Consider the following 72,089-nt stretch of genomic DNA (forward strand, 5'->3'; position numbering starts at 1 on the left):
AGCAATTGAAAGTGAGCTGCAGGGAACACTCCTCCAGAAACCTTGTGGGACAGACTTGATAATCCAGCAGTCCTCTTCCTTCCCCTGTGCCTGTGAATCACTGGTTCATTTGAAAACAAGATGGTTAAAACTCTCAAGGAACCAGAACTTGAGAATTTAATTGAAAATAATTTCTGTACAAGTGAAGCATGATGTAGACATTGTGGTGTATGTATTTTTTTTTTTTCAAAACTTAGGATAAAGTGAACAACTAGTCTGAAGATCCTTACCAGAACAAAACTTTGCTTCTAACCCCCCAGTTCCAAGCGATCTTTCTGTGACACTTGGTTGATTATGCCTATTTGACTTTTTGTTTTCTAACTAAACGCTTATTTCGTGGAATAGATCTCCTGACTTACTGCACATTGCTAAGCCTCCAATCTATCTGTGCACTATAAAAACACCTCCTCCACAGTGTCATTGAAAGCATGAAAATTACCCTCTTGGTGCCGGATGCCAAGCCTGGTTGACCTTCCCAATTTTCCTACTGCAAAGCTGAAAAACAAACCCAGCTGTTCTGGAGAAAACTTCAGGCAGTGACCCACATTAGATGAATGTTCATGTTTTTATCTTTCCTCACAGACGGCCTCACAGGAGTCGCATTATGTAAGCACTCTACCTGTTAACAGGCCTTGACTGCTGTCACGTTGCTTTCTTGCATCAGATCCCATATGCCTGGTAATGAGGTTTTATTTTTTAAGGCAATTTTGGTAACAGATATTATCATTTCCTTTGTGTCATGCTTGTCTTCCATAAAGTGGAGTAGCAGAGATTCTTGGTGTTTTCTTCCTCAGTTCTTTTCCATGCACTCCCCCTCTATCCCATCAGCTTGCTACCACACACTCCCTCTCGCCAGCCGCATTGCTGATAGTGTATTTCCGGGCATTTTAATTTCTCGACACAGTGGTTTGGTCCTATTGTTCTTCTCAAGAACTCTTCAGTAGTTCGCTGTTTCCAGTGAGGCTTTCCCACACACTATTCATACAACTTTAAGTATGTTTGCTATCCCCTCCTTCCATCTGTGCTCTGGTAAGCATATTTATCTTTTAATAAGCCCACTTAAAGTTTCTTTTTCAAATATACTGAAGTTTTTTTTTATCTCTAAATAAATGGAAAACACACACCATCTGTCATAATAGAAGCAAACAATAAAAATAAATTCAACGAAACTGGAAGCATCACCTTTTAGATGTAAGATAGTTGTTTGGAGGCCTGGTCTCTGTGTTTGCACAGGTGGGTAAATACTTAGTTGTCGTCCCTTTTCTTCTCTCTACATCCACTTATTGGAGAGTTGCTCTGAGAAAGTAGATCAAGTGTCTCTCTTTGCTTTCTGACTCACCTTGTGATTGTTCCTTTGCACTTGATCCATCAGCACTAGCTCCCAACAGATCCCAGAATAATGGGGCTACTTACAATGGGGCTACTTTGCAATGTGACTGTCTAAACTGCAGGCCAGAGTACATGTCCTTTTCCCTTCTACTTTGCTCCTTTTAGATATTAAGTACCAAAAACACAGCTTGTTCAAATGCTAAAGATCTGCAGCAGTAAGAAGTTATTAGGCTGTATCTGTACCACCTTGCACTATGACCATATGCCAATGAATAAGATTTGGCATTGCCCACTCTGGGAAATCAATCTTTCCTTCCTTCCTTCACTTGTCTTTGCTTTCTTTGCTTTCCTTCTTCTTTTTTTTAAAATTTAAGATTATTTTTATCCAAAAGTCAGATCTATAGAGAGAAGGAGAGACAGAAAGATCTTCCATCCACTGGCCCACTCCCCAAGTGACCACAATGGCCGGAGCTGAGCTGAACTGGTCCAAAACCATGAGCCCAGAGCCTCATCTGGGTCTCTTATGCAGACACAGGGTCCCAAGGGGTTGGGCCACCTCTGCTGCTCTCCCAGGCCACAAGCAGGCAGCTAGGAGGGAAGTGGAGCAGCTGGGACACCAACCAGTGCCCATGTGGGATCCCAGTGGATGCAAGGTGAGGATTTAGCTACTAGGTTATTGTACCGGGTCCTGGGAAATCTTTTGTTACGAATAAGAGCCTATGGTCCTCTGTGTAGGGTTTAAGTTATACTGAAATCCAGCACGCCCCTCTCTCTCATGCTGTCACACACAGTCATTTAACAGTCACTGTTTTATTATGTGGAATAATATCTTCCTAGAGGTTTCAAATCTTCTTTCTCTGGAAGATGACTTCTATGAAAAGGTAACAGTAGAAAAATGAAAGTCAGTTTATCTGTAAATAAAGTCCTGATTGCTTCACCTTTTCCACATGATTGTAGGTAAGCAATAGTACCCTAAGCCTCAATCTCCTTAGGTGTAAAATGGGTTCCCTGTGTGTACCCTCCTTGCACCTTTTTGTAAAACTCCAAGGTGCACTCGCAAAGGTTTTTAATAGTGCCCTCCACAATGTAAGTGCTCACCTGTGATTGTGGGGATGGGGCTAGTCATTAGATAATGGAAACCTGTTGGACAGACAGTTAGCTCAGTGGTCAGGACATTTGTCATACCCTTATTTTATATCAGAGTGCCCAACTTTATTTAAATTTTTAAAATATTTTTTATGGGAAAGTCAGATATACAGAGAGGAAGAATTTCCATCCACTGGTTTACTCCCCAAGTGGCTGCAACTCCGGAACTGAACCGATCCAGAGCCAGGAGCCAGCAGCTTCTTCCGGGTCTCCCATGCAGGTGCAGGATCCCGAGGCTTTGGGCCATCCTCCACTGCTTTCCCAAGCCACAAGCAAGGAGCTGGAAAGATATTAGGGCTTCTGTTATACAAACTGGCACCCATATAGGATCCCAGCACATGCAAGGTGGGGACTTTAGCGCCTAGGCTACCGTGCCGGGCCCCAGAGTGCCTGACTGAGTCCTGTCCCTACTCCTCAGTTGAGCTTCCTGCTAATGCAGACACTGGGAGAGAGCAGGTGAGGGCTTATATGTTTGCATCTCTGACACCTATATGCAAGACTCGGATTGAGTTCCTGCCTCCCCACTCTAGCCCTAGCTAGGGGTTGTGCTAGGCGTTTGGTGAATGATCAAGAGGCTGTGAAATGTGTTTCTCAGTTAGGCAGGTTGCTGAACTTTTTAGAAACTCAGAAAACTAGGTTCAGGCTCTAGGTAAAAGTAAGATGCATTCCCCTAATACTAGCGGAGTACAAATTCATGGGTGAAATGTTCCGTGTCTGGGCTGTGATTTCATGCAAACTCAGAGGAAAGCATAGTGAACACACTGGGTGAGGAGCCAGGTAAGGCACTGGAAGGTATTCTGAGCAACCAGGAACTTCTCCAGTCAGGGGACAAATCAACCCAGAAGAAAACTCTCTGTGTACATGACATGCTTTCTCTGAGCCAAACAGTATAACATGTAGGCTGTGATTGAACATTTTTAATATATTTTAATAGGGTTCGTTTTGTGAATCTGACACTACAGACCCAGTTTGTGGGTGGTAATATGTGTAATCTGGTTTATTATTTTAACATTTAACTTTGTTTGAAAGATATAAACAGAGACAGAAGTCTTCCATCCATGGATTCACTCCTCAAATGTCCATAATATTCAGAGCTGGGCCAGACTGAAGCCACCCTCGAACCCAGCATGGGTCTTCGATACAGAGAGCTGGGACTCGTGCTTGAGCCCCCATCTGATGACTACCAGAGTGTGCCTTAGCAAGAAAGTCAATTGGAAGTGGAGCAGTTTGAGCTCAAATCTGACCTTTTAATATGGGAGCTGGGTTATTATTCCAGTCTCCTTATTAAAACTACTCTTCATATCTGCCTTAAGATGGTTTATAACAAGGCACATTAAAAGAATGATTACTATTTTGCTCTTAATCAAAGGAATGTGATTTTTAGCTCAGGCAATATAGGAGAAATATCTCTAGTTTCTCTATATTTAAAGGTCCAGAAGGTAGGAAACTTCGAGCTGATGAAACAGCTTTGGATCTTTGAGTGACTAGATCTACCTCACTTTCACGGGGAGGACAAGGAGATACTGTGTCCTGGCTTGCCAGAAGGAGCCCATGGCTACCTCTCTGAGAAGAAAAAGGCTCAATGTCCTCAGTAAGCATCACAGTCTGTCTCCATGCATACTTTGTGGCCAGGATTGGACAGATATGTTCATTAGCTCATTCTGGAAAGGACCCTCTGAAGTAGGGATGCTCTTCCAACTGCAAGTGTGAGGATTCTGAAACTCAGAAAAGCCAAATGCGTTAGCCCCGAAGGCTAAGGAGAAGGAGTGCTCAAATTCTAGTCTCCCTGACACTCAGGCTTGTTCAGTTCCTACCAGCTGCCTCTAAGACACTTGAATTCAATGCATTTGGTTAGGCTGGTAGCATCTGATCATTGATTCCCTGGAATTCGGTGTTCACTGCCATTTCAACACCACGAACAATGGTCTACAGATTCTTCAGGCCCACTCTACCTCCTAAAGTCAGAGAAAGCATTCGAGAGAGATTTCATCTTCAGGGAACGTTTGTACATTAGAGTACAACAAAGGGATTGGCTTCTCTTCATTTCACTCTACTGTGTCTCAGGACTGATCTTTCTCTGAGGGATTCAGGGATGCATTTGTTCACAGGAACCACTCCTGTGGCACTTCTCTCTCTACCCAGTGCCTAGCAAGAAGCAATTATTGTGTGAAACATGGAACGCATATGATTTAAAGCCTATTTACTAGAATTTTTGAGTCAGTAATTCCATCTAACTTGATCACACTGTCACACAGTTTGTGTGATTTATTCATAGAATTCTTTTAGACTACTAATAAATTCCTAAGGGACATTCTCCTTGGTGCTGTGGAATCCACTGCTCACAAAGGGCAAATTCTGAAAATCTTAGTGGGGTACTGATTATGAATTTCTGAATAGGCATATCTGAGCTTCTCTATTTCTCTGAATATATGAGGCAGGACGTTGGCCGATCTTTGTCTTTGGACACTTATTCCAAGTTAAATAATGGGTGGGAGGTAGCAAAAGGGAAGATGACAGAAATCTCCTTTCTTTGAACTGAAGATAAGGATTTTAACAAGCAAACAAACAGCATATGCACACTGTTTGCCACTGTGTCTAGATGATATGATGGCCGTGAATAGAGTCCTTACAGCCGAGCTAGGCAGGTCAGGCAGTACTGTTTTGTTACTACTTTCCCCCCCGCCCCGCCCCCAGGCACTCTCATCTTTGTTTCCAAGCCCTGATGCAGAGTGGTAGACTCATACTCCAACAGAGAAGACATTGTGTTTGTGAGCCTACAGCCACCCCACACGCCATCCTTTCTCCACTCACCGAGGCACAGCGGGTGTGGAATGGGAAAAAGGCCTCTGGAGAGCTTGTATTCCACCAGCTGCTTTGACTTCTGCCAACTGACTTTGCAAGGGTTCTTAAAGGCATTCATTAACTCTGCAAGCGTGAAGGAACTGTGCAGGTCAAGGGTTTGTGAAATCACATGAAAAAGAGTTGAAAGCTGTTCTGGCAAAGTGATTGGAGTTGGAATTACTATGTCACCAAGCCACATCCTGGTGTAAATGATGTTATTTATATCCAACTACACTTGACTCCTCTTGAAGCCTTCCCCATAGCCTTGGCTCTCAGTCCGTCTCTTGTGTGTGAAGATAAAGTTGCTGTTACAAGTCTTTGTGTTTGAACCCAGAAGGAATATATTTCACACACACACACACCCACAAATGTTCCTTCAATTGAAGTGGATGGAGTAATTGCTGAAACTTCTCGGCATGCTGTGCAAAACCCGGAAGGTTGTGGATTAAGATGCAGAGTGAAGAGAAGCTGTTTCCTCTCATTCCCTCGGTGGGTGGCTCTCCTTGGAAAGAGAAAGCGCAGGCGTGGGCAGGTCAATAAATGTCATTAACAAGGCTCCGCGTTGTAGGTGTAAGATTGGAGGAAAAATAGCACCTACCTGCCAAGATGGGTGCAGCATCTGTGTAAAGGATACGTGCCAGGCTCTTAGCACAGCCAGGGTAGTTCATGCGCTGTGCCCATCACGTGCTAGCACATCATTACTTGGGGATGCTTAACATGTTAGGACAAAGGTCTTGAAATCTACAGGGTTAAAAATGGGTGTGAGAGCCAGGACCCAGTGTTGTCTAGGTGGTCCCCAGAGAGGCAGTAGATGCTTGTGCTCCAGACCAAAGAGCTGGAAGAGCTGGAAGAGCTGGCCCCTATGGTGCAGACCTCTAAGGCCTCCCAGCCGACTGATGCATGATATCATCTTAGTGTTTTCCTTGGGCCCTGAGACTTCCATGTGCAGGTTCTCAATTAAAGACAGAAACTGTCGGTTCTCGAGTTTGGATACCCCAGTAGGCATTTTAATGTTGCGGTAAAATATGCATGGAACATGGCATAGTAATTATTCCTAAATGTACTAATCAGTCATATTAAATACATTCACATTGAGTACCCACTTTTCAGAACTGTTCATGATACAGAACTAAAACTCTATATCCATTAAATAATCCCATGTTTATTCTCCAAGCCCCTAACAAATGCCTCAGCTGGTTTTTTGATGTTATTACTATTTGCTTTACTTTTGGTGGTGGTGGTGGTGTGTGTGTGTGTATGTGTTTTAATCAGGGGTAGGATGTGGGTGGATCTGGAACTTTGATTTTTCAGTGACCTGTTCTGAATGAACTTTTAAATTTTTAGATGATACAAATTGTACATGTATACTATGTGATATTTTTATACTCATATACCTTGGATAATGTCCAATCTGGGTAAATATACCTGTTTTTTTTCCCAAGCATCTCATGTATTGTGAAAACAATCAATATCTTCTAATTTAAAAAAAGATTTATTTTTAATTGAAAAGTCAGATTTACAAAGAGAAGGAGAGACAGAAAGGAAGAACTTCCATGTGCTGGCTCACTCCGCAAGTGGCTCCAGCAGCCAGAGCTGAGCTGACCCGAAACCAAGAGCCCAGAACCTCTTCCAGGTCTCCAGTGTCCCAAGGCTTTGGTCCATCCTTGACTGCTTTCTCAGGCCACAAACAGTGAACCGGATGGGAAGTGGAGCAGTTGGGACATGAACTGGTGCCCACATAGGATCTAAGCACAAATAAGGCAAGGACTTTAGCCTCTAGGCTACCACACTGGACCCGAATCTTCTAACTTTTTAAAGGAAATGTTCGGTATATTTTGTTATCCTCTGTCTGTAGCCATCCTGTAGTGCAGTAAAAGAGCAGAACTTGTTAACATTAAGTAATTAACTCATTAATTGATCTTTTACCATGTTCCTTCCCTTCAGTTCATCCTAACCTTCGGTAGTCACTGTTATAAACTGATTGACCAGTGTGTCACTGTAGAAATGAAAAAGAAATTTAAAAACCTTCTGGAAGAAAACGATGCTGCTGTATGACCTATTACGTCTGAAACTTAAGCTTTCTAGTTTTATTCTGCATCTTATTGTCCAATTTTCCCCACACCATTTTCTAAAAAGACTTTTCTTTTTCCAACACATATTCTTAAGTCTTGCCAGAACCAGTTGAATTACTTTTAGGGTCTTGAATCACCTATTAATCTATATTTCTGTTTGTACAATGATGTGCTGTTTTAACTATTGGACACTTTGAACATTTTGAAATGAGTACAATGCCTCCTGCTTTGTTCTTTTATCCAGGTTTGCTTTGGCTATTTGAGATATTTTTCTATGAAAAATGTCGTCTGTGCTTTGGTAGAGATTGCCATGAATCTGTATCTACTTTGAGTATTATGCACATTTTCAAAATTATTCTGACAGTCTACAAACATGGGATAATTATCCATTTCCTGTCTCCTGTTTAATGAATTTCATTAATTACTTGTGGTTTAGTTTTCTCCTCTGATTAATCTAATTATTATTTTATGCTTTTTGTAGCTTTTGGAAATAGGAATGCTGTCTCGATTTTTTTCCAGATAACTTGCTGTTGGTATAGAACGATATTACTGATTTTTATATATTGACTTTGGATCTTGCCCTGTTATCAAATGCAATTACTAATTGTAATGTTTTCTTTTGATGGATTCTTTGGGATTTTCTATACAAAAAAAAAAAATCAAATTATCCGGAAATAGTGACACTTGGACTTCCTCCTGTCCAGTTTGGCGGTCCCTTCCTTTGTTCCTCTGCCTGATTGCTCTAAGATTTCTGTTGAATTAAAGTGGTGATCATCCTCATCTTGTTCCAGATCTTAGAAAACCTTCAGCTTTTCCCTGCTCAGTATTGCCTTAGCTGTGGACTTTTCATGTGTGGTCCATCCTGTGCGGAAATACTTTTCTTCTGTGCCTTGTCTTTCACTGTTTATGTGATGATGTTGGGATTTTTCCTGTATCTGCATATTCTGAGATGACATATGCTTATTAGCCTACATCCAGTTGAGGTTATGTTTCACACTTGTTGATTTGGGTGTGTTCAGCTCTATACACACATGTCTGTATGGTTCAACAATCCCCAATTGTGTGTGTGTGTACATGTGTATACATTCATGTATTCTATGCTCAATGAGTAGATTGATTTTTCCTTTTCTGCTGTGTCCTTAGATGGTTTTGGTATTATAGTATTCTGATAGCATAGAAGGAATTTAGAAGAACCCTCTATTTTTCTTTTTCGAAAAAGATTGGAGTCACTTCTCTTTTAAATGTTGTGTAGAATTCAGTGTTGAATTTGTCAGGTTTTAGGTTTTCTTTTGATGGAAGATTGTTTTAATTCAATCTTATTCATCATTCATTATTGGTCTTTTTAGGTATTCTATTCATAATTCCATAATGTCCATTTAAATCTGCACTGTTTCTTTTTATTTATTTATTTATTTATTTATTTAATTTATTTTGAGAGACTTGTATAAAGTGAGAGAGAAGGAGGTGTCTTCCATCTGATGATTCATTCCATAAATGGCTGCAGTAACAGGCTGGGCCAGGCCAAAGTCAATAATCCAGGAATTCCATCTGGGCCTCCCAAATTGGTAGCACAGACCTAAACATTTGGGTTTCCTTCTGCCACTTGTCCAGGCACATTAACAGGGATCAGCATCAGGAATGAGGCAAGTGGGACTCAAAACAGTGCTCATGTGGGATGCCAGCGCTGCAAGTGCAGCTGAACTCGCTACACCACAATGTTGGCCCCTCTTATTATTCTTTGTATTTCTGTGGTGTCACCTGTAATGCTTCCCATTTTGTATCTGACTTTATTTTAGTCTTTCCTCTTCAGTCTGTTGTTTCGCTACAGGTTTCCGTGAAGCACACTGAGACCAGTGAGGCTTAGGGTAAAACCAAAGCTCCCTGCCTGAGGCTACCCCAGCAAGCCTCGGGTGATGCTGGTTCCAATAAGAGTCTTAGAAATTGCATCATGGACTTCAGTTGGCATTGGAACAGGCCCAGAGGCAATGTCTTCAGGCAGTGGTTTAGGGATCACAACTATAAGAATTTGCCCAAGATGAGTCCTCCTGTCATTCTTTTCTCTCCAACTAGCTAAGGAGACTGTTGGAATCTTCCCAGTATTGATTTTTTAAAAAGATTTTCCCATGTGGGTGCAGGGTCCCAAGGCTTTGGGCTGTCCTTAACTGCTTTCCCAGGCCACAAGCAGGGAACTGGATGGGAAGCGGGGCTGCTGGGATTAGAACCAGCAACCATATGGAATCCCAGCACGTGCAAGGCGAGGACTTTAGCCACTATGCTATCATGCCGGGCTCCCCAGTATTGAATTTTAGAGTCCTCAATACATACAGAAATACAGTTTTGTGATTCCTGTTGCCTTCCCAAGATTGATAGGGGGGTGATAAATATATTTTCAGCCATTCAGGAAGACATTGAGGTGAGTCATATGTGGGTTTCTCAATTGCCAATTCCTGCACAATATCAAGAATATACCCTGGGCTCATATGGGATTGCATGTGATGTGCACTGAAACTAACCCACTTTGCTTGACTGCAGTTTTGTTCCTGATGCCAGTATATGAACCAAGACTGCCTTTTTAAGGCTGGAGGTACTTATCGTTAGACATGATTCTTGCAGCAATGAACTGTTTCTGACCTTTCATGTAAAGCACTAATCTCACTTACTTGCCCTGCTTCCCGGTGTCTAGAGTCTTTTCTGCTGTCTTCTAACCAGAAGTTGAGGAAGAGATGGGTGGAAGTAAGTACTTGGTACCTGGATAAGGAAGATTTGAAGACTCATTGTGCATATGCAGACATGGGGGCAGGAGCCATTGAGTCCCATGTGGGTTTTCAAATTATTATTTCTGGTTCCTCTGTATGTTTACTTTTTTATTTCCACAATAATCAACATTTAAAAAATTTTAGGATGCAGTTCCATAGGCTTTGTTATTTCCCTTCCCCAAATCCCTCCCTCACACTGATTCCCCCCGTATTATTATAATAGTATAGTCCTTGATTTTGAATCACAGTGGACCTGGCTTTGGGATTCAAGTTCAAGCGTTTCATTCCTTCTTCCTCTCTTAATCAGGAGACGGTATGTCTCTACGTGCTACACCACTTGGAGCTAGTGTGTGGGCGTGGGACACGGGTGGAGGTTGACACAGACAACTCTTCACCGCTTACTTTCTCTAAAGCATGCACATCCTCTGAGAATACTGGAAGCAGGTACTGCAGTCTCTCCCCTGGCTACGGTAGTTCTTGCGAAAGGGAGACGATACTGGAGCATCCTGTTCAGCCAACATCTTGCTCAACCTTCTGGAATAATTTTAGAATGGCTAATACAGAGACTCATTTCTCATGACTGCCCTGAAAATAGAATTAATTTGCCTGCTCAGAAATGAGCTATCTTGCCTTCTAAATTTGTCAGCCTCATCTCCACATTAGGAGGCTGTATAGCTCACTGGTGAGAGATGAGCCATGATTTGGGTCGAATCACTGCTCTAACGATTCTAACTCCTCTCCAGCTCCAGTTACCTAATGCTCAAAATGCACCTGCAAGGGTTTATATCTGGTAGAGCAGCCACACATAACTTGCCAAATTCAAAAAATGTTTGAAAGGATCGAGGTTTAACTAAAAAATCCGTGCAAATTTTCATTTTACTCCATTTCAAATCTGTGTTGACTTTTAATATTGACATTAAAATTATTTAAATTATTATTCCTCAAACACACAATAAACTGAGGGTATATAAACGATCTATGCATTTTCACTTTCATTGACTGCCAGGATACCACATTCATTGACTTCATGACTACAAAATTGATTTGAAAATTAAATTCTAAATCACTTTTTAATTCAATCTCAAACTAAATTGAACATATTCAAGAATAGATTAGAGGGTCTTGGATATGCTTTTTTATTGGGATGGAATTCAGTATCATGTCCTGAAACATTTGTGGTAACATAAATACTGCGACCATGCTCTGACCGGACTTGATCCGATATGTGTCATAGTTTTATCTTATTCTTCAGAAAGCTGAATTGATGGGATTTCTATTAGATCTCTTGGCTTCCACATTAAAAAGCTTCATACATACCTGATGGACAAGGGTGGATCCCGCTCACTGGGAATGTAATCTGGAATTTTAAATCTAGAATTCTCTGTTATCTGTGGTACCTCTGGCTTCTCCAAGTTCATAGGTCTCCTCTTGCCACAGAGGCAGTGGAAGGCAACTGGTAAAACAGAATAAGAAATAGAAATGCACTCTCCATAAAATATATGGTTCAGCACAATAAAGACAAGCAATTCCATGCAAGAAGTACATGTTGTGACCTATTTTTTTGGGGGGGGTGTAAAATATTTTTTATTGAAAAAGCAGATATAAAGAAAAAGAATGTTGTTCCACCCCCCAGTGGCTGCAGTGCTCAGATCTGAGCTGAGCTGATCCAAAGCCAGGAGCCAGGAACCACCCTCATGCAGGTGCATGATCCCAATGTCCTGGCCCACCCTCTACTGCTTTCCCAAGCTAGAAGGAGGGGAGCTGGATGGGTTGTGGAGCAGCCAGGATTCAAACCAATGCCCATGTGGGATGCTGGTGGATGCAAGGTGAGGACTTTAACCACTAATCTACTACACCAAGCTCATGACCCACTTCTAAGTTACAAATAGTGGTACCCACATGGCATATAAGAATGCTTGGGGTCAGGTCCCAGCCCCAGTTCAAATCCAGATTTTGTGGGAGACTCCCTGCTAGCTACATCCTGCCCCAGCCCTGTTAGAGGTGTCTGGGGAGTAATTCAGCTTATGAAACATTATGCTGTGTCTCTTTCCCTCTTCCCACTGCATTTTTGTAAACAATAGCTTGGTATGAACCCAGTAAATTTACAAGAACACACAAGTGGTAGTTTCATGTAACTTGTACATCATTAATTTAACATTAATTTTAATTGGTTTTGTGATTTCATTCATTTTTTAATATAAAAGTGTGATTCCTAGTTATTGAGAACAGCGATGGTAAGGAGGAGGAAGAGCAGGAAGCATCTGCAAAATGGAGGTCCACAAGAAAAATTTCCTTTTGAAAGGAGTAAAAGAATTTTTAAATCTCTAAAGTGTGTGTGTGTGAGTGTGATACATCAATCTTTTAAAAAACAGTCCAAAAACAAAAGATCAAGTTTAAGATAATTTCAGCATCTACCATGGTCGCAAATCCTAATTCACTGATCTTCTCTTCTCTTCCCTGGAACCCATGTAAACTCCCTGCCTGATAGGAATGCCTATTGTGTTTGGACCAGCCCCACACTCTGGTTCAGTTGTGACCCTTAGAATAATGACAACCATCACTCTTCAGTTTCTGTAAGACAAATCCTTTGAGAGGTTAGCATAGTACATCCTTACAAGCCCAGTGCATAATGAGCTCATAGTTTACACAAGTAACAGATGAGAAAATTAAGGTTAGAAGAAGCAACCTCTTTACTCACCATTATTCAGCTAGTGGTGAACAAAACCATGGAATACAAGGGTGCATCGACAAGTTCATGGAAAATGGAATTATAAGTGTAAAAGTTGGTGAAAGGTGTTTCTGAAATCTCTGGATACAAGGAGTCTTCTAAACTGCCAGGGAATATGTAATGTGGAAAAATTATGTATTGATTTTAAAGTGTTTGCACCACAATTGCTTGAGTTCTAACTACCCAAGGATGTTACTCTTGCAGAGTGTTTGCTGAGTAAGCTTTTGTACCAAGCTCTTGAGCTCCTGCTAAGTCAAATGAACTAACATAAGGGACACCTTGATTGTTGAGTTTGTTCCCAAACCTTGAAGTCTGGACTGGCCATCGATGATGACCCAATTGTTTTGGGTTTGATAATGAGCTCATTTGTCTTCTCCTCTTCCCCCACTTCCTCCCTCTTTCTAATCATCCATGGCCAGTCTTCTCAAATCCTCTGATGATTTTTGAATGAGTAATCTTTACAAATGTTTTCATTTTAGAAGGCAGCTGCCTCCCTCTGTTTAATTTAATGTGATCTCAGTAGAGTAACACTTCTGTATTTAGCGTTAGTCATTAACACTTTGAGCTGATGCTGGTCTAAGGAATTGTCCTGTTTTTGCTCTAAACAGTTAACATCATGGATTCAAGACTTAGAGTTTCCCTTCTCCCTGAACCAGGACAAAAGGCAGTCCAAGAGGGCCCAAGAGAGTAGGCAGCTTTCCCCAAGAATAGCAGGGGTGTCACCTACAAGTTGGGGTCAACTGCTCTTTGTTTTGGGCTTGCCGTTATCAGAAGGGACTTAGACAAAACTCTAACATGGCATTACTCTTGTGCTGCTGTGATCACTTTATCTGGTCCATTGGCCACTTAGTTGGATAGTAAGTAGAAGGAGCTTGGGGTGAGTATTTGTGAGTAAGATCCAACTGTGGAAATAGATACAAAGATTTAGAGGCAACTTGGCAGAATAAATACACTCATCTAAAGTTGAGATGATGACAAGGACATATTTTTGAGATTGTGCCTTGTGTTGTGATGATTTTATGTGTCAACCAGACTGAGTGCCAGATTAAGCATTGTTCCTGGGTGTGTCTGGAGAAGTTTCCAGATGAGATTAACGCTTGAATTGATGGACACAGTAAAATGGTTGTCATACTTTAATGTGGGTGGGCATGATCCAATCTGTTGAGGGATTGAGTGGAGTCAAATGGGGGAGGAAGGTCAGTTCCTTATTCATGTTTGATTCCTTGAGTGGGAACATCTCATCTCATCTTCAGACTGAGATTTATAACCTCAATTGCCTTGGTTATCCAGCCTTTAAACTTTGCCTGAGTTATGTCACCAGCTTTCATGGGTCTTCAGCTTACACATAATAGACTGTGATACTTCTTAGAACTTGTAATTGTGTAAGCCATTTCTTCATAATTATACTCCATGTATTTGTATGCATCTTTGCATATCTGTATCTGTCTGTAAGATATAATAAGTAGATAAATGATGAGAGAGGGAGGAAAGAAAGGGAAAGGAAGAATGAATAGATACACAGATAGAAATAGCCCAGCTACTCCTTGCTAGGAGCCTAATGACTCAGTTTTCAGAAGTACTCTAACACACGTGTATTATCAAGCCCTGCCCCGTGAGTAGACTTTGCATATGTTTACATAGTCATATTTTATCTAATTCTAATCCATGCAAGAATCTGTGAGGTTCTTTTGGGGAAAAGGTTGGGAAGAAGACAGTTAAATTAGTTTGTTGTAATTCATGTATTACAATGTAGTTTTCAATCTATCGCTACAATTGTGTTGAAAGCAACACAAAAGCAGGACCTCAACTAATGAGACCTGTTTTGAAGTTACTCGTTTTAAAGTTCATAAGTTAAAAATAAGTGAAAAGAAAAATATCATGAGTTTTATTCAGTGCATCCAAGTTCTCAAGTATTACAGATTTTTGGTAAAAGTATGAATTTAGAGCATTTAAAGAACCTAGGAATTTGGTATTTTTTTTTCCATTCTCAAAAACAGGCTGTTTACTCAGTTACTGAGTGATTCCTAGGAGAAAGGAGACCCTTGTGAGTGTGAGATAAATCAGCTCAACCTTCACGTTTGAATTGTTCAATCCATATCTACAGGATTCTCTTCTTTTCCGTATTAGTTCCTTAGTTCCTCTGTTGAAATTGCATTTCTCGTGTGACTAGTTTACTACTGTCTCTGCTCCTCTCTCATCATTTGTTTCAGTTCATCATTGGACTATATAGCACCAGACTTGATGCAACAGAGAGGTGGTCTTCCAAGAGCCTTTGTTATGGTGACACAGATAGGTCCTGCCATGATCTCAGTAAAGCAAGGAGGCCAGTGCTGGGTGTCCTTATGTAATAGAGTGACAGTGGTTGTAGAGAGAACCTTCATTCATGAGTTTCAGTGTAGCTTTCTCCACTTCTTAAACTAAGGGTTGTAGTTTACTCTCTACTGGAAAAATGGTAGTCACCTGGCATCCTCTATTCCTACAGAGAATCCCAGTCACATAGCATCGTGTTATAAGATGGGCTGAGAAAGAGTGACATCATCACATGGGATGCTGTGAGACAAGCAGCTTAGGCTTCATCCTGGAGCGGCTAGCTCAGGTCTGAATTTTAACAGTCTCACTGTGACCTGTGTACATGTTGAATTTTGAGAAGTGCTGCAGGAAGCTTGCACATTTGGCAGGAAGATGTTAAAATTAGCCAATACTGGATGTGATCATGAAGATGCTGCTTGGAAAGCTTGTGTCTCACCAGAAACCCTGGGTTCAAGTCCCAGCTCTGCTTTTGATACCATTTCCTACCAACACACAGTCTGGGAGGTACTGGTGATGGCTAAAGTAGTTGGATCCCTGTCACTCAAAGAATTGGATTAAATCCTCAGCTCCTGGCTTTTATGCCTGGTCCAGCTCCAGGCACTGCAAGCATTGGGTTGTGAACCATTATAAAGGAGATCTCTCTTTAATTCAGTCTCCCTCTATCCACTCATCTATCTCTGGATCACCCCTTCTTGCGTAAATAAACAAATAAATAGTAAACTTTGAAAAAGAAAAGGAATAGGTGGATGGGAAAGTGGTTAGGATGTAGCTTGGAATGCCTTCATCCCATATCAAGTTGTCTGTGTTTAAATCCTAGTTCCAGTTTTGAGTCTAGCTTTCTGCAGATGAACATGTTGGGAGGCAATATTGACGGGTCAGGTAGTTGGAGCCCTGTCACCCATGTGGGATACCTGTATTCAGTTCCAGGCTCTTGGCCTCAATCTGGCAAGTCCTGTCAATTTAAAAGACAATCGAAAACTGATTGGATAGAAACACTATTTGTGTAGATAGGATATCTATTTGTATCTGTCTCCCTGTGTCTCTCAAATAAAATGAAAATCGATTTCAAAAATTAAACTAACACATAAACCACATAATAAAACTTCACAGCCATCTATACCCTGGGGCCCTTCCATGAGTGTGTTTTATTAGAAGAATGAATATAATGTGTTTTAATAAAAAGACGTTACTGTACTAATCCCCACACCTTTTACACTCTGTCCCAGACCGCAGAAGCTGACTGATGACAGTATTCAGGGAAATGATATGATGAGTAACAGCAGCACGGTTTGTAGGAAGTGGAATAATTTCTCTTTCTCCATTGACGATGGGAACCAATCCAGTTGGGATGACATGCAGATAAAGGGCTAACTGATCAAGAAGCAGATAGCAGATTGTTACATAATCATTTGCTTGAACATATCAAAGCAAATTGTTTAGTCTTATTACAGTGTTCATTTTTATTGACCCTACAGGGAAGCAATTCCTTTAGGTGCATTTTTCTTTTCAAGCAAAGATGATAATCTGTGAACCAGCATTCATTTGTTGACTCCAAGTATGGAACAACTGCCAGTAGTGTGAATGGAAAGGACTTGGCTCAACTCCATAACACTCGCACAAATGCCATGTGTATTTTGATTCACAGTCTTATAGCATCTGATATAAAGATGAAGGCTACTGTGGACTCACACTGTTATTACAGTAACCCTTCTTTTTCCTAACTCCTCACTTCACATCATTCTTATGGCATCAGCAGGGAGGAGGAAAGGCTCCGTAATGTGCTGCTATTACCTTGTGATAATTAGCTGAAATCAGGTAAAGCCATAGGAATCTGGCCTCGTGAAGAGAGTGGTGGGTCGAAGGTGGGCCTGATTCTAAGCAGGGTCTATGAACTTTGTGAAGGATTGATAGGTATGCTAAGGTGATGAGCATTTCATTTTTGTCTTGGAAGTCATGTACTACAAGGCCAAACAAATCTGAAGCTGATGTGTCTGTTTTCTATTCAATAAAGAATAGTTTTCTCATGTGAAGCCAAGTGGAGGGAAGCCAAAGAGAGATGGATACACAGCTCTGTAACTGAAGGCTTTTGCTGCACTTCCCAAATATGAATCAAAATAACTGTTTTTTTTTTGTTTGCTTGTTTTTTGTTTAACTTAAGTTAGAGTTGGGTTTCCTTCATGTATCACCCAAAGAGCAGGCATCCACAGAATTGGGATAAAATGACAAATGCATCAAAATGTTCAGAACCATGAAGCCTAGCAGTAGCAGAAGCAAGCTCGGTAGGGCAGTTGTTGTGCTTTGTGTCATTGGTCTATGATACTGACTAAATAAACTCTAGGTGTTTTTGTTTGGGGAAATAGCTGATGGAAAGAGGGCTGGGAAGTGACACCACTGAAAGTTCACTCTGCATTCAGTTATTTCCTAAGGGTGTAGGGTCTTGAGTAAGTGTCTATACACCTAGGCAATAATGCCCATCTTTTAGTGTTGTTGTGACAATTCTATTAAATAACACAGGGCTGCATTTTGAGTCTAACACAGACTCTAAATGTTAAGTTCCTAAGTTGTTCCAAAAAGGCATCAAGATAGTATAGGAGAGCACATACCTCAAAATGATGGACATCTACTGGTATTTAAAGCAGATCTGGTCCAGGAAGTCCATAAGCAGAGAAGGTTAAGATTGAGGTGAGGAGGGACTGGCAATGTGGTTGGCATATAAAGATGACACCAGCATTTCATATGGGTACGAATTCATGTCCTGCATGCTCTATTTTTCATCTGGCTTCCTACTAATTTTCTGGAAAAAGCAGTGAAAGATGGCTCAATGGTTTGGGTCCTGGCTACCCATGTGGGATATCTAAATGAAGCTTCTGACGTCTAGCTTACTCCTTGATGGTAGATTGGAAATTTTCATTCCTCCTTGTTTATTTCTAATCAGAAAAAAAGTCAATGTGGATCAATTCCATTTTTGAATTTTCTTCAAAGATAATTTGTATGTTTTAACTTTGAAAATTGCTGAAGCAAGAGTTTGATTTGTAAAGACCCAAATAGAAGTAACTCAACAAACCAGGAAATAAGAATGTTCAGACAGTTCCTTCGTGTTGGAGAAAGAAATGTGTATGTGCCTGCCTACCAGAATTTTCAATTAAATGAGCAGGTTTTTGGAGAATTGTTGCTCTAAATATTTCAGGCAGACACAGTCTGTAACAGCAGGGAGAACAAACCCAATTGAAGGGTGCATGGCACCGTCTAAAAGGGGTGAGAAAGCACTCTGTCAAACAAGAGGGAAGGATTGAAATTAAACAGGTATCAAAATTACACACTCCCTACAAGAGAGGTACACTCAGAAAATTGACTGCCAGGCAGGGGGTCTGCAAGTAAACTGCTGTCTATAATTTTCCCCTGTCACCAGGTAACTGCAGCTGTAGTCAACATGCTAATGGCAGCACGGAGTCTGTGTGCAGCACACTAGGCAGAAGCCAGCTGAGGGGCCATCTGGGCTCTTCAGTGAAAAGCCAAAGCCTGTCTTCCAGCTCCCAGAGCACCAATAGAACCTGAAGGACAGCTATTTAGAATCTGTGAAGTTCTGTACATTCATGAGTGTCAATTACCCAAAACAAAACCAAGGGTAACCCAGTGAATCATAGAGTAGTATAACAAATCAATTATGTTTGGTCTCTGCCTAGTTCCTAGAACACAACATTCCAAATTAATTGATTTTCCTGAGAAAGACGGAAATCCATAAGCCCCCTGCCCTCAGTGAACTATACCCAACTTTATGACAATAAAATGATTCTTGATGGGTCCTCAGTTAATTTCATGATAGTACTTGTTGACAGAAGAATATACTCCTGACCCTATCCAGTTCACCCATTCCCACATTTCTACAAAGAGAAGGGCTTGAGATTGAATTCAGTAATGCCCTCCCCAAGAAGAAATCCTTTCAGCAATGGATTTCACAGAGTTTCCAAGTTAGTGAGCACAGGAAAATGCCGGCAGCATGGGAAAGGATGTGGGGACTCTGCCTTCTTGCCTTATACCTCTCTTCCATTACCTGCTCCTGAATTGAATCCTTTTTTAATATATCAGTTTTAGTAAGTGCAGTACTTTGCTGAGTTTGAGTCAGTCTAATGAATTATGGGGCCTGAGGAGGAGAAAATTATCATGGGAATTCACAAACACTTGGTCTGTGGAGCAGGAATACAGGTAGTCTGGGCATCTCACTTGAACAGTCTGATGGGCCTGACCTTTATCTTATGGAGTCTGCACTACCTGTGGATGGGTAGTGGCAGAATTAGGCTGCAGGAAGATGTGTTGGTGTCAGGAAAACACTTGAACATAGGGTGAATGGCAATAATTCCCATATGGTGAAGCTTATGAAAAAAACACCTCCAGGGACGTTAAGCAGTGTAGTTCGAGTTCATAGCTGCCACAGTGATAGTGATGTGTAAAAGGGCTCTGCCGTTAGGCAGTTGCAGAGAGATGCCAAGGCAAACGCTGTTTTCCCATCTTCCTTCCCTGCTTAGAGGTTTACTGTCTCTGCCAGGGATAACCTATAGCTCCAATGTATAAGGTAAATGAGGACATTCTTCTCTGTAACCATGATTAGTAATCCCTAACTTGGGGTATGCTTCTGAATAGACTGTTCATCAGGCTGTGGCCACCTGCAGCTGAGAACCGCTGTTCAAGATAGAAATTATTCCTTATTAAGCTTTTATGAACCATTCTTCTCCCCGAATGCAGAACCGTTTCTTTAATTTGGAAATTTAATAGAAAAACCAACATGGGAGACAGTACTCTAGATGGAAGAGAATTGTGGATGTTTATGTTTATTGGGAAATGCTGTGGTTCCGTCCTTTCCTATTACAAGCGATAAGCAGAAGCTTAGAATTGTCATAAGACTTTCCCAATTATGCTTCATTCTGAATCCTGCAGTCAATCTAGTGCTGACATCAAAGTGCACTGAACTCTGAATTTGACTCCTTAGTAGACAGTTTTTCCTCTATTAACCTTGATTAAAACATTTTTCTCATAAAACAAACAAATGATGACATAATATGGTGATTACCTCCAGAACTGTAACAGATAAATGTTCCCCCCGGCCCCCCTAAGGTTAATTAATCCCATGATTATCTCTTGCTGCTATAAGGTCTATTGATTGATCTATAAAGCAATATCATGGGTGATAATGACCTGCCATGTTTCCATGTAAGGGCTGGGGATATTGTGGTGAAAGAGATGAGGAGAACAAGTTGGCTTGCAATCTACTCATAAAAACTAGCCACATGGCCCAACCTCGGCATCTGGGAGACCAGACTGATATGTGGATGTCTGGTTAGCACTGACCAATGATGCCGCTGCAGATCTCACTATCAGCCAATTTGACAGTTCCTTTTCTTCACACATAGAATATATTTGCAACTCCTTCCTGAGGATGACAAATGGATGCATCCTGTCACTACATCCAGCTCAAAGTCCAGCATCTCCAGATAATGTCCAGTAAATCACCTCTCAGGTGATGTGTGGTCCTACTCAGTGTGGAGATCCACAAACTAGAAAGACAAAGCATGTTCCTTTCCTGACGCAGCAGTATCCCGCCCCCTCCACTTTTTTTTGTTAAGAGGGTAACAGTGGAGTCACCTAGCAGTGAGTGATTCACAGGGGTCTGAAATACACCAGATGTTGGCTAACAGTTTCTCCATCCAGGTATAGGGGAGTACTTAATTCCAGTTCTTCATCATTCTCCAGTGGGCTGTAAGCCAGTCCTATGGGTGATTTCTTCTTTTGCCTTTATCTGTTTGACAAAGACTGGAGTAAGCAGGGTGTAATATTCCCTCCTCAAAAGCGTATACAATCTTTTCCTTAGTCTACTTCCTGTTTGTGAAAAATGGAAACCTGAGAGTCATTTTAAGTCACAAAGGCTTTTTAGTCTCAGCTTCAGCTTTCTTTCAGCAACACTTGTCCCTTAAGAATTCCAATAAGCTTCTGATAATTGTTCCCAGTATGTTCCATGAGTTATTAGCCATATTCAGGCATTTTTTGAGGCACAGATCTCAAATCCACTTTATACTTACTGTCTCGTTTTTTTCTTTTTTGCACAATTAATGACCATTACATTGAGGTGGTGTGGACCAATATGAAAATACTTCAAATACTGCATGAAAAATAGGGATGATGAAAAAAAATTTGTGGATTTTAAAAGCATTTTGTGTGAAAATAAGCTTGCCTTTTCCTTGCATTTTTTGAGTTTTTGACGTTCCCTTGCAAGTAAAACAACCCCCTTTACTTGATCTTTGCTTAGAGATATTTTATTCAGTTGAAGGTTTGTCAGGGCTGCAAGGCCATGAATATTGACAAACCACATTTTGGTCATACTTATTTTTGCAAACTTGCAATTTCTTCCCTTAGCTCACCCTTCTAGCAGCGTCTTTCCATAGTCAATCAATTGCAATAGATACACATTCATCTTCTGTTTTCAATGTGGTAGGTTTGTGTGGTATAACAGGTACAGAACCACTGCAGTGTTGCCTCTGCATTACAGACCACCACTCATCCTCTAATATGAATTTCTAGCTGCCCAACAGCTGACATCATGTGTCATTTCACAGGTTTTGTTCTGATAAGAGACTTTGCTCACAGTAGTATCTTGTATAAGCACTGTGACAAATTCCACATTAAACAGTTACAGTTGATGAACCAAATGTTGAACTATTGTTGATAATTCATGTTCATAGTTTGTATTTTAAATTCCAGTCTTTTATTGTCCATCTATGGGTTTTGATGGATGAATGATACATACTCTCTATTATAACAGCACACAGATAACTTTACAGCCCTAAGAATGCCATGTTTCACTTGTTCACCATTGTTTCTCCCTCTTCTTGAATTCCTGATGATCTTTGATTTTCTCAGCTTGGCTTCTTTCATTTGGTAATACACATATAAGTGTCACCATGTCTTTTCCTAGCTTGAGAGCTCATTTCTCTGCAGGCTAAGCAATATCTCATTGAATGAATCTATTAGTCTGAATGTTCATTAGCACCTCTTCATTTCAGAATCCAAGCAATAGTAAATTTGGCATCAAGAAATTTTATTTTCTCTACAATTATATTTGCCTTTGAAAATAATTTTTTAAAGATTTTTTTATTCTTTTGAAAGACAGGAAAAGACAGAAACAGGGAGGAAGGAAGGGAGGGAGAGAGACAGAAGTTCAATGTATTGATCTTATATTCACTGTTTCAATCCACAAATGGTTGCAACTGCTAGGACATGGCTAGGCTGAAGCCAGATGCCTGGAACTCCATCTCTCCCACATGAGTGATAGGAGTCTATGCCCTTGTTCTGTCTGTTAGGTTTTCCAAGGTGCATTAACAGGAAGCTGTATAAGAAACAGAGCAGCCAGTGGCACTTGTAATATTATGTGATAATTTTATCACCATTGATGGTTTAATCTGCTTTGCCATTACACACCTTCATATGTATCTTGCTTATGGAAAAATCCCAATTTTTCATAATTGAGAATTCACCAAGAAACATGACAAAACATAAATAGGTTGCTGTACCTTACTGGTCTTCATTCCATATTTGATCTTCTTGAAAATGTTGTTTGAGTATCAGCAATGACTGTGTATCTTGGCTGAGATCCTCTGGTGAATATCATGCAAGCTAGGGTGCATTTTCTACAATTTTGCTTTGGTAAATCACATTTCTCCTTAAGAAAAGTCTGATGAATAGAACACTGGTTTGTGTTGATCACATCCGCATGTGTGTTGCCTATATCTTTTGTGACATTCGGCACTTATTGGCCATGTTGTCTCTCCGTTAGCAAGTTTCCTTGTGGAATCCTTTGAACCCCAGAGGCATGGCTGACTCCTTGTTTCTTCTGCATTCAGTTAGGCTCATTTACAAGTTGAGCATGGAAGTGATCCTGAAAGGTTGAGGGGTGAGTCTTTCTCTGAGTAATTCAGGCATTACAAATCCTGAATTAAAATGGGACGCGCAGGATGGAGAGAAACATAGAATGGTAGTCCCTAGAGGGCATCTCTTGTATTTTCCATTTCATTTTCTCTATAGAATCCAGTTAAGCACCTTCCCTTCATGAAGACTCAACATATATTAAACTTGAATAAGGCAGCCTAGGGACATGTTGGATATAAAAGTCATTCTTGGTTAAATGGGATCTGAAGGGTGAGCATTTGTTACAACGTTCACCTCACCACTTGGGATACATCCGATATCTGAGTGCCTGGCCTTAGACACTGAATTTTTGTGTGATTACAGTTTCTTAATAATGCAAGGGAAGCAATTCATGATGATTCCATAGTTGGTTTCCTGCCACTCAAGTGGGAGACCAGAATTTAGTTCCTGGTTCCAGGCTTGGGCCTGATACAGCTACAATACTTACAGGAATTCGGGCAATTCAGCTTCACCTAAAACATAAAATTAGTGACTATGTTATGAAATTTCTTACAATACCTGGTGTTGCCAGCATGACAATAAAGAGCTTATACAGAACCAAATTCTCAAGCCATGGAAGATACGGTGTTCAGCCTTCCCAGTTAACTGAATTTGCTACATTTTTAAAATTTGTTTATAAACACTATAATCCAATGTTTCAAGACCATTTTGTTTCACTAGGCTCAAAATACAAGCCTTAAAATATTTCTTTGGATCCAATTTTTCCAATTCTATTTTCCCCTCCGCCCCTTTCCTGCCACATCCCTCCTCACCACTATGTACCATAGTGCTTCTTAGGAAGTTAGACTCTGGCTCCCTGACTTGTCACAGAGCAACGTCCCACAGACTTATTTATAAAATGAACGTTCATTACATAAACACTCCAGATAGCCCGGGGCTAGAATTAAAAAAAATGTGAAAACTTTCAGAATTCTAGTCCTGGAATTGGCTTATTCTGTTTACTGAAGTCTTTTTAGAAGTGAATCTAAACACTATTGTTGGGGACGCTCCCTGGGGGAAGTAGTAGGTCACAATTAGGGTCACATTGTGGCACCATGGGTTGAACTTCATCCCGCAATACCAGCACCCCATCTGAATGCTGATTTGAGTCCAAGTTACTCTTTTATGATCTACCTCCCTGCTGAGGTACATGGAAAAGCAGCACCAGATCATCCAACTCTTTGGGCCCCTGCATCCACATGGATGATCCAGATGGTATACCAGGATCCTGGCTCCTGGCTTTGTCCTGGCTTAGCCTCAGCTGTTGCAGCCATCTGAAGGAGTGAACAATGTATGGAAGATATCTCTCTGTTTCTCTGTCTCTCCCTCTGTCTCTGTGACTCTGCCTTTTAAATGAATAAGTGCAAGCCTAATTCTGAGTCATTTTCTGCACACTGAGAACTGCATGGATGTGTTAGAAGATGCCTCTAGATAGGCAAAAAGGGGTGAGAAATGGGAATGAAAACTTGACATAACTTGGCATAATTTCCAGATCCTTGACAGATTTTAGAGAGATGTTCAGAAGGTCATATTTCTAGGACACTCACTCTGCCCCAAAATACATAAGCATAGAATGTGCTCACAGGCACGGTTAGAATTTTATACTCTCGCTAAAGATAAGTAGCTTATGAAAAGGAAGGGTCACTTTTGATTAATGTGATCACCTAGCAACAATGAGAGAGCAAAGGTGAATTTTCACTTGGAGTTACTATTCCCTTTGCCTGGTCAATTCTGTAATCTCTGCCTGTTATGCAAGGCAATTTGTTTGGATTAATATACTCCTCGCATTGCAGTAGAAGCATTCCAAGACAGGTTCTCTTCAACATTATCTTTTAATAACACAATAGGCTGTGCATTTCCTGAGTCAGTGGCTGTCTTTTTCCACAATTTCTATTCTCTCAGTGATGGGATTCTCCATTTGGTCTGGGGAGTGTACACACTTAGCAAAATAAGGTCAGATAGCAATTATACTCAAAAACTGTTGCAAGATAGCATAGTTCATCCCAAACCCACAGCAGGTTGATGGCAAATTTGATGATTATTGTACTACAGAATAAAAGAACAATTTATCAATTTCCTAGGGGAAATGGAAGAATGGCACTGAAAAGATGATTGGGGTGGACATAATAGGAGGTTATGAGCTAAAACTCAAGATGCTTCATATGAAGAAATATTGTATAGTAGAAGTCTTGAATATATCTAAATTTGAACTTCATGTATGCAGTACAGTTTGTAGTAGGTCCAGGTTGCCCAGAAAGGTTTGAATTTCCAGTAAGTTATGGATTGTTAAAGAATAATGAGTAGGGATCCATGTGAGTGGAAGGAGGTAAAAGCCCTGTATCTGACAGTCTTTCAATTATACATGGAATTTGAGAAGGATTTACAGTGGGTTCAGAAGAAGTAAGTGAGAAACAGCCTATTGACCATACACGAAGAGAAAAAAAAAATCAGCAAAATTTTCCCAGTCAGTTACAGATAGAAGAGTTGAAATCGGGCTTACAGCAAAAAAGAAAAAAACAAAACAAAAATAAAAAAAGACAAAAGACAAAAGAGAAAAGGCAACTATTTTAATATGTCAATGAGTTGGGTTATGTTTTGCTCCTTGATTTTTGATATCCTTTTTTTTTTTAAGTACATTCAACATGAGCATCTTAATTTAACTAGAATTAAATCCATGATTTTCTCTACAAGATTTTTGGAAACCCTGCCAGTAAGAAATGCATTCTTAGCCACATTTGCCTCATTTGCTTTCCCCATGATTCTTAAAGTGTTTGCTGTTTTGCACATTACAGAAAAATGCTAACCAGATCTACCACCAGAGCTAAGCAAGTTTTTAATCATTTAATGCTGTTCTCTCCCTGGTTTCCCAGTGGAAAAACTGGACATTTTAAATAGAAATACAGAGTTGCACTCACATTTGACTTATTCCTAATTCATGACTTTCTTCAAGAGTTGCTCATTGCCAACTTCTGCCTCATTACCAAGCATGAACCTCCCTGGAGCATGTGAGGCTCCTAGGAGCATTTTCTGCTCAGGTGAAAGGGTCAAGTTCCTCCATTTAATAACTTGTGAGCGGGGATGGCATCAAACTGCAACCCCGATCCTCATCCCGCCATGTAGCCTCGATGGGACAGGATCAGTCTAGCATAGAAAAGCAGACACGGATAAATGGCTACGCACTGTTGTACAATGATGGTATACATCTCCGAAATGAGAGTCCTGAGAATCAATAGAAATTGAAATTGAAAAAGGAAGAATTGTAGCTGTCAAAATGCATGATGCTGGGCAGAATTTTCAACTTGAGGTCCATTTTGGCTTCACCAGCACCCTGGAGAACCATCAGTTAAGAGTGGTTGTCTTTATGGTGACCTTTGTGATGTCTCTGAAAAACATTACATTCCAGCCCAGGTATTCGAGGCTTCTCCCAAATCATAACTGACCTTATACATCATGCCCAGCCCCTCTATTGGGAGGTGTTTCCCTCAGTGAGGAAGGGATGTTCAAGGAGGAATGAAAAGCTAGCTGCCTTTTAGGGATCTAGGTGGGAATGGGGTCTGGACATTAGCCAACACAAACTGGGAGGTCTTTATTTTTCTAGCTCAATTTCACAACTTATTGTGTAATTCTGAGACCGAAAATCTTGTAACTCGAGGAAGATAACAAAAGTAATGGCTATCATTAGTGAGCACAAGAGGTCTTCAAAAAGATTGTTGAAGATCATATATATATATATAATTACAAAAGCATGGATTTGAAAAATATTTTTATGCCAAACCTAACCTAATTTTAATTCCTTTCCAAGAAATAGTTCTAAAAATCTTATCTCTGTGTGCATATGTGAAGCATTTAATCTCTATTTATACATGACAAGTATAATAGTGATAATAGTGAGAAGAGCTCACTTTCCTTGTGTATTTATTTGATGGTCACTTGGCCTTGTGTGATGAAAATTGTAGGACGCCCTTTTGATGGCGATTCTGTTTTTATCCCACTTTGTGGGTGAGGAAATTGACACTTGAGAGAAGTTGAGTACCCTACCCAACATCACACAGGCAAGCTGGGTATGAATCTACTGTGGTCCCGGAGGTGACCTCACGTTAGTGCAGTTTGAGCTCTGTGTGTTTCAGCATTGCCACCCACCTCCTTTGGTGTTGTTTCTTTTGCTGTGAATCCTCCATCCTACAGATTCCTAATCCAAAACTGTAGGAAGTCTTTCCTTATGCACAGTCTACTTGGAACCATACCTACCCTCTTCTGGGAAATGTTTTTTCACCTGAGTTATAACCAAGGAAATAGAAAACTGCTGCTTTGGTGTTTAGGATTCTGTGGTGGTTAGTACCATATGATAGATTCAGGACGATTTTATAATTTAAACTAACATAAAAAAAATTGTCCACCATATATTTTGGGCTGAAAGTGTGTTTGAAATCTCATCCTCATGCAGTGCTTAAAAACAGAAACACAATATATTATTTGAAATATCTAATGAAAATACAAGTATCAACAAGGCACAGTGGGGAAAGGATTTGTCACAAACCCTGGGGACTGGAGCCCTCTCTTGTCCATTATAAGATGAAATTCAAAATAGCTGGTTTACCTTTTATGGACCTCATTATTCATGGATTTATTTGATTAATGTTCCAAAAAAACACATTTAAAAGAGAGAAAGTGGGTGCCCTCCATGTGTCCATCTCTTCTGTTGGGCCTGCACCTGAGCACCTGAGCTCAGGTTGCAGCAGTCCAGGCTCTGAGTGGAAGGGACTTGTTGTCCTGGACCATCCTTAGCTGTGACCAAAGGCTGTATTGTGAAGAAGCTCGAGCTATCAACCGGAGCAAGAAATTGCATTTAGCTGCTCCAGTGGGGGACTTAAGCATCTTAGCTGCTAGGCTGAACACCTGATTCCCATCGCTCTTTTTAAAATTTCTTTTTAATACTCATTCTTTAAATGAAAGCTTATGTTAAAGGGATCTATCTCTATGCATTGGATACCTCAAACTGTACCTCATTAGCAGATAGATTGGAAAGAACAAGTTTGCCTTTAAAATGGAAAGCTAAATGAAATAGCATAATTCACAGAGTTATGGCATTCATTCCTTTGGCAAACTGTGTTTTTAAAACTTGGGTATTAGAATTGGGCTTGAAGACAGAGGAGCTAAAATCTATTCATATATATTTTTCATGAGCACAGTGTGTTTTTCTTTTCCATCTGAGCTTTCGGTATTCTCTCAAGCAGTACTTCTCAAACTTTAATGTGGGTATGCATACCTGGGGATCTAGTTATAATACAGCTTTTTATTCCAGGGGTCTTAGGTGGTACCTGAGACTCTGCATTTCTCCCAAGTGATGTCAGTGCTGCCGATCAGAAAAGCCCACACTTTGAGAAACAAGCTTACCTAGTACAGTACAAACCCTTCCACCATGAGAAATACATTAAAAAACATTATTTATGTGCTAGGTGCTACATCAATAGGATTTCTTAAGATTAAATCACCCTTTTTGTTTGTTTTTCTTCCCAGGATATAGTTGAGCTAGTTACATAGAACTACATTCTAGTCTACGGCCATACCACCCTAACGCACCCGATCTCATCTGAGCTCGGAAGCTAAGCAGCGTCGGGCCTGGTTAGTACTTGGATGGGAGAACTACATTCTCAAGTCTTCTGAAATGTAATATAGACTTTAGTTGGCAGTTGCTAAGTTCAGTTTAAAATATCCACAGAGTTTCAGTGTGGGGGTCAGATCAGTTGGGTTTGCCTGTAGCTAACGCAGGGTTCTAAGGCAGACTCCTCTAAATGTGAGAAAGTTTAAATGTTTCTTCTCATTTCAAAGGCAGATTTTTACAAAGAGAAGGAAAGACAGAGAGGGGTCTTCCATCCACTGGTTCACTCCCCAAATGACTGCATTAGACAAAGCTGAGCTTAGCTGGAGGCAGGAGCCTGTTGCTTCATTCTGGTTTCCCTTGTGAGTGCTGGGGCCCAAGGCCTTGGGTCATCCATCAATACCCTCTCAGGCTACAAGCGGGGAGCTGGATTGGAAGTGGAGCAGCCTGAATATGAACTGTTGCCCATATGGGATATGGATGTCACAGGTGGATTAGACCACTATGCTACTGTGCTGCCAAACTGCTCTTTCTCCTTCCCGAAACCCACCAATTTTGAAATCCATGCATAAAAGAAGTCTTAAATTTTAGAAGAAATATGTATTATGAAAAAACTGCCTGGATTTCAATTTGTTTGCACCCAAATTCACCTTTTAATCCCATTTCCATGAACATTTTTAAGTGCTGTAACAGGCAAGTGTTTGAAAGAACTTTCTTACTATAGAATTTGCAATTAAAAGTTTGAACTTAATTTATATCTTCCTTTCTCCTCCTTTCGCACTTAATACTTTTCAATATCCCACTCAGCTTCTGTTAGTCTACTATTAAGATTAACATAATAGAAGCAATTGAAATTTTAATATCTTGAGCAACACATTATTTAGAAATACCACCTGAGCATACCTGTGCATTTTCAGGCTTAGTTGCTTTAAGAAGAAATGGTGGAGAGAGAGTAAACCTGACAACACTGCATTGGCCAGGCAATCTAGCTTAGCAATGCCAGTGGTGCTATGTGGAGAGCTTGTGCCTCTCGCTGTGACATCCCAAGAAAATCAGTTGACCTCTGTGATAGTCTTTCCAGCTCCACACCCTACACCCCTACACTCATTAAGAGAACCAGCAAGGAAACTTAACTGGAGTATATTCCACACATACCTGACCAATATGACTCAAGATTGGTCAAGTTACTACAGATTCAGTGAGACTCACTCTCAGGCTAGAAGAAACTCCAAAGACCTGAGGACTAAAGGTCATGATTCCCCGGATGGAGTCTTGGAATGGCTGGGAACATGAGCAGGGAAACCAATTAAATCTCAGTCAAATCTAGAGTTGACTAAATGCTGGTATTGCTTGTTTTGTTAAATGTAAAATGGGAAACTTCCAGGGAAACTCAGCGGTATGGGGAACACAAAAGCATTTCCAAAAGTTCATGGAATATAGAATTTAAAATATACTTTACTTGGGGGAAAACAATTTTGAAATCTCTGCCTACTAGGATATAAGTACTGTGTAATATTTTGTAGTGTTTCTATATATCTAAGATTACTGCAAAATGAAAATTTTATTAAAATGGTATTGAGCAGGGCAGGAGGAGGAGCTTTAAGGCACTATTCAGTTTTTTTTTTTTTTTTTGAGAGAATACTGAATGAGTACTTTCCCTGTTATGTTTCTATTGTGGGGATGCCTTGGGCATCAGGCTCACATGGGATACCCACACCCCACATCAGACACTTGATTCAAGACCTGCCTGCTTTGTACTTCCAATTCAACTTTCTGCCAATGGGCCTAGAGATGACAGACAATTGTTCAAGTACTTGGGTCCCTGCTGCATGCAGAGGAATCTTGGCTGAGGCTCTGGACTCCAGGCTTGGCCTGTTGGACATGAGGACAGTTGGAGAAAAGGAAACAGCATATGAACTCTCTCTTTCCACCATCCTTAACCCATTTCTGTGTCTCTCATCTCTTTCCCTGTCTGTCCTTCTGTCTTTGAATCTGTCATTCTGTTTTTTAAATCCATGTGTGTGTGTGTAAAAATATGTATTTTAATAGTCATGCACCAACAAAAACAAAGTAATAACAAAATCAAAGTTTATCATTGATTCAACAACAAAATGGCAAAAAGCCAAAAAAAAAAATACCCTGGTAATACACAAAAGGTTTCCTTGGGAAAATGAGGTGCCTAGCTGGCATTTGGCAGATTGCTTTGAAAGAGAGCAAGCAGAGGAACTGTTAAGAAAAAACAGATCTGAGGAACTAATCCCAGCTTGGATCCCAACAGAGGAAACTCGAGAGATCCATTAGGCAGACGAGACTGTCCACTTCAGTGGAGTGATCGACCGCAGCCATGACCTTGCTCCCAGCACATGCGCTGCTTTAGAAGCTCCCCTGCCAGCAGTGAGTTAAGTGGGAGCCAACACAATCAATAGAAGACACTCTATTTTCCATTTGCTCATTGTTTTTTTAAAGGCTTATGTTGTAACAGCACAAAGAGAATTCAATTCAATGTCATGTCACCTTCTAGGTGGGAAAGGACTGTCTTTAGACAGTGACTTTCAGCATCTGAAAAAGTTGGTGACAAGGCCCAGTTTGCTAACGCTCCTAAGCATGGGGTGACCTCAGGCCTGCTGCTCCCAGGACAAGCAGGTGTCCTATGGGTGTCCCACCTGGCTACGTGATCCTGGAACTAAGGTGACCCAGACCATTGAAGACTGTTTACGCTTCCCAGTGGCTCAGAGCTTCTCCTGTTAGGCACTATTTTTTTTTTTCACACTGACTTGGATTAAAAGTGGTGGCCTTTCAGCTGCTCATACCATTCTTTCATGTTTACATTAAAAAATGTCCTTAAGTGATACTTGCTTTTGACCTCATGGACTTTTGTGGCATTTTGTTTTATGACATGCTGGTGGTGATAGCTATAGAGGTGCTGATGATTCAGCTGGCCATGAAAACACATACGATGGATCCTGTCTTTCACATGAAAATGGTTGCAACTGGAGACCGTTATGCTTAGTGAAATAAGCCAGTCCCAAAAGACGAATATCATGTTTTCCCTGATTTGTGATAACTAACATACAGAGCATAAAAAAGTAATATATATATGAGCAGAATTGACATATTTAGATTTGATTGTTCATATATCTTGTCTATATTCTTGAGAAATAATGGCTTTTGGACTTACTACCCAAGAAATTCTTTAGTATAGGGTTAAACTTGTGATTATAAAGAAAATTGAAAGTATGGCACTGTAAAAATTAAAAAGGAGAGTGCAGTGAGGGTGGGAGGCAGAGTGAGAATAGGGTGGGAAATATCATGCCCTTAAAACTGAGTATAAAGATACATGAAATTTGTTCCATTTTCATGAAAAGTTTTTAAGGAAAAAAATTTTATGTTTTTTCTTCCTTTCCATCCTAAGTGAATAATAATGGGATTAACCTGGAATGTGACTTTACATATAGCACAGTTATCACTTAATACTTATGAGTATTTAGTTCTAGAACCTCTCCTCAAACCCTCACCCTCTCCCACCCCCAAAACCAAAGCCTACCAATGCTGAAATGCCTTATATGAAGTGGTATAATATTTGCATTAAGGCCTTCAAACATATTCTCATATCCTTGAAATTATATCTAGATTATTTATATATATATATATATATATATATATATATATATTATTTAGGGCACAATTACAAGGGAAGAAAGAGCATGTCCGTTTTCAGCACAGTAACCAGTCTAGTCCAACCCTGAGAAAAGCTGAAGTCACATGCCTGATGCCCGTACAGTCATTTCCTAGTACCAGGATGGCAGGAGAAGCTGGTGATTTACTTTGCAAAGTGCACAGCAAGGAGGAGGGACAGCTGTCACTTAATTCCCAGTCCCTGGGGTTTAGGGGTAAGTCGTCTTGTTAAGTGAAGCCACGGTTGAGAGACACATGCTCAGCTCATACACATGAAGTTGTGTGGAATTCTAGTGTGATCACTAAGCAAAGGAACAGTTGTTGTTCTCTTGGGAATTTTGATGATGGCAAAGGGAGCTCTGTACAATCTGAAAGCTTTGTGCAAGTGGTCTTCAGTTAGCTCAGGGCTTGAATTTCCTTGCCAAGAAAGGGCCCAGTATCTAGGGGTTACGTAGGAAGGTGGTAAAAGATCTAGCAAGTCTTGTGACCTAGGACCCCATTGGCCGAGCTAGACCTCATACTCCCCTCCCTCAATTTAGTGAGTAATCTTTAATAACAGATTAGGTTGCGATCATCAAAACAGGACGAACAAGCTTTGAGAGAGACTGAAGCACATGAGCCTGATAATATTTACACCAAAGGTACTATGTGGGGGCTTTGCATGTGTTGTGTGTGTGTGTGTGTGTGTGTGTGTGAGAGAGAGACAGACAGACAGACAGACACAGCATCTATGGATGGTTGAATTCATAGATGTGGAGCCTGTAGGTATAAAGGAGTTGCCGTCCTTATTATATAGAATGGGATGATTTTTTCAAAGGAGGCTGCTGTTCTTCCATTCACATGTGCGATGTGTCTTTGCTGCGCTCTCAGGAAGGGGAATGCATTTTTCCACTCCTAGGATCTGATTTGATCCTGAAATCTTACTAGCCAACAGGATGTTGGCAAATGTGATGCAAGGCAAGGCTTGAAAGCATGTTCATGTCAGGCCAGGTCATCTCTTATTGCTTTGAATCCTCTGCTTTCAGGTGAACAAGCTGAGCTAACATTCTAGAGACTGAGATGTCACAAGCACAAAGTTCTGTCTGTCTCAGCTGCCCTAACCACAGCCCCAAGCACCGTGTATACGTTTCCTTTCCCCTAATGGACCCATCCATTGAGTTCAGGCCAAAAGTTCTGGCCTTGGACAGTGAGGGATGCTAGGTACATACCAGCTTGACTCCACTTCAAGAAGAAATTTAGGAAAATGGCAGGAATAGCAAATAGTGAGAAGCAAGTGTCAGGCTCAGTGTCAGGCTTGGCCCCTTAAACTGGCATGTGTCTGGTCAAGGAGGGAGATCATTTTGTCTTCAGAGCAAGGGAACACAAGCTCAGGCCCTGCAGATCTTAAGTTCATCGAGACTAATCTACAGATCACTCAGCTGCTTCAAAACTAGCGTACTGAATCAGAGGAAATGCTTTAACATTGTATGACATTATATATCTTGGGGTATTTTATCATAAAAGCTTTGACATACACTCTGTTCTTTGTGAAAATTGTTTGCTATCTAATGACGTATTGTTTTCCCATGCAATGTTTAAAAGTCTTAAATTCTAACTCATGTTGAAGTTGATCAAATACATTTTATTAAGAGAATTTGCTTCTTGGATCAAGAAAATCCTCTTGATAACTCTGTTCCACTCTTATCTTACATGGGATAGTAAAACCAAATTCCTTTCTACTTTTTTCATATCTGTATTTCCATTTTTCTCTGATCTTTAAAGGGTAAAGCATATCCATTGCTAGTACTTCATGTAGTCACTTCAGTGCAATAGACACTAAACTATTTATTCAAATCAATGAAATTTAGAGGAGTTCTAGAAAAAAGTTGTCTTAATTATCAATTGATTCTTGGCACTATTTTTTTCAGCCCACTACATTGTATCCTCTTAAATTTTGACCAGCCTGAAAAATATGAGAGATAGAAAATGGAAATTTTATCATTTGGATAACAGTTGGATGTTCCACAAAAGCATGCCTATTGAGGGATTGATTCCTATAATCTTATGTTATTAGTCAATAGACAAATGTGAATGGTGAATGGATCGAGGTCGAATGTTCTAATTACAGCATGTATGAGTGGGGTCAGTGTGAGGTTCTCAGATTGTTGGGGGATGGCCCTTAGAAGGTAGTTCTCACAGAGCATTGTTTGTTTACACCGAATTCAGCCCTGCTTCTCTCTGCTTCATGGATCAGCATGTGTTGGTCTCTCTGCATGCACCCTGTCTGCCAAGTCCTACCTGATACCAATCTAATAGGACCACCAGATTCTGATTTATGACTTTCCAAACTATGAGTAGAAATGTCTTTCCTTCACAAGAAGCTCCTCTTTGGTATTTTACTGAAGTAATAGAATTGACAAATGAAGAAGGCCATTGCATCCATTTTATTATTAATGATAGAGTACATGGTTTATCTGTAAGCCAAACCTCTTCCTAATGCTAACACATCTGGAGCTTTGCAAAATGAACTACTCAGTAATTTGTTATGTTGTGTTAAACTGTATTTGGGAGGAGCCTAGAAATACACACTGCCCATCTCTTCCTTATTGTAAAGTTTACCTAATTCTCTCAGAATACACTTGTCTGTTTTTTTTTTTTGTGCATGGCTCTTTCAGGCAATCATAGTAAGTTACAGGTTTCTGTCCCAGATCCAAGAATATGTGCACTTTGAGTCAAATGTGGGCATATCAAATTTAAAAAAAAAAAAACTTTTATTTTTATTTGAAAATCTGTTTTACAGAGAGAGAATATGAATGAATGAAAATGAATGTTCCAACCTCTTCTTTACTCCCCAAACAGCTGCAGTGGTTGGAACTGAGCCAATCCGAAGTCCAGAGTTTCTTTCAAGTCTCCCATGTGGGAGCAAGGGCTCAAGGATTTGGTCAGTCTTCTGTTGCTTTCCCAACCATAAGTAGGGAGCTGCATTGAAAGTGGAGCAGCTGGGATACAAATCTATGCCCAAATGGCATTCCAACACTTCAGGCAGTGGATTAGCCTACTGTGCTGCTTCACCAGTCTCCTTATATTTCTATATTCCCATGCCTTAGCAGAGATCTGCAGTTCCAGGCACAAATGTCAGTATTGAACGAACCCTCACTAAGTGACTAAGCTCTGTGATTGTGGAAGTGGTTTGACACCACCTTTGTCAGTTGATTGGGATTAAAGTCATCACAGTGATACATGGTGTCTATTTTTATGACACATCCTGGTTTATATGAGCATAAGCAGAAAAAAAAAAACTATGTGACTCATAGTGTCTGTGTGCAAGACACTGATTTTGATAGACACAGGCTCATTTAAAGAGAACAGAAATCATGGCCAAAACGAGTAAGTGGTTATCAAATCCCTTTACTGCTTGTGCACTAATTTAACCACCCTCTCAATCACAGTATTTTTTTTTAAATGTCTTCAAGTTAATAGGAACATGAAATGTTTTGAAAACCAAGTATGATTTCATTGACTTTGTGCTACGTGTTTTCAGCAATGTTCACAGGTGTGATGCTTCTGAAGCAATTTCTGTAAGGAATGTCATTTAAAGATTCTGCTTGATTATGTGGTACTTGTTAAAGATGTACATTCCAGGTCCTTATTCCCAGTGCCCTCTGATCCAGGTGGTCTGATGCGGAGACCAGCATTCCTTCCATAGGCTAAACAACTGCCCTGGGTGACTTGGGGGTGACTTGGGGGTGACTTGGGTCCTGGGAGTTCTCTTTACCACCTTATGAGTAAGGTTTCTTTGAGTTGCAAGCAACAGAGATCTACTCAACATGATCATCTTTGTTTTTGGAAAAGTACAGGGATCCCTTCAAGAACCCAAACACTGCTAAACAAACAGGCCTCTGAAAAGCAAACACCTGGCCAGCTGCAGGGACTGATGACCTGTGTCCTCACAAAATTCATAGGTTGCAATCCTAACACCCTCCATGGGTCTGAGATCAAGGTAGGACATTGAGATCAGTGGCCTTGATGAAAGATGTCAGAGAGCCCTTTCTGCTCTCTGAAGACAAGAAGAGGTCTGTCCTGTGCAGCCTCGATGAGAGCCATCAGCAAAACTTAGCCGTGGTGGCCCCAGCTTCCCCAACAGTGAGAAATACGTGTCAGTTGTTCAGGCCACTTGGGTCATGACAGTGTGGTTGTAGAAGTCTCAGCTAAGAGTTGGCTTTGTCTCTGGCTTTCCCTGCTGCTTCTGCAGGTCTGGCCTCACGTCAGGTATTTTGCACTCAATCCTTCGGCTCTCAGGAAGTTGGCACATACCCCAGCCTTCCTTGTGTCCTGAAAGTTCCAGGAACCACCTGGGATTTCTTTCTCTTTTAAGATTTATTTATTTTCATTAGAAGGGCAGATATATAGAGAGGAGGGGAGACAGAGAGGAAGGTCTTCTGTCCAGTGGTTCACTCCCCAAGCAGCCTCATCAGCTGGAGCTGAGCCAATCCTGAAGCCAGGAACCTCTTCTGGGTCGCCACGTGGGTACAAGGTCCCAAGGCTTTGGGCTGTCATCCACTGCTTTCCTAGGCCACAAGCAGGGAGCTGGATGGGAAGTGGGGCTGCCAGGATTAGAACTAACACCCATATGGGATCCTGGCACATTCAAGGCGAGGACTTTAACCACTATGCTATTGCGCCAGATCCGAATCTCTCTTTTTAAGGAGAGAGAATATAGATGGGTGCTGTGCATCTTCTGGAGCCCTGGTACTCAGACTAAAGGTCAGGAACAACTGCTGACAACTTTTCCTAGATGGGTGTCTCCTCCTGTCCAGCGCTCTGGGAGTAGAAAGGAGAGACGATTCTGCAGAACAGAATCTGGAAGGCTGGAAGGGCACGGTCCGTTACTGACACCTGTTCCTGAGGACTCAGATCTCTTGCAAAATGATAAGAGAGTGAATTCATCTTGGCAAAAGGCCTTTTCTCACTGGCATGTCCATGCCAAGGTAACCAGCATGGCACTTGGAGGAGTGTGATGTTTCAACAGTATGAATACTCACAGAATGGGGAAGCTTATGTGTTGAAAAATTCTTAAAGATTGTGATGTGGCAGAATGAGAGAATGTATTCACTTAGGAAAAGTTTCTATTTATTGAGTTGAGTTACATGCTCATTTCACTTTGGGAACCCTGGAACTTAGTAAAGTGATTTTTTTTAACCAGCCTGAATCTACCATGTTGGTGTCGGGTAATTTTTTTTTCTTATCAAAATCAATGGGAGCATTATTTATTTGATAGAAATTTAACTAGGTCACCTCTTTCCATACATTAGAAAGTAAAGCAACCCTTCTTAGAATTAATGCGTTTGGCAAAGGGCTGCTTTGATGTGTACTTAATCACAGGTGCACGTGTATGCCCTAAGAATTAGCACACGTTTTGTCAGAAACTTTGTATTTTCCCACAATTCATAAACCTTCCCCGGGTTCAAGAGATTTTTATTTTGGACACTGCAGTACAACTTTAATTATCCATGTTGTGTGTCTGTGTGCTTGATGGCAGAAGCCTTCAAAATATTTTGATGTGCAACCTTTCTTCTTCCCCTTTGTGTTGTCAGACAACATGCCAGCTGTCAGATGGAGGGGAGCAGGCAACTTTGGCATCACTACCCCTGCCACCTTCACTGAGGAGGGCCTATAAATAGCATAATAGGATAAAGCCAGCCACATAGGAGGGAGCAGCAGGCAGCATTCCTTGCATCTAGCACTGGAGGTATAAATGAATTCCAGTGTCTTCATGATACCAAACAACAATAAGATTACAGAGAATGGAGCTTTTGTTGTAAGAGGGCCTGATATTTGAAGTAAATAATAATGATGATGATACTTTTCATTATTATGCAGTCTTTCCCTTTGAAAGTGATTTCAAAGAAAAGGGTCCTGTTTTCAGAACAGCCAATTCCCCTCTTTTCTCCTCTGAAGTGTCCCTGTCTTCTCAGAAATGGGAGATGATATTGATCCAAGCCAGCTGGTAGGTGGAGGACATTCAGCCTCCTACTAACTCAAAAGGCTACTGTACAAGTTCGCTGGCTCTAATTACCAGAAAAGGACACCACGGAGACCTTCATCTGGAGTGGTCTTGATTGTCACCTTGTTTCTCAGCTTGCCTATTCTGTGCCTGTTCCTTGCCATTCATATTCATCACTACCTCCACATCCCCTTTCAGGTTCCAACTTTTTCAGATCTATCCCGAATGCTTCGATCAAAGGAACGCCTTCTCCTCTGACTGCCTGTAACATGCAGAAATGTGACACATCACGCAGCTCAGCATTTTTGTTGTGCTGTAGTTGTGTCTTCTGCCTCATGTTTTTAACTAGGTTTTGAACTACGCCAGAACACAGAAGGCTTAGCCTCCACTACACTCTGCTAAACTCCAATGTATTTCTTTATTCATCATTGCTACTGTATGTTTTCCTGATAGCCAACGCAAGCAGCATCAAATGAGGGTGGCTCAAGTGTTCGATAGATCTATCACGATTGTGCAATCTGATACTGGACCATCCATATTTGCTTTCCACTTGTTTTCTTAGCTCCCGACTTTGGTCCCAGATTTAACCATAAAAGTTGGTCACAAATTTAACTACTCCAGCCTACTCCTCCTTTACTGGTAGCACTGGAGGTCCCTCTACCTTTGTTTTTTGTTTGTTTGTTTGTTTTTAAATCAGAAATCAGGCTCTGTTGTGAACATTTAATCTCATCACTTGTGTTCAAAGTCAAACTAGGCGCTGTGGCAGGGCTATAGCTATAGATTATCTGGCCTTTTCCAGGACTCCAGCCTCTTTATCTCTTCTCTTTCAGCTCATTTGGCTCACTGTAGTCTTTCTACTCCATTTTATGCTAGGACCCCAGCCCTGTTATGTTGTCCTCCTAGGACACCTTACCTGAGGCTAATTACTTGTCGGGCTCTGTTCTGTCTTGTTAGGTCACCTTGGCGTGTTGTGACACCCTCCCTAAAGTGAGTCTCCTCAGATGCTTTTTCAACGTCCTTTAGGGTATACACCATTATCTGTATTCCCATTTATTTATTCTTTAATTTGTAATAAATGTGAACACCTTGAGGTCAGGAGCTTTATTTATCATTTCTCTCCCTGAGGGAACGTTGAATGGAGAAAATGCTTATGCCATGGCTGAAGGGCTGCCTGGATGTGGAAGGAGTAAGAATATGAACAAAATCCAGTTCTTTATTGATCTCTTTCTTCACTAGGCAGAGTCTGTTCTCTATTTATTGTCACATATGGGCTGACTTCAAATTGAGACTGAGGTTACTAGCATCAAGTTGGCAAATTGTCTTAGGATAGTTCACAGCGAGTGAAGATTCACAGCAAGTGGAATTAGTTACATGCATTTCTTCACATGAGATGCCAACTTCTAGTTGAGCATTTGGTGAAAATATCAGGTATGCTGCCATGCCTGCTGACGATGTGGTGGCAAGGAAGCAGCACCACCCCTTCCAACAGGAGAGTCTGGATTATGTCAGTTCACTCAGTCCTATTCGACATGCAGAGGGGCCCTGTTTTCTTTTTCTACTAATAAATAGACACAGCACATAGACAGCTGTGAAGGTCAAGTGATACTATCTCGTTTCACAAATAAACAAACCAAGGAGTAGTACCAACGTGCTAAGAAAAATAAATGATGAACTCACAAAGGTCCTTTTAGAAGTGTCTGGAAATTAAAAGTTGATTATTTTGCATACATATTTTGAAACACATGCTTTTATTTTTGCTGGTAATGGAGATATTTTCCATGAACTTTTTGACCAACACTTGAATGAATGAATGTATTTCAAAATATTTTTGTGCCAAAATAAATTTTAATTTAGTTTTTATAAACTTTTTTGGAGTGTTCTCATACATGCTGGCTGTGAAATCCAGTTTGGTGTGTTTTCCACGGATGCTGTGTTCTGGATCTTCAACTACATTTTTTCAATGTCTTCTGTTACAGTCATAGTAAAATCCCATGACCAACGTAAGGTATCATAACACCACATCCATGGGTTGCTTGGTGAACCTCCTCAATTCGTGTGCTCCCAGCACGGTGCTTGGAAGTGGTCTCCTCTCCTAACACTCCAGGGCAGGGGAGGACATACTTTTCTTTAAAAATTTTCCAGGCATTGTGGAACATAGTGTATAGTTATTTAAATGACAAGACATAAGGCAAGAGTTCTTACCTTTTTTTTGAGTGGGTTGTAGAATTTAAAAACATAGAACCCATTCTCAGCTCATAGACCATACAGCTTGTGGGCTGTATTGTGGTTGATATTTTGCTCTAAAGGAATAGAAATTGGCTCAGTAATGTGTCTGCAAACTTTTGTATTCTGAACATGACAATTTGAATGGGTGCTCACGTATATTAACATATCTGTATGTCTTCCTACATAAGGATATATCACATAAACACAGCCTGAAATTTTTCTGGATGGTGTCAGTCTTTGTAACATTTGGCTTAGTAGTTATATAGCTCCTTTTCCCTGTGTAGGGCCAGGAAGAATGATGGCTTCTATACTTAATCACTTTGATAGCTCTTTCTTGGATACCATGACAACTACACAAAGTCCCAAGGGACCATACCTTTCCATTTGGCCACAGAAGTCACCACCTTCTTTCACAGGACTGGCTTTAGTCAGGTGGGGACAAAGCTCTCACACAGTGTTTGCACCTGTCCTTCCCGTGCCCCTTCTCTGTTCAGATGTCCGTGGAAGGAGACTTTGTACCAGTCTAAACTGCCAGCTCTCCTCTAGGACACATCCCTTAACCACAGCCTCACTGGACTGGATCTGTAGACTTTCAGTTATCAATAGAACCCTGTGCTGAAAGCATCGTTGGGCTGACCACAAAGACAACGGAGGCTTTGGCCTGCTGAGACTCCTGTTTCTTTATGTGCATGGGCAAGAGACCTCATTTTTAATTCATGGGAACTATAGTTATAGCAGATTTACAAACTTTGATTAAAGTCTAGGTTGCTGGGGTGTACCTTAAATCACATTTTTAATATAACACATTGGCATTGCTCTATGGAAAGTTCTTCCAAGTGGTTTTCAATAGGACTTGAAACACCGGAGGTAGAGACAGAGCTACAGTCAGCATCTCCCTAGGTGGCTGTGTGTAACCCCATTTCATTACTTCCTTCAGAGCGTACAGATGGCTGTACTCCACTGCTACCTGAGGTTAGGAGTGAGCTGTGACCTGCTTTATCAAATCATGAGATGAAGAGACAATTATCTCTTTTAGGCAGAAATGTTTCATTACCAGTGCAAGAAACTAATGTACTCCATTATTTCCAACACTGTAGAGCATGGAAGCTCAGTAGAAACCGTTCTTCGGCCAGCTTGGCCCCTCAGTTAACCGCAGGACACATAGCATGAGTGAGAAACTCACCTTTGTGGGATTTCATAGTTGTTTTATAACTTGGCCCATCCTAACTGCTGTGAGATAGTCATTCTTAACGTATGAGACTAATGAATAAAACAGATGACCATGCTTGTGTGGGATGATCATTAAGAGTGGTTTCCAGTGGGTTCTTTCTAGAGACCAGTGTACACCACGTTTATTGAATTGGAGTTGTGGACAGTTCTGTCTCTCTATAGGAAAGTGAAGTACTTATTTCAGTCACAGAAATGGAAAACCAGGCACAGACTGAACAAATGCAAATGCCCAGGGTGAATGCCACATTTATACTTTTTCATTCTGCACGCATTTACTGAGTACTTCTTATAGTCAAGACACTGTTGGAACCCCAGACTGCTTTATGACACGTTTTCTCAAAAAAGACCTGCAAGCATTTTGTTTGAATTCTTTGCTGCTCTCCTTGTGTTCTAGCAATCAGTACAGAGGAGGACACCTAATTAGCAGCTATTGCTTCTTGGTACAGACAATTTACAAATCCATTCTCCATGAGGTGAAAAGTTAATGAGAGTATAATCCTGGTGCTGAACTCTGGAGAGGAGCGTCCTCCCATTTCATCATGTTCACGGGCAGCCCCATTCCTCCATTATGCTGAATTTGGCCAGAAGATGCCTCTGGTTAGTCACGTGACACCAAGTTTATTTTGACCTCTTCGGATTGAAAACTTATTGCTAGTTTAGTGAGTTCTCTCTGCCAGCACGAGCAAATAATGTGAAAAATCAAAACTGACAGCACATTTAAATCAAAACCCTCACCCAAATTGGGTGCCTGTACATCTCATGGAGCAATTTAAATCCCCAGATGAAAAAAGCTCGGAGCAGTTACCACAATGGCTGGAGAATGGCACCTGATGGTAGAACTTTCCAGCTGCTGAGAAACAAATGCTGGAGGACCAGATGCAAATTGCAAGGGACAAATTAAGTCACTGATCACTCAGGAAACTTAAATCATCGTCATGTAGATGTGATCTTGACTGCCATACATGTTTAGAATTTTCTGTCCTAAGCAACATCACAACATTGTCTTCCTTTTCTTCTTACTGCAGAATAACCAGATTTATTTGATAAGTAGATTTGGGGTTTTCCTTCTCTCTCATTAGTCAAGCAGGAAGTGCAAACCTGTAAAGAAGTTTGCTCCTCAGCCCAGGTGATTAGGTTGGCCTCTGAGATGGGGTTGCTTAACTAACAGTTTCTTCTTGAGTTGTGTTTTACTAACATACTGCATAGAAAGAAACCATCTGATTTTTGAATCATAAATCTTGGTGTGCATACTAAGGAGCTAGAAGTCTGGGAAAGAAAGTAGAAGGGAAGCTATTCTAAAGAAGGGGAAGGGATCAAAATGTCTGTGTTAGCAGAGATTCGGGAATGTGCTGTTTCTGGCCCCAAATCCCTGTCTGAACTACAGTTTCACATTTTGAGACAGGTGCCATGTCTGGGTATTAGAAGCTGAGAATCTCCCCTTTGCTAATATAAAGAGGCACAAAAGCACCTGTCACTTTGTCAAAATGAATTCACTGGTTAAGAGGCTCAGAGAATTGAACAAAATGCCCGATACTGAGCAATCTCTGCGGGAGGAGGATTAGGAGAGTCTTGATTCACATGGGAAACTTGGGGTGTCTTCCAACTTTATTCCTCCAACATTGATGAATGAGGCTTTGAGCCTCAGACTTCCAAATGGAATGAGATTGCAGACTCCCTTGTCTGCTTACTCTGCTGTGGCAGCAGGAATCAGTTCACAGGGGTTTCAAGCAGCACTACATAATCGTAGTATGACAGCATCTCACTTGGGTGTGCACCATACCCCTCTTCCTCACAGCAACCCTTGACCAAGGAGAGTTCAGATCCTGAGGAATAAGTATTTTCTGTTCTTATGTGCCAAGTGGACACTTCCAAGATAACACTTTGTAAGACATTCAGGAAGTCCTAAGGACAGAGCAGCACAATGCCCACCAAGAAACTGTCCTTAGCATGTTAGTGATGGCTTCCTTCCTTCTAGCTGTACCATGGTCACCTGTCCCCGTCCTGCTCTGGGAGTCCACTGACCAAACCAAATACATGAATATAATGTTTGTCTCATATCCTAAGACTCCATATACACACTTCACCTGCCTTCTGTAGAAAAGGTACTTTCAGACCTTATTGCAGTTGGGACATGATTAGTGAATATAAAACATCTCATTCGCTTTCCCATTTCTAGTATGGTTTTAGCACCAGGGGCCAGTGTACTGAAATGATCCCATTAAAATCGTCGATGACCTACTTTTTCCTTTTGAGATAGGAGAGGTTCTTTTAATGTGTGTTTCTAGCTCACTGTATCGCTCCTTTGTGAACTTCATTAAAAAGCCCTGACCTTCAGGAAAGAAATTAAAGTATAGGGCCACTCATGGTATTCACCTTCGTTCTCCAATTGCGTTTGATCTTTGTGAAGTATAAACAGTCTGAGCGGAGCGCTGACAAGGCCAGCAGAGTGGCTTTGATCCTGGCATGGCTGATTAGCCTTGCATGCAGTAATGCTGTCACCTAGACTGAAACAGCATCCTGCATTCTGGGAGCATGTGGTGTACGTGCATACTCTTGGCACCAGGGTAGCAGATGACCATGCATGTTTTGCCCTTTCTCCTGGTTCCTCCACGCAAGGACCGGTGACCATGATTTGCACATGCAGTGCCGCGTGTGATGAGGACACGTTTATGTAATTGGGAATTTTTTTAGCTGGCTGAGCAGGACTCAGCTGGGATTTGTGGAGCCAGCACCTTGGGGTTAGGAGTGTGCAGGCAGCCAACCATCAGAGCTGTTTGTTGCATGAGACGAGGGATTTTGTGAGAAGTTGGGCACAGGCAAGGTAACTTTCGGATGCATGTGAGCAGGCAAAATGGCATGTTTGCCTAGGTGCTAATGTTTGTGGGTGGCTGAAGCAGGAGTGCAGGAAAGAGAGGCAGGAATGCCAGAGTCTGAAAAGCTCAGTTTTAGTGAAAGGATAGTAGTGGGAGGGTAAATAGGAACAGCACAAAGATGGATAGCTGTAAACTGTATCCACTGGGATCTTTGGTGTGCCCATGAATTTCTACTTTGTGTGTGTAGAGGGAGGGGCTCCTCTGATCCCACTGGCTCGGTGAGGGGAGGGGGTCATGGTTCTAGCAGATACAGTACATTTTGCCATAAGAGACTAGGTAGTAAGGAGTATCCTCACAGGACATTCTGAACCTGTGGAAAGCCCTAAAGATGTGGTACAGTCATTCTGGTACTTGCCCCCTAGCCCCAGCAAGTTGAATTTTTGCAGCCCTATTGCCTATGGCCATGGATCAGCTAGCATCTCACAGAGCTGTGATCGACCCTGAACTTCAGAGAAGGTCTGTGCTTCCCCAGGAGGGCTGCAGTATGACTGATTTTGCTGACAGTACAATTGATTCCCCAAGGTAGGTAAAGAACATTTGAGTTGTTCTTAGGTGAAGTTCATCTAACAATAAGTTAATCATTAAAAGTGGACACATATATAAGCAGTGGCATTTAGTGTATCCACATTGTTGGGTAACCATCACCTCTATTGAAAACACTGTAAGTATCCCCAAATGAGACCCTAGAGATATGGGGTTTAATGACTGCACTAAAGATGGCCTTTTTGTAATGAATAATCTCTCTTTTTTAGACTTTGTTTTAGGAATGAATCATATGGCATCAGGGTATGTGAGAGAATGATGGTAGGTGTGTGTTGAACTAGCTTTCGTCTGTTAGTTTGCCACTCCAGAGTCTGCTGAAGCCAGGAACCAGGAACTCAGTCCAGGTGCCCCATGTCGTTCACACGAGCCCAACTACTTGAGCCATCCCCTCTGCTTCCTAGGGTACACAGGAGCAGGAAGCTGCAACCAGGAGCTGGAGCAAGAGTTTGCAATCAGGTGCTTAGGTATGGGACTTGGGTGTCCAAATTGGTCTCTTAATTACTAGGCCAAAGGCCTGCCTCACCTTTTGATTTAATGTCTTAATGATGTGTCGTTTTCTTGGTTCTTTCCAATTTATAGACACAATATGTCTTCAATGCAAAAAACTTAGAGTGGAGACTTCATCTCTCCCGTGTCCATGTGGAGGTGATGGATTTTCTTTGAGAATACCCTAAAGGAATTTTCAAAAATGTAGTTTTATCTGTCGCTCAGCTGAGTTTTGCTAAGGTTTTTTTTTTTTTTCTGTTTGAGAATTCCCAGGAAAGCTACAGGGGTGCATTAGAATCAGGTCACATTGGAGATCAGAATCTGAGCCCTGCTGCTTGCTAGCCATACATACTTGGGAGCATTGTGGGGGAGATTTGAGCCTTGATTTTTTTTTTTTATTCTGTAAATAGAAACAAATACCTTCTTCATGAGGTTCTTGTGAAAATTGAAAGGGACCTAGTAAGTGTTGAGCAAACAATACATTTTTTTTAAGCAAGAGGTAAGAACAAAGATAGGCAATCTATAGATATTTGGGTCCAGCCCCTGGGGTAAGTGCCTTTTTTCCAGTGCTTTAGTGTAACACTGGATCTGATTTAAATTCATATCCCCCAAATATGGATAAAGTACCACAAACTATAGCTAGAAGCCAGACATCTGTTGCTAGACATTGTGATAAAGTGCTGGAGATCATCTCCCAGTGTAATACAAGACCAGTTTAGGTATTAAATGGCTGTGGTTCATCAGCAAAGGGTTAAAGTCGTAGACAGAGAAGGACCCAGTGGAGGGACCGATGTTCTGCATGTGACTAGCTCAGTAAACTGAGTTTTGGAACAAACTCTTCCCCAAGTTCCTAGTGACATCAGTCTGATAGATGAGGCACCTGTTTCCCAAGTGCTCCCATTGTTATGGAGTGAATAGGAACTCACAGCTTGCGCCTGGGAGCTGGTTTATTTATTTATTTTTTACAGGATATATCTGTTGTTACCTAGGTACAGAATGGAATCTGGAATCCCACTAAGTTTGCTGAATGAGATGGTCTTCCCAGTTTATCATGTGTTCAGCAATTTTGTGGAACACCTGTGCTGTAGATGTTAGTTGAGATGTTGACATTTGGGAGCTAGAAGATGGTTTCAGCCTTTGTACAAGACCCACTGTAGTGTGATCATTCCCCAAGCGTGTCCTACATATCCCTCATCTCAACACATTCCACTCATCAGAAAAGTGTTCTGTGAGGAGGTAGATTTGGGAAACACTATGTTGGTCCTAATTTATAAGATTCCTAATACAAAATAGCAGTTAAACCTTTTGGAGCTGTGCATACTGGGTCTAGTGGGTAAGGTGCACCTGTTGTACATGATGGTGCTACGCTGAATTTCTCTCTGTCTCAACTACAGTTTTCTACAAATGCAAACCCTGGGAGGCAGCAGTGATGATTGAAGTGGTTGGATTCCTAACACTGGCATGGGAAACGTAGATTTAGTTCCTGGCTTGCAGTTTCTACCTTATCTGAGCCTTGGTCATTGCAGGCATTAGGGAGTCAACCAGCTGATAGAGGAGCACTCTCTATTTCAAAATACATACATACACGATCTCTTATCCTACTTTACATTTTTTGTTGAAATTGTACTTCTTATTGGTGTAAAGAAAATCTGTACCAACAAGTTACTAGACTTCCACCCTGAGATTCATAAACTTTTTTGAATACTGTACTTTATATACAGAGGTAGACCTATGTAATGTCCTCAGAGAGTTGGAAATCTAATCCCATTTTTAAAACTTCCCAGAAGAGAAGTGGTAAATGGGGCTGCTTATCTAGCCAGGCAGTTTGGATCAATAGGAAAGGATGGTTGATGGGAATTCATTCACATCTATAGTCAGTGATTGCATGCTCTGGTGAACTGGCAGTTCTGAGCCCTCCGTTTTGGTCATTACTAGTATACAGTGAGACTGTGGCCAGGGGAAGTTTTATAGTACTTGGGAGACTATGGAAGTGTTTATTTTTTTAACTATGATGTTTTACATCTTTAAGGCATTAAATATAAAACACATCCCAATAACCCAGAAAAAAGCAGAACAACCAGAAGAACAATAAGAAGCACAGGCGAGGAGAAGCTACATCTCATAAACCACCGAGACCTGTCCTTATCCCAATGGAATGGGTCTGGGGGCTGTCTTCATTTTGTGACACTGTACCTGAATGCTAGTGACTGGGGAATTGGTAAAGAATAGAGATATGTTTAGCTCAGTTCTGTAGGTTAGCAAGTTCAAAAGCAACTAGTGAGGAATTTTCACGTGATAGAGAGCAGGGGTGCTAGAGGGTGCTCTCTCTCTGTCAGTGCCTGGAAAGCCAGGAACCCATGAATATGCTAGTTCATACACAGGGGCAGAACCCCCATGGCTCCATTGCCTCCTACAGCTTCTACTTCCAAATGCCATTAACAGACAAGTATTGAGAATAAATTAGCAACACATGTGCTTTTAGGGACATTTTAAAACGACAGCATGGACTCTTCAGATCTGTGAGATAAATGAGAGGTACATGAGGCACATGCGCAACTGTCCAATGATGTTGGTCACCTTCGTCCTTTGTGGCTTTCATGATTTTCTGGTTTCATCGTTCTGGCCTCATTCAGTTGACAGCATTGGTTCAGCTTCTTCAATGAGCCTCCAGGTCGGTGTAAGTTCTCCATTTGCCTCATAACGTATCCGTTTTGTGTTTTCCTTCCTTGTTCTTCCAAAGTGGGAAATATTGGAAGTTCCCATTGCAGGACCCTTGATTCTGCCTGCTTCTCTGTTGGCACTCGCTTCCTGAGCCATCTTGTATAGATTTGTGGTGTTAAATGCCATCTTTGTTCCAGGGTGTCCACATGTGTATCTCCTTCCTGAATCTCAGACTTGTATATTCAGTTAAGCTTCCTGATAATGTGCCTGGGATGGCAGTGGAAGATGACCCAAGTGCTTGGGTCCTGTCACCCATGTGGGAAGTTTCTGGCTCCTGGCTTCCACCTGGTCCAACCTCAGTTGATACAGCCATTTGAGGGGATGAACTAATAGAACAGAAGGTCTTGATCCTTTCTGTTTCAAGAGTCATGAATTTCTTTGAAAGGCAGGGTGGCATAAATGACACAGATCAACATACACACACATGTGTTCTTTCAACTTTTGACTGACTCCCCAAATATTTGTAACTGCATATTTGGATGCATAATATTTTACTCCTTTTCTTTGACAGTCTGTCTTTCATACCAAAGTCAGAAACCTGGAACTCTATCTGGGTCTTTAACATGGGTGGTAGAGGCCCAAGTACATGGGAATTCTGCTGCTGCCTTTTCAGGCACATTGGCAGGAAGCTGGATCAAAAGTGGAGTAGCTGATACTGCAATCTGACCTGAGTGAGGTGCTAGAGTTGTAAGCAATGGCTTCATATGCGGCTCCACATCATCAGTGGCAAGGAACTTTCTCTCACTTGCTCACTCACACTCTCCCTCCTTTCCCTCTCTCCTCCAGCCCCCTCCCTGTCCCTCTCTTTATCTTCCCCTACCTCTTCCTCCCTCTCTTTCTTTTCCTTTTTAGGTCGCTCTTTCAAATAAAAACAGATTTTAAAAATTATCATTATTATAATTGAAAATCAGATTTACAAAGAAAAGGAGAGACAGAGAGGAAGAATCTTCCATCCGCTGGTTTACTCCCCAAGTGACTGCAATTGATCAGACCTGAGCCAATCCAAAGCCAGGAGCCTTCTCACATGGATCCAGGGTCCAGAGGCCTTGGGTTGTCCTCAACTGCTTTCCCAGGTCACAAGCAGGGAGCTGGAAGGGAAGTGGAACAGCCAGGATATGACTCAGCACCCATATGGGATCCCGGCAGGTGCAAGACAAGGATTTTAGCCACTAGGCTACCATATGGGCCCAATAAAAGCAATTTTTTAGAACCCAAATGTAAGCTCAACCTTGTCATAAAAGGTCAGATGTTAATTGTCCACTATATATGTTGAGCCACAAACAATTGCCATGCAAACAATAATCTTTAAAATACATTTGGCAAATGGAAAATTATTACGGGGACCCGTTTGAAGAAACTATACAAACAGATGTGCACATATGGACACGTGCATACCCAAACATGAACATGTGTGCATACACACACATTGACACTCAGCGGCAGCATCACACCCTGTGCCATTGACTGAATATTCTGATAGAATTGACTCTTACAGCCTCCTTTCAGATTTCTGCTTGGGCTCCAAATGTAAACTTTAAAAAGTCCCGTGGTCTTCTTCCTTCATTGAAGAGCTCATTTCCTGGTGTGTTGCTAATCTCCAGCTTTGCCCCAAAGATACTATTTTAAAAACTTTCCCACAGAGTTCCTTTGTGTATGAAAGACAAAGTTATTATCAGAATTATTACTCATGTTCTTTGTCATGCAAAAGCATAAGTAATGTTTTTAATAATGCAAGCCATTAGAGAAGTAGATGGGTTGGATTCATTGTGTCTGATTCTGACCCTCGTTGGGAAAGACTTTCTGTGCACACATGTATAACCCTTTGATGTTTACTTGAGTCTTTTTGTGATAGAGTTGAACATGTTTTCCTTTAGAAACTCAGAGCCAGTGCTGTCTTTCAAGCTCCTTCCCTCAAGAAGGAACAGTTTTGAAAGAGACAGTTTCTCTGCCAGGAACAACTTTTGTTAGTAAAAATTGCATTGGAGATAAACAGAAGCTGAGAAATGTCTTTAAATGATAGTCTTTGTTTACAAGATTTTCAGGTAGGTTTGTTGGACAGGGATATTTTAGGAGTTAAAATTTCCTTCATGATCAAAGTGTTAGAATCACTGGCAAGCTAGGAAATACTCATAGGACATGTGGGTAACAGGTGCCTCATGCCTGTGCCTGTGGCCTCAAGCGACCTTCACTCAGTACCAACTAGAACATCATCAAGACCAAGGAATCTTACATCAAGTTTCACAATTTCTTTTAAACTTGTTGTTCTAGCCACCAGCTGTCCGTCTGAGTTGGTATGTGACGTTATGGAGGTGGGGAAAACAAACGAAACAGTGAAAGCGAGTTTTAAAGCATGGAAGGCAATGTCAAGTGGACTAACATTCTTGAAATCTACAGTCCAGATCCTATTTCAGGTGTTCTGATTGTTATCTCAATAGCCTAATCTAAATTCAAAAATTTCTGGTTCCTGCACAAACTTTAGTGATTCTCTCTTGCATATCTCAAACTATTACAGAGGTTTTATGGCATGAAATGCAGGTATAAAAGCTTGCTTTTGGGGGCCAGCATTGTGGCACAGTTGGCCAAGCAGCCACTTTTGATGTTAGCACCCCATGTTAGAGTGCTGGTTTGAGTCCTGCTTGCTCCACTCCTGCTAAACACCTGGAAAAGTAGCAGAAAATGGTCCAAGTGCTCGGGCCTCTGCCACCTGTGTGGAAAACACTCTTGGAATTCATGGCTTCTGGTTTTGGTCTGACCCAGTCCTGGCTGTTGCCGTCATTCAGGGAGTAGTAAACCAATGGATGCATAATATTTTACTCCTTTTCTTTGACAGTCTGTCTTTCACATAAATAACTCCTTATAAAGGCTGCCCCCTGTCTCCTAACCTAGTGTGTGCTTCAGGCTTTGAGTATCATGGCTGTACTTAACACACCTTCAACCCATGGCCCTTGGATTATTTGATGGATACACACACACACACACACACACACACACTTTGGTTTCCTTCGGAAGGATCAATTGGCATATAACTTGAGTTCTTCTGCTGTCTTTTTTCTCTTAAATCAAAATGATTCCCCTCCATAAATCAGTTAAGTGGAAAGAGAGGAAAAAAAGAATAGAATAGCTTCTGCCAGAGAGGAGAATGCATTAATTTTCTCAAACCCCAAACTTGCCACTTTGCTGTTGTAAGAAATTGGTGGCCTTTTTTGTTTTTTTTTTTTTTTTATGCCGTTTTCAGAAAAGAAGTGTGAAAGGATCAAAAAGAATGAATTTGCCTGAATGTTAGCATGACTTGATTAGGTCTGAATTAGCCTCTTTTTCTCTTTTCACTGAGGGAAACGAAGACCATCTGCAGAAATTATTCAAATCCTTGTGCCTTCCAGGAAAGTGCTTTATTTGCCACTGCATTTATTGTCACGCTGGGGAGCTTGACAGTCATTCCAAACTTCTGCAGCCACAGCATGAGAATGGCCTGTGGCCATTAGATTAACAAAAGGAAAAATTAACTGTCCTCCAGCTGAAAACTAACTCTTCAGATTAATTAAGAAGCAAATATAATCAAGGCCTTTGGATTTTTCTCTGACGGTCTATTCTTTGGGGACCCCAGGATTGCACTGAATCTTCTTAACTCACAGGAAAGGAAGAGTTCAATGTTTCTTCGGGATTAATTGATAATGTCATTTGCCCAACGTGAATAGATTGGGAGCTGCCAGGAGCTTAAGGTTTCCCTTGCTCTATGCAAAATGGACTATCACTACTGGTTGGCTTTAAGGAAGCAAGGGTACAGGGAGCTCTATGATGTTTGCTTGAGTTGGCTCAGAGCCCAGATGCCTACTTCCTGTGTGGATGACTCTGGGCAGGTGATTTAATCTTTCAGGAACTCTGGTCATTCAGCAGAAAAGTAAAACAGTAATACAATTTCATACTAAAGCTCTTGGCACTTAGGACAAGCTCTTCAGGTGGTGGTCAGCCTCTTTATCAGGGGTGTGTGGAGTTGTAAGAGACAGTCAGGAGTGAGATCATTGATCTTACAAACACCACTGTGATGTCCACAAAATTATCTAAGATTATTTGGTCTTTGGGAATACTATACCTATCCCATGTGATTTGTTTGGATTTTATTCTTGCTGGATGTGGTTTTGTTTGGTGGGACTTGGTTTAAACCAGGGCATATCAAACTAATAAAATGGCATAGTGTATTTTCTTTTATACATTATGTTTTTTTTTCCCTTGAAGGCTATCTCTGTGCTTTAGACATTTTTAATGTTTTTCTTTTTAATTTTTAAAAAATTCCTCCAAGTACAATTGCAACTTCTTCAGTGGTGTGTAAATTTCTAGCAATCTTGGCCTAAGCAGCTTTATCCCTCAGATCATAAAATACAGGAGCCAACCAGATATGTAGGTTTTCTGGCTTGGCTTAAAAGATTTTTTTTCATCTTTCAAAACTTTTCTGTCTTTGGAATATGAATAACTCTTCTCTTCTACGTTATCCCTTTTCAAATATCTTTTCCTTTTTAAAAATTTCCCTAATCTTTTTTTAACAGCTATCCATAAGTGTATGTATACATTATGTATCCACTTTCTGAAAAGCAGAGTGATAGAGGAAGAGACATTGATTGTTTTTCCACTACCTGATTGACTCCCCAAAGGTCCACAATAGCTTGGGTGGCCAAGTCAAATCCAGAAGCCAGGAACCTGTTCCTGGTTCCCAGCTTGGTGGCAGGGACCCAAGGGTATAAGTTATCATATATGTTACAAAGCCACAATAGCAGAAAGCTGAATTAGAAGCAAAGGAACTCAAACAGGTGTTCTGGAACGGGAATTTGATGTTACAAGCTGCATTTTAACCCCCCTGTGTTACAACTCCCCTAATCTTAATCCACATTTTTATCCTGTATCTCACTCATTTTAGTACCAACTTATTCCGGCACCCATTCTATTTCCTTTGACTTGTATATGTAATAGCAGTATCATTAAGTATTACTTTATGGGACAGAATTTTTACCTACAATTTTTGTAGCATTGCCATCTGCCAGAGATTGTAAGGGTAAAAAAAGTGCAAATTTCCTTATAACTTCATGAGGTAAGAACCATGATCTTCCTCCTTTGCCAAATTAAACTGAGACATTCAGCCTATGGTGAAGCTGAGGCTAAAACATGGGCCAGTTGGTCTCAGAAGTTCATGCTTTAAGCTATAGATCAACAGAACCATAATCCAATCCATGGCCAAGGCAAATCCTATTATTTATTGTCAAGTTTGTATGTCCTTTTTAAATCGTAAGTCCTCTGAGACCCATGACCATGGATTATTTGCCTTTCTACTCCAAGGCCTGCCCTAGTGCTCACTGCCTGGTGAGTGCCCAGTGCCAATTAGGATTGGATTTGTGCATGTGTGAGTTGGCAGCAACAAATACTGAGTACAATGGCGCCTTCCTTTCTGAAATATGACATGGTCTCGTAAATGACATCCGTGTGTGTGCCTCCCTGGACAATGACTAATGACACTCATTCTCCTTAAGCACAGTGACACACAATTACATTTGTTAATCAGTTCTCCTCCTGAGTAAAAGCGGTGCCCACAGCTCTCTGCTTCAACTGTGTTGCTGCAGCAGATTCCCTTCCACCTGCTGACATGACTGTGTGATATTTCACCATTTAGCATGCAGCTGATGAGACTATATTTTCTGTGTCCCAAGTGCTTTCAGCAAGCAGGTCCACTTCCAGGTGTAACCAGGTGATTTGCCCTATCCCCCAGGTCAAGTCCACCCTGTTGACATTCGCTGCTGGAATCCACTCATTAGACTTCCATATGATCCATCAGTATGGAACTGATTAGCACAGTGTTGTCTTGCCATTATTAATCTTCGGAGATGGATGCTCCTGAGTGCTTCCGAGTGACTCACATGATTCTGGCTATTAATCTTTAGCTCAACTAAATTATTTACTGTTTTAACTTGGAAGATCTTGCTACTCCAGGGATTGAGTCTTACCAGTTGTGATTGCTTGGTAGTAATGCCTATTTTTGCTTTATATTCCATAGACATTTCACATTGCAGAAAAATGTCTTCTTTCAAGGATTCCTGGGTACTGTTAATATTTTCTTGAGCCTCTTTCTAAACTTGCATTTTTCTCTTCATTGTCTTTACTCTTCCTTCATGAGACCAATTAAATCTGTTTATTGGAAAATGACCTTCAAAAACTCCCCAAATGTCTAAATCATGGAAGAATGTACAGGGGTGGCCTTCAGGAAGGTGTTTTTGTTGTTGTTTGTTCATTTGTTTTCAGATCTCTTGGTATAAGAATCATAACTAAGGTCCCAGTTCTTGAAACTTGAACTACGTCATAGCTTTGCAGCAAGACCCCACCTCCTACCTGCCACTGCTTCCTGCTAAATAAGAGTGTCAGGGATACTAAGACAGACTCCACTCCTGGAAGATGGTGGCTGCCTTTGTGGACCCATTTTGGTCTCCCCCATTACTTTGCTGACAAAGGGACTTGCTCCCTAGCTCCCAGAGGGTCAGATTGCATCATGATCTGATGACTCACCCAGATCACAATTAGGCTGAACCTAATTGGCCATATGCGTTTAAAGGAGAGTGATGGAGGCTGGGGAGCAAGAAAACAGAGCAAGAGAAATTTCTAAAGGAGTGAGATGGAAACACCTAGTTTCCAACATGGGACTTGTGGCATTTATTTCAAGGATTCACCAGACTAAACATTGCCTGCTTATCCTAATTAAGATTTCATATATTCATTAGGATGTACTCACATTTTTCTCTAACAGTTAGGGGTCAAAGGTGGGGCAAAGCATGACAAATACAATGAAACATGGAGAAGGCAATTATGTCCTCTGAATTATCATTCATAAAATCATGTGGTTTTGATTCTGTATGTGGAGAGTGGATATTTTTATTATCAAGAGATGTAAACTACTTTCAGGCTTGTGTGATTATAAAGCAGATGTAAAAAGAAGGAAATGATACTTGTGAAGACCAAATTTTATGAGGTAGAAACTAACTCAATTCATGAATTCTTCTCACATTGCCCCTTTTAGAGGGGCCGCAGGCTGGAAAATAATTGTTTCAATAAATTCACTAAACCATAGAGGTAACATAAAAAGGCATATCGTCAAAATTTATTTGGGCTTGAAACTTAAATATCATTGCTAGGAAGGTAATAGTATTCACAGACCAGTATTAAAATATCAATTAATTTTTTGACATTGCTAATATATGTCTGTAATATAAATATATAATTTGATTTATTTAATAATGTATGTGTGTGTACATAGTTATTGAAATTTATAAAACTCTTTCCCACGTGTGTCACATTTGTCCTGCTCTCTGTGTGATCCTTTCTCATAAGAAAGCCTCAAACTCAAAAATGTTCAAACCACTCCCCATTTTCCAGATGAGGAAGTTGAGGCTCAGAAAAGTCCTGTTTGACCCAAGAGCATAGGTTGCACTGGTAGTGCTGTGGCCGCATGGAGCTCTGTGGCTGTGACTGTGACTCTGCTGTGGCCACTCTGGCTGTCACCTTCTCAAGATGGCATGTAGCAGACACAGGCTACAGAATCAGATAGGTCTTAGATTTGTGACCTTTGATCTCTGTACCCTTCATGCCTTTTCCTGAGCTGTGTGTTTCACATCAGAATGTAGACAGCCTGCATTGTAGTAAACTAGCAACACATTGATTTAAAATATTTCCCCTAATTTCCTACGACCAGTAGCTTGTCTTCTTTCTTTGAAGGGGACAAAAACATCCCTAGTCAACATGTCAACAATGGATATGGAACAATTTCTCCGTGATCAGCATCAGGCTAAATGGATGAGATGTACCAATCTCCTTGGAGTCGATGCTCAGATTTTTCCCAAGCCATTGTCCTTAACTATCTAGGGAGCTAGTTCAAACTTTATGGAGCCCACCCCAGTCTGATGGCATCAGAATCATTAAGAGATAAGGAATGGGGTCGAAGTTGTAGGTTTTGAAGATATAGACAGGTAATTTGTTCTGATTTATAACCATGCAGTTCAAAACCACCAGACCATCTAATCTATTTCTCCCATTTAAATTGCTTGGGCTGATTATTTGGGGGTATATGGCTGTGACCTAGAGAGAAGAAATGAGCTCAACCAGAGAGCAGACGTCACAGCATGATAGCTCCTTACACACAAGTATGGATTTCTCTTCTGTTTGCATTGCTCGTGAGAGGATTAGTTGGATGAAATCAATTTGATAGGGCACGAGTGGCAAATGGGCTTGTCTGCCATGGGTTGTTAGGGTAGTTGTAGTATCATTTGTGTGCCATCCAAAATTATCAACTTAAAAATGAACCTGCTATAGATGTGTTGAGTTCTTCCTGCAGCAAAATAAATTTGCTGGCATCCCACATGGCCATCAGACTGGACCTACCTCACTCTGGTTAAAAGTTTTCCACAGGGAGGAAGGAAACATGGAGCCAATCACTTGGTAATTTACACCATTCCTTGATTGAGTTTGTCTGAGCTGGATGCGTGCACCATGCCTTCCTGTGAATGTAGAATCCCACAGGAAATTTATACCCTCCAGACATTAAATGTTTGTGTTGATGTTTCCTATGTCACAAGCCAGTGCTCACATAGAATGACACCAGAATGATCAAAATGGGTAAAACTTCAGGATCTACATATAGTGTCCCTAGCCAAGTATCTGAAATCTGAAGGGTTTGAGGGGACTTGAAGCCTGAAATGGAAAACACCATACCTGAACTTATATATAATAAGCTGTAATCAAAATGCAGGAACACTAGAAATAGCAATGTCAAATTACCTTCAGGCTGTGTGTGTATAAGGGTACTTGGAAATGTTTACAGAAAATGAGATTAAAAAGATAAATCTATGAAACTCAGTGTTTGGCCTTATAATTAAGATGCTTGTATCCCATAGCAGAATGCATGAGTTTTATTTCAGACTTTACTGATCCCATTTTCCTGCAAATGAGGACTTGGGGAGGTAATAGTGAAGATTCAAGTGAGTTCTTGGCACCACGTGGGAGCCTTGGGTTGTACTGTGGGTTCCCAGCTTGAGTCCGACCAAGTTCCAGCTGCAGTGTACATCTGGAGAATGAGCCAGTGGGCGGGAGCTGTCACTTGGCTCTCTCTCTACATCAGGTATATTAGAAAATAATGTTTATTTTGGTGGAATATAGTCCATGCATGTGAGTGTGTTTCAGAAAAAAAATCATGGAAAGTACGCATTATGAAAAGATTATGTATGCATAGATTTCAGACATTTTTTTGCAAGAAACTAAACTTTTAATCCCGTTTACCATGAGCTTGTTAAAATGTCCTCGTAACGCGCATACATGAAATATTAATTTTGTGTTTTTACCTGGGCCCCAACCCTAAGATTGTTCATTATGTAAATATTCTAAAATCTGAAAATAAAATTCCTGAAATCTGAATCATTTTTAGTTCTATAAGGGATACTCCACCTGGGCTCCCTTATTGAGCAGTTACATATGTAGAAAGGGAAGGTAAGAAAGTATAGATTTTGTGAAATGTTTTATTTGTGGGGTGTCTGCTGTGCGTTAGGCACAAGATAGTGACACTGTTTGCTTGGGCCTGGGCTCTGCTAGTCTGACCTGCCGATGAGCACATGCTGCCTGTTGCTAAGCCTCTGGGTTCCTCCCGGTTCCTGTAAAAGCAGAAAGAGGATGCTGGACGGAGTGGAGCGGTGGTGCAGTATCAATTGAGCTCCTCTCTGCGCCTTCAAAGGGAGAACTCACTTCCCATCACAGGAGCGAACAGTGTATGTACAGATCTACACTTAAAAGCTTTCTATCCCGTTGCCTTTTAACATTTCTTACTGCTTTCAAAAAGGGGAGAGAGCATCAGATTGGGTGACAACACTTCTAATGGAGTCTTTATTTTGATGGTTTCTAAAGAAAAAAAAAATCATTGTATGTGCTTGCTGTGAAATGCTTTTTGTCTTGCAATGTCACATTGCTTTCCCCTCCCCCCCAAGCCAGTCACAGACAGATGCTCCTTTACAGCCCTGTGATCTAACGGTCTGGAGTAGCCAGGTGAGTGGCTTCCAGGTCACTTGGCAGCCAGTATTTCTGGGGTCCATTCTCTTCTTGCCATAGTCCATATCTGTCCTGACAGTCCTAATCTCAGGATTTCAATAACCTTCCAGCACCATGATATTACAGGGATGCATCACAGTGATCCTAACTCTTGGTGGGCTGGTGTGTGATTCTCTCTGCAGTCATCCAGAACTCTCTTATATACCGCTCCCCCCCCCCCTTCTCTGAATCCCTGTGGAAATTGGATTGGCTTTACTTGTTTTCATATTCTCTCTCTCTCTTTTTTTTCCTGGGCCTGGCATGGTAGCCTAGTGGCTCAGTTCCTCACCTTGCATGCTAAAAAAATGCTTGTATTTTTTTTTTATCCTTATATGGGTACCAGTTCTAATCCTGGCAGCCCGTTTCCCATCCAGCTCCCTGCTTGTGGCCTGAGAAAGCAGTTGAGGATGCCCAAGACCTTGGGACTCTACACCCACTTCTTCTGGGAGACCTGGAAGAAGCTCTGGGTTCCTGGCTTCATATCAGCTCAGCTCTGGCCATTGCGGCCACTTGGGGAAGTGAATCAACACATGGAAGATCTTCCTTCCTCTCTCTCTCCTCATTTCTTTATATCTCACTTTCCAAAAAAATAAATAAATCTTTAAAACTTTTTTCTTTTTAAATTGATGATGTTTACATAGTTGATCAGGGTGGGAAGGATCGAGAATTGGGGGAAATTAGGTGAGACCATTGCTTCCAAATTTTCTTTTCCATCCTCCTCTATTTGGGGGAAGGGGGAGAAAAGGGGAGAAACTACACTTAGACTCCCAACTGCCTCAGTACCTGGGGATGAGGAACAGCCACCTGATACCATCCCAGTGTCCCCAATGTGGAGCGTGTTGCAAGGGTTCTGTTTAAGTGGTCTCCATAGTTATGAAATACTGTCAGTCGCGCAGATCCAAGGATGAGGAAATCCTTCCAAGTTCCATTGGCTGATCCAGTCCACCTTAGTCTCCATTCACCCAGATATTTGCTGTCAATGCTTGGCTGGGGTAGTTGTCCATTTGTTCTGCCCTCCTTCCTCTGTTATGGTGCTGGATGTCCTCTGCAGGCCTCAATGGATGGCCGTATCTTCCATGTGCGACAGGGCATGCCATCCATTGTTCTACCTTATCCATTTTGTGTTTCAAAGCATCAAACACCTTTATCAATACTGATTACATTATTTTGGGTTTTTTGAAGAAAGCTTAGGGAGAAAAAAAGTAGAAGTAGGAAGAAAAATGGTATTCCTCTTTCATGTCTCTGTAGTAAATAGTTTACATGTGATTTTTTTTCTTCTAAAGCAGGGAACTTGGTGCACAAACTGTGCTGTAATTACTTTTTCACTTAATAGAATATTTGAAACATTTTCCTGCCTTTGCAACTTCTTTTTCAATAGAAATTTTGAGCTCCCCATTACTCTATGATACGTCATATCTGATAAAAACATATCCCTACTATGCTTCTAAAAAGATTGTATTCTCATTCAGTTTTTTTTTTTTTCACATCCAGGATTTTCTTCCTTTGGATAATATTTTCAATAGAATTACTGGGTTGATCAGACTTTTTAAATAGTGTTGTGGGCCTCCTGCATCCACAGCCTTTGGAAGATCTTTGGAGGAAAGGCTGTGCATTGCAGGCAGATGGGATAATTCCTACCCTAGGTGAATGTGATAGGTCAAAGTGAGCATTGTGTTAACCACCTTCAGTTTCCTGGATTTCTAAGTGACTATTTCATTTTAATTTTTTTAGTGCTGCTTTGTATATTATTCATTATGTGGAAAGTATCTTTAACCATCTTATAAAGTCTTAATTAAATTGAGTTCACAGTTTTTTTCTGTGATTTTTATGTCTTTTTTTTTTTTAATTCTTCCTTACTTGAAAAGTAGAGTATCAAAGAGCAGGGTGGGAAGGAAGAGAGAAAGATGTCTTTAATTTGGCAGTAACACTTCTCAAATGTACACAACACCCAGTGCTGGGCCAGATTGTTTCTGGGAACTAGCAACCCCATCTGTGCCTCCTATGTAGGTGGATGGTAGAGGCCCAAGTGCTTAAGCCATTGTTCTTTGTCTTCCTGTGTGCATTAACAGGTACCTGCGTTGGGAACAGGGTCAGGACTTGATACTACTAATTTAAATATGATGTGCAGGTGTCTCAAGCCGTGCATAATCTAAAACTTAATCTTTGGCATCACTATGCTTTTATTCTTTTTAGTATGTGAATTGATCACCTGTAGGTGAGATACAGTACATCTTCCTTGGTGTTTAAATTTGCCCAACAATTAACTTGTGCTCAAATTTCTTTCCCTCGTGGGCTTACCCCATGCAAATGTTCTATTTCAGGACAATCCTCTGTTGAGTGGCAGGTAGTATCTGCTAACATCCGACATTAGTAAATGCTCTTATTTGTTGCTTTTGCCCTTTTCTTTTACGCTTCTTCATTCCTGTTGTATTGCTAGACTTTAGGCATCTCCTAATTTTCTGTTTCTCAGCCTAAACATGATACTTCAAAATGCCCGTTGAAACTGAAGCTCAAGAATAGATTTGGATGCGTGACACCTTGCAGGTGACACTGGTTAAGGCAGCTGTAACCCACATCAGCATGCCTGGCGCCAACTCTGGCTCCTGACTCTGGTGACCTGCTAAAGGAAATCCACAAGGCGGTGCTGATGGCTCAGTTGGAGTTCTTAAGATCCACTTGGAAGACCTAGATTGAGTTGTTGGTCCCAGATCGGGCCTGACCATTATAGTTACTTGGAGAATGATCCAATATCTGGGAACTCCATCTCTGTTTCAATCTCTGCCTCACAAATAAACACATTTTAAAATGTTTTAAATATGTATGTATTTTGAGGTAAGAAAAATTAAAACTTATATACCTGAAGGTCTTCAAATGGTTAATGAAAATACATACTATGAAAAGTAATGCATAGATCTAGATAATTTTTGCATCAAAAATGTATCTTTTAATTCCATTTCCATGATCTTTTTGAAGTTTCTGTCACAGTTAACTGCTATAATTTCCCATGTTGGAATTACTTGTATTTTTTTTATCCTAGCTGATTTGCAAATTATTGACATGTTTTTAGACTTTGTCTAAAAATCAAATCAAACAAATATCAATGGGAAAGGAAATTCCAAATTGCAATTTACTGTGAGTTATATTTACTCTCGAAGGAGAGAAATGGGTATTATTCTCCCAGGTCTACTTCCATGATAAGCAACTCTCTGATCCATAGAAGAAACCACTACCTCCTTGACTATGAGGCCATGTGCCAAGAAACTACATTTTTCTCCTCTCTTTCACATGTTGAGTGATAGGTTTTACATCAGAATCTAAAGTAACAGCATGCTACCATTATTGGGCCCCCTTAATAAATTAAGGACTTAGCATATATGTTTCACAAGTCAATTTTCCATTCCATTAACTTCATATTTCCTCTGTCGCTTGACTTTCCACATCCCGAACGTGTCTATCGCTGTTAGCTCTGTTTCAGACCCTGTGAGTTAATGTAGAAAGCTTACAAGAAATAGGAGAGCATCATGGTCAAGTGCAAGGGCTAGTATACTTGTTTTGTAAAAATTTATTTTTATGAGAAAGGTGTATTTATAGAGAGAAGAGATAGAAAGAGTCACTGGTTCACTTCCCAAATGGCCAAAATGGCTAGAGGTGAGCTGATTTGAAGCTAGGAGTCAAGAGCATGGAGACTTTTCCTGATCTCTCATGCAGCTGTAGGGTCCCAATTCTTTCAGCCATCTTCTGCTGCTTTCCTAGACCATTAGTAGGAAGCTGGATGGGAAGTGGAGCAGCCAGAACACTTACAGGTGTAGGGATTGCCAACTGAGCCATTGCACCGGTTCCTAAAACCCTATACTATACAATGCAAATGGTAAATATGTTTTGGCATTATGAACCACAGATCTTGGATACAACTGCTCAACTCTGGCATTATAGTGAATCAATCAATCTATCTATCTAATCTATTAAGATGATATAAAGGAAGGTATTACTAGATGGTAAACTGCATTTGACCCAGGGGATATTGCTGTCTGACCTCTGAATATGATTGCAACTTGCCTTTTTAAGAATCTGAGTTACTTTCTGGTGATGTGATTGTGGATAATTTCCTTAGCTCCCATGACCCATTACAGCAAGATACCTGCTCATAAAATGAGGATGATTATAGAATCTCCAAATAAAGGGTCCTTTGTGGGGATTGAATGGATTACTACCAACCAAAACCTTAGACTTCATGGTCAACATAAGCCATCAAAACTAAAATGTTGTATTAGTTTTAGCTGCTTGTACCACATGAGGGCTGCTTGTGCCACACCAATTCATCAGTGGAAAAACATTTCTGGGTAGTTTCAAATGTTACTAATACAGCTTTTCTTTCCCTTAAATTCTATTGTTCTGTCTTGGGTCCTCCTTCATCCCTCCACTGTATAAAATCTCTAAAGAAATAGGAGTAAAAAAATCTTAAGTGCTGCCTGCTATGTTGTTTTATTTCCCGAAGGAAAAATTACAGTGACAACAGCAGGTCTTCCCAGTATACTTGCTAACCAAAAAAATAAGAGCTACTTGGTTACAGCCACGGTGAAGTTCATGCATTGCTTTTCACATGGCTTGCCAGTCAAGATCCATTTACGCTATGGTTTCTTGGCTAATTATTTACAGCATGGCACTGATTGAGCTGTTAATAAAGTGTGAAGGTGCCTTGCAGATACATTCTGAGTCTGAAGCAAAGAGATCAGTGTCTTTAAACTACAAACTGTGGTCTCCTCCAATCCCCCCAATATTCTGGTGATAACATCTTCAATTGTAAAATTAATCAAACTTCTCTCAGCGACAGATGTTAATTTAAAATTTTTGTCACATTTACCAGGAATGTTATTGCAGCTTCTGACTTGTAATTAATCCTTTCTTTCCTTTTTCCATCACTGGGTTAGACTCCTTTGTAATAGTGATAAATGAAAGAGCTGCCAGACCTTTTTATCCTTATTACTATTATTTAAAATAAATTATTTCACAAGAAAAAATACCTTTAGGAAATCAACACATTCAGATAAACAGGCAAACATGGAACGTTAGGAACTCCATTATTTTTCTCTCTTTGCCTCTACTGTGTGTGTGTTCAGTGATTGAAACAACAAATAAGGAAAGAGTGAAGTGACTATTCCTTCTTGGCTGTGTCCCTGTATGGAACTAATTTACACTGTGACTTTTATGGGGAACACTGACAAAGTCAGGGTGTGGTACTAAGGAGGATGCCTAATTTAAAACCCAAGCATCCCACAGTGAAAAAAGAAGAAGCAAGATGTTTTGCCTTCTTGAACAGGACCCCTTGAGTGAGAACCATTTCCCTGCTGCCTCATACCAGGCATTTGGCAATACCTAGGTGTTAGAAACGCAGAATCCTAGGCCATGCCCTAGCTACAGCGGATCAAAAAAGATCCCCTTACAGTTTGCACAATGGAGTTTGAAAATGGGGTGAGGAAGTTATAAACGAGGCTTATGAGCCAAATGCAAAGATCAAGGTAGGTGGCCTTTAAAATCTTGTCAAATTCTGGCATTTGATTATTGTATACAACCTTTGTTTATACTCCTGAGGAATAGTAGGGTTTCTTGGTTGTTGCTCTTCTTCATTGTTCTTTACTTGCCATGTGTAGTTAAGTATCTTTACCTAACAGAGTGTTAGACCTGTGTTTGCAATGAAAGTGTGCCATTGTAAAAGTTAGGGGGCAAAAAAGGAAGAGTGTGGGTGGAGAATTTGAGTGTAGGAGGCTTGGTGAGGAAGTTTCTCTATGCTCCTAAATCCATATTGTAATGGATATGTGAAATTTGTCCAATTTATATAAATAAAAATATATACATAATGTGTCAAAACATGAAATACAAAGACAAGCTTGTTTTTGTGAAAAATGTTAGAATGCATACTTAGTTTTTTTTTCCATAATGTGTCATTTTACATCAGTTTTTAAAACCCATTTGTATGCATGGATTTCAACATTTTGCACCAAAATAAAATCTTGTCATTCTGTGTTCCAGAACTTTCTAAAGTACCTTTATGCATTATCACCAAGTAGTATAAATAGGAACAGATTAAATATGCATATTTGAATTTAACAAAGGAACAGTTCAAGGTCGAGGGATGAAAGGAGATACTTAGAGATGGGCATTGCTCTCCTAGTCTGTGGCCAGAGGGCCAGATTTGGGACAATTAGAAGCCTAGTCAGCTTTTGAAGGATAAGGACTGCTCACCCCTGTCACAGTTGAAGGTCAGTGAACATCTGGCTGAGTGGTAGAAAGGACCATAGAATCTTCTATCTTCTATCTGGTGGAAAAATTCCAAAGTAGTTCACACGACGATGTACAACGGTTAGCTTTTAACAAACAAGTATTTTTCCCCCTGATGAAACTGAATCATGGAAGACAGGAGAAAACTTACATGTTTGCATTGCTGGGGAGGAATAAGAACACACAGGAATAGCAACATTTTACATTTGAGCTGAAACCTTAGCGTATGTGCTCCTCTCACTCCAAAGGGAGATGAAGGGTACCTGCACCTGTGCTGGGTGCTGTTAAAATAGAGCCACAAAGACCCATGGGAGTGATTCACAGAGTCTGAAACATGGTGGGCAACCAATTCAGTTTCTCTTTGGGAGTTGGTTTATTATTTCCTTGGGAAAGCATTGCTTTTCTCATTACTCTAGGTGATGACTCTATAGTTAGCCTACACTTTAGCCTTCAGTTCTCATCGTGAGTAATGCTGATGAACAATGGGGGGACCTTTAGCCACTCTCATGCAAGTTGGCACAAACAGCACAATGTTACGATAAATTTGGCATTGGGTATTTATCTTGTCATCATTAATAATCTAGGTAGTTAAAGAGACTGGTTTAAGACCTTATCCTCAGCAGACAATTTTTTTGTATGTGGGGAAAAAAAGGATTATTACAGAATACTTTCTCAGTATTGGGATTTCTCAGGCTTGGGATCTTTGTTGTGAAACCCTTTGTCAAAATTAATTAAGGTAATCATGTAATTCATGCATCTAGATGGCCCCCAATGGCTTGTTTGTTAATATGGGATTAGTTTTGAAACATCTGAAATAGCAAAGAAAAGACTAAATGGCCTTTTTTGGGGATGAAATGTAAATAAAAGAGCTTTTTAAAAAAGAAAGAAAAAACCCTTTAATTCAGTAATGTCTTAATAACAGTTACGTAAAGTGTGAGATTAATCCCCCCTCCCCTGTTCAAGCTTGTTTGCTATAAGTCCTTGAGACAAGCTAGTATTTTAAAAACGAGGTCCCAGCTCACAAACAAACTTAGTATAGGTGGCAAGCTCGGGAAGAGATAATTATAGCCTTGGGCTTGTAGAAAGGCATTCCTCTCAAGATTGAGTTCCTCTTGCCCTTAGTTATCACTAACACACACCTGATGATGAATATATTATTCCATTCACCAAATGGAGATTTCAAATGACTGTGTAACATACTGTATTAGGTTAATCATTTTGCAAGAGTATTTCGGAACAAACTTTAACACAGTCTAATAAGGCTGCAGAGGACCCGTTTTTAGCTGTCGTTACTTATTTAAAAGTAGTCTTTGGTATGTGCTTTCATCAATGCCCCCTTCCTGGAGGGTCACTCAGCCAGTGTCCTTTGTGATACCCTTTGCCACTATCAGACCAGGGTCACTTTCCTGGACACCAGTATTGTGGGAGGATTTCCTTCCTTTCCAACTCTTGCAATGGAAACCCATCACCTGCCCTGAGGCTGCTGTAGGCCAGGACAGCACTCACCACTGGCTCTTGAAGGTCCTCACTCATTTTTGTCAACTTTGTTTCAACAAAGACATCTCTCCTCAGCCAGGAGAGCCATGAAAACCAAGACAAGATTGCTCATCGAAGAATCCTACAATGGAGCATGTGTTTGAAAACAAAGCTCTAATAGATACATATTCAGTAAGTTGTGATAGAATTCATCCTTTGGCAAGAATGTATTTAGTACTCTGAGTTGCTAGAATGTTGGTAAATGCCTTTTCTTAACAAAAAGTTTGAGAAACAGAGGCATTGCAATGTTTTAGGCAAAGATATTACAAGATTTCATTAATAATAAATATAATCATAAATAAAATTATATATAATTATATAAATAAAACCATAAAAATAATTATATAAATAAATTATATAAATTTATATAAATATAAATAATTATATAAATAAAATTTTATATATACATTTTAGCTGAATGCAGAGCACCAGAGAGGGAGTCATCAATGGATGCATTTTCTATCTTTTGGTTTACTAGTCAAGTTAGGACTATGTGAGGCCAAAGGTATTACCTCCATCCATATATCCTATGTGGGAAGTAAGGATCAAAAATCTTGGGACTTCTACCCATGCCTTCCCAGGTGTGTTAATAGGAAACAGGATAGGAAGCAGAATAGCCAGGAATCAAACTAGCACTCTGATCTAGGGTGCAGGCATCCCAAGCAGTTTAACATGTGGTGCTACAACACCAGCCCTTCACAGATAATTTTAAAAGTAAAGAAAGTGGATATTAGGAAGAAAGATTTGTATAAAGGCTAAAGCAGGAGATGATGATATCTAGGATTAGGGTGATGACAGCTTTAATGGAAAAAAATGAGTTTTTATGGATGCAGTGATAAAATACAGCTCATAGGTTGATTTTTTTCTCTGCCCCCATGAGCCAAAGTAAGTCTGTCTTACTGAACCATAGCAATTTATTTTGGAAAGATTCCATTACCCATTTTTGGCTGAAAGAGGCATTTCTGCCTTGACATGCTTTTGGCACCTTCAACAGAGATTTCTGGGAATTTAGCAAGCGTGGCTTTTCCAAAGAAATGTGTAGCAGAACATTCTGATTTCTAATGTCAGAAAGGGGAAATTCACTGTGTGATTATTTGGATTATAATGGCTCACATACCTATGAAAGTTCACCTAATACCATGATGTGATGGTATCCCTGAAAAGATGTGTGGCAAACTTGATTACCATTGCAACAGTAGTTGGAGATGGATCTTGAAGAAGTGATTGGGCCATGAGGACTCTGCCTTCATGAATAACTTGATGCTGTTATGGCAAAAGGAATGTTTCTAGTAGGACGACAGTCCCCATCAACAAAAATGAATCCAGCCTCCTCCCCGCTGCTGATGGGTGCATTCTCTTTCTCTTCCTCCATGAGATAACACCCCTAGAAGATCCTCACTAGAAACCGCCTGTCTGTCTTGGCTTTCCCAACTTCCACTGTCTGTCTTGGCTTGGCTTTCCCAACTTCCAGAACTGTTAAAAATCTGTGCCTATCATTTGGAAATTACTCAGTCTGAAGTAATCTATCATAGTCCTGCAAAATTGAATAGACATCCAACTTATGGAAAGATCTCATTTATTGTCAAGATGCTGTAATTTTTATCATTGATATGTTCATCCCTTGAGCAACTTTTATATTCTAGATTAACCCAACTATCACAAGGCAGAAACTAATTGTCCTTAGCGTCAAGGGGTATCTGCTTCTATGGCTTTGTCTGCAAATGAATCTGCCCAGCTTTTCAGCACGTGTTAATCTTGGAGAAGACAAGTTAGCATTTCACTATCAAATCTATATAATTTTATGTAGAATTTTGAAATTACTTTTTTTTTCATGATAGAGCTCCATAGGCTCAGGGATTTGCTCTTCCACAGTCTGCATTCTCCCCCTCCCACCCTCACCTCACTGTGTTCAAAATGAGTTCTTTGCAACTGGTAGATCTTTTTTTAACATCATCCAAGAATGATGTTTTCATCCCTTACCAGCTGATTTACTAAGAATTGCAAAAGAAAATTCTATTCATAGTCCCGCATACAAAGCTTCCTCGTACTAGTCAGATTTCCTGAGACAGTTTTTTTTTTTTTTTTCCCATGTACCGAGAGAGGTCACCATGGAAATTAGGAAGGTTCATTTTGGAAAGTGCACTGCTTTCAAAACCTGTTGTTTGAGGTACAGAGAACTGCTGTAATGGCTCCTGTGTGTAGATTGCACCCCACTTTATGGAGCAGAACAGCTGTGTTGGTATTACAACAGGTGACTTAAGCATGAGATTGACTGAGCTGTGCATGATGGGCCATGGAAGTGGCACCGTGGGAGTAAGAGACAGAGCTGACAGGATACCATAAATCATGACAAATGTGAGAAAGGTACCATATGTGTTAGAAGGGCCCCAAACCATAGAGATTGAGTCTCACCATTAGGAAAAACAATCCTTCTGCACAGATGGCAAGAAATATGGTGAGAATGGATGGGTCTTCTATAAAAGATTTTTAAATCACTTTTTTACTTTTATAGTAAAGCGATCCTGTCTAACCTATGTTGGGTTTATGAATTTAAAAAAAAAACGCCCTCTGAATCCTACTGTGTAAAAATAAAGACAGCAGTTGTAGTGAGCCTTCAATGGGAATAAATAAGCATGTGGGAACTATGATAAGGATCTGCCATGGATCCATCTATGTTTTTCCCAGATTGATCTACCATAGCTCTAACCACCAATGTCCCTAGGTTTGGAGATAGGGCGTTTAACATGTGATCCATCCAAGCCAATTGAATGTGTAACGGTGGGGTTCCGATCTGATAGAACTGAATTCCAGGAATCTATACTAGAGGTCTGTTTCTGTGCAGCAAGGGAAGATCGTGTGCGTGTGTGGTGAGAGAGCTGCTGTCTACAAGCTGGCATGAAACCTTACCAGACACCAGCTCTGCTAGCCCCTGATGGTAGGGTTTCAGCATGTAGCACTTATTGCAGCAACCCAAGCAGATTAATATAGAGTCTTACATAACTATTCTATCCTCTCAGGAAACTTAGGTGACACTTACTAGACCCATTTGACAGATGAAGAAACAGGAGTTGGATTTAGGCAGGTTCTTCTTTCAGTCTTCATGAGGCGTAGTTATCACCAAAGATAATAAATAGAGGCTACTTTCTTACCTTAAAGGACTTCCATTCTCCTGTGATGCTCAATGAAATGTGCTGCCTTCCGTGTGTCACCATCCCACAGAAGCTGTAGAGGCACTGAAAAGGAAAATTCAGGTAAAATCATTTGAATCATTAACCACTTTTATTGATTTATCAACATTTTCCTCTATAGCTCTATAGCCTCTGTACCCCGTATAGAACATGTGACTACATGCCATGGCTGAATGTAGTCTGAGAGACATTTGCAGTCTGAGCAATTCACTATGAAGAGTAGAAACAGAAAGATAAACAGGCATGACTGGGGATTTTAGGTAGAAAGTGGCAATTGGTCTATTTCTCAAACTAGGAGAGAAGAGAGTTCCTCTGTGTCCCCTGCGCACCCCCCAGGGGTAACCCTGCTCCCTGGAGTTGCAAAGCAAAGCAGTCCTTGGGCTCATGTTCTGGTTTTCCCTTCTGCTGACAGGCATAGTGAACCCTAAATCTTGGAGGAAGCAAAACATTCCCCTAGGAGATGCTGCTTTAATTTTTCCATCTTAAAGAAGCTTGCAAATTCCTTGGGTTGTGGGGATGGGGTGGTAAAAGTGTTTATTCTATACCTTCTTCTCAGTTCCACGAGAAATTCTTTTCAAGTCAGAAACATACCTTCTGCTTTCTTTTAGATTGTCTGGAAAAAAAATTACTGTCATCTCTTAAGCATTGGTGAAAGATTAGAGTTACATATTTAAAAAGATATTTTTGTCTTAAAAATAATTCTTGATGAACAAATTTGCTGAGACTTTTCTATATCCATTCGCATGGCCCATTGTTAAATTAAAAAGTGCTGTTTGATTGACACATGATAATTTAATACTTACAGGGTACAATGTACTGTTTTGATTCAGGTTATGTTGTGTGATTAAATCAGGGTGATCTACATATCCATCATCTTAAACATTTATCACTTCTCTGTGGTGAGATCTTTCAGATTTATAATTAATCCTGGTTAACTCCAGTCACCTTACTGTGCAGTAGTACAACAGAATTTTCCTCTCCTTCTAAGTATAGCATTGTTTTACACTGGCCACCCTCTCCACATTTCTCCTTGAGTCCCTAGGAGAGAAGCTCATAAAGAGATTCTTGGTCCTGGGTAAACTAAACTTTGGGAAACTTGCTAGATAATACAGAATAAGCCAAGGCAGGTCATCTTTTCAATGTTGACTCCATCATACTTAGATGTTTGTTTAAGCAGCATTAACCTCTAGAGGCAGGCTATGAACTAGAAACCTAAAACTCGAATGTTAACTCTAAATCTAGGAGTATTTACATTACCTAACCAAAAAAAAAAAAAATGGGATTCATGTTACAGAATCTTAATTCATTAATTCAGCATGAGTTTTCAGAAACTTATTTCTTAAAAAGACATAAGTTAATGCCAATTTTTTCTTCCAATCAATGCGATCTTAATCCTTTCTCTGTCAGCGAAAGGATACTAGAGTTTTAGCACGCTTGTGCAGGAAGGGAGCAGACAAGAGATAGAATCAAACTCACTTATGTTACAAATGAGGGAAATCTGATTAACTGATTTGTCCAAGGTCACATACTTATCAATGACAGGCTCAAGACTAAAATCCACACATGCTGATCCCCTGGAAATCCTCACTTGGCTTCTAGGCTTATAAAGGTGTAATTGCTTCCATCATTTGAGATCAAGATACATCTAAATACTGCAGGGTTTGATCCCATCCCGAGATGGGTGTGTAATTGTCTAAGGCATCATCTGTTATTCTGCCAAAGATTCCACTGAATCTCAGTGGGGAACCAGTTCTAATTTAAATCAGAGCAAATGATGTGGGTTTTCTTTTCTCCTTTTTTTCTATTGTAGGGCATGATGAGTTTCAGAAATAATGAGCTCCACTCAGTGGACTTCTTCTTGGCTGGGTATTGTTCTGTAGAATCATTCTTACTAATATCCTCTAAGGAGCTGAAAGGTTATGCATGGGTTTTCAGAGCCATGTTTTATTATAAGAATCATTCATTCCAGTTATGCATAAGCACATACCAATGGAAAGAGGAATTGGCAGTATTATGTGTGTATTTAACTGAATGTGGAAGGGCGTATTGAGGTTTGAGATCTTATTAAGGTGCAAGTCTCATTTTTATGTAAACCCTCTCTGGCCTGAGGCACTTTTCTCATTACGTCCCTTCCCGCTGCAATCTGCTACCATAAAGAGAGCTTATGCTTATTGAAAGATATCAAAAGGTAGATAGTTTAATGTCAGGCATTTGAAGAGCCAGCTGAAATAGAGGGGTCGAAACATTTTTCCTACAAACTCTCCCATCTATGGGAAGAGGCTTTAGTTATTCCTTTTGTTATCCCAGCTTCGAACTGCCACACAAATGCTACTCCCTCCTCCTGTACATGTTCCTTTATGTGTCTGCTTGTGACATAAATAATGTTTGTGATCCTTTGTTAGTAGCCTTTATGCATCATCAGATGAAGGCCTCAGACCTGCTTGTCCATGACCCCAGTGCACATGGAAACACGTGTAA

Source organism: Ochotona curzoniae, unplaced genomic scaffold (assembly GCF_017591425.1).
Source record: "Ochotona curzoniae isolate NIBS_2020 unplaced genomic scaffold, NIBS_Ocur_1.0 contig_908, whole genome shotgun sequence".
In the NCBI taxonomy this organism is placed as follows: Eukaryota; Metazoa; Chordata; class Mammalia; order Lagomorpha; family Ochotonidae; genus Ochotona; species Ochotona curzoniae.